At 41.2% G+C, this 66,816-nt stretch overlaps 1 protein-coding gene and 1 pseudogene across 1 annotated transcript; one reads left to right on the top strand and one right to left on the bottom strand.

The window, feature by feature from the left end:
- Window positions 1–13,449: 13,449 nt before the first annotated feature.
- Window positions 13,450–60,515, top strand: STYK1 (serine/threonine/tyrosine kinase 1). The gene is made up of 10 exons (XM_043565033.1): window positions 13,450–13,793; window positions 43,994–44,138; window positions 44,834–44,968; window positions 47,376–47,642; window positions 48,434–48,615; window positions 51,165–51,248; window positions 53,587–53,795; window positions 55,582–55,622; window positions 56,257–56,353; window positions 58,840–60,515. The coding sequence occupies exons 2-10, from the start codon at window positions 44,093–44,095 to the stop codon at window positions 59,042–59,044; spliced, it is 1,266 nt and encodes a 421-aa protein (XP_043420968.1). The 5' UTR covers window positions 13,450–13,793; window positions 43,994–44,092; the 3' UTR covers window positions 59,045–60,515.
- A 4,560-nt stretch (window positions 60,516–65,075) lies between these two features.
- LOC122474054 lies at window positions 65,076–65,785 on the bottom strand (annotated as a pseudogene).
- Window positions 65,786–66,816: the final 1,031 nt, after the last annotated feature.

The raw sequence follows: 66,816 nt of genomic DNA, 5'->3' as shown, positions 1-66,816 counted from the left end.
TAATCCTTTGAGGTTTTTGAATAAAGTTCATAAATCTCTAATAATGCTAAATAAAAAAGTTCTTTAAATCTTGGAGCCAATGCAGGTTGAAACTTGGGAGCTTGTACTTGGTTTCAGTTGAAAAGGGGAGAAGACAAAATCTCTTGACTTCAGAGGAGTGATTTCGTGTCTTACGGCATGAGTGTCTTTTTTGTTTAATAGGAAAAATCTAGAAAGGAAATTGGCTGATATAAATCTCTGTAAGTTAGGTAATCTCATCCAGCGAAGGTAAGACTTCATCAGTTTCATCATTCTCTTAGGGTGAAAGCAATTCATCTGACAAATGAGCTCCAGAACCACCCAAATTTTCACTATTAATAGGGCCAGTAAACTGTAACGGGACTGAAATCCACACTGGGAATGTGATACATGTTGCTTACTTTGTTGATCCCTCCCTACCCTTCTGTGGTTTGGTGGGCAGTATTCTATTGAAAGGATTGTAGAATGGAGGCATTGTGATAAAAGAGAGGAGAAATCACTGCTTTGTTATTACCATAGTATCTTTCCTTTCCTGCACCGATCTCACTGTTTAATTCATAGAAGATTTCACACTGGTGGGGTTCGAAATGACTCCTGTGCCTCCCGGGTGTACGGGACACCACTGGTGAAAGTCCCTTTCATCAGTTGAGGCAGAGCTTCTCGAGCAGTAAAAGTACTGGGAAAGTGTGTGTGTGTGTGTGTGTGTGTTTGTGTGTGTGTGTGAAGAAATTCTTAAACTATTTTCCAGAATGGCTGTTGCTGAATTGTGTCCCTCCCAAATTTATGTTCTACCGCCCCCAGTAGGGTTCTAACCCCAGTAGGGTTAAGTTCTAACCCCCCAGTAGCTCAGAGTGTAACCATATTTGGAGATGTGGCCTTTAAAGAGGTGATTAAGTTAAAATGAGGCCGTCAGGGTAGGGTCCAAAAGAACTGGTGCTCTTACAAAAAAAAGAGACACATAGGGTTTGCGGGCACAGAGGGATGACCACGTGAAGAGGCAGCAAGAGGGCAGCGGTCTGCAAACCAACAGAGGCCTCCAGAGAAACCAAATCTGCTGGCACCTTGACCTTGGACTTCCACCTCCAGGAATGTGAGAAAATAAATTTTGATTGTATAAGCCACTCCATCTGTGATATTTTTGTGCGGCAGCCTTTGCAAACTGATACCATTTAAAAATATTTTTTTTTAATGTTTTTATTTATTTTTGAGACAGAGAGAGACAGAGCATGAACGGGGGAGGGGCAGAGAGAGAGGGAGACACAGAATCGGAAGCAGGCTCCAGGCTCTGAGCCATCAGCCCAGAGCCTGATGCGGGGCTCGAACTCACGGACCGCGAGATCGTGACCTGGCTGAAGTCGGACGCCCAACCGACTGTGCCACCCAGGCGCCCCAAACTGATACCATTTTAATTTGCAGCAGCAATGTGTGAGCATTTCTCTACATCCTTGTCAGCATCTGGTGTTGTCCCTTTAAAAATTTTAACACTTCTATAGTACGTGTGTGGTGATACTCATTTTGGTTTTAACTTACATTTCCCTAATAGCTAATGATGTTGAACGTATTTTCATTTGCCTGTTTGTCGTGTATTTATGCGCTGGAAAATGTCTCTTCATGTCTTTTATAAAATTTTTTATTGCACTTTATTTTGTTTTTGCTTAAACTGTCTAAATTTTTTTTAAAATTTTTTTTCAATGTTTTATTTATTTTTGGGGGGACAGAGAGAGACAGAGCATGAACGGGGGAGGGGCAGAGAGAGAGGGAGACACAGAATCGGAAACAGGCTCCAGGCTCCGAGCCATCAGCCCAGAGCCGGGCGCGGGGCTCGAACTCACGGACCGCGAGATCGTGACCTGGCTGAAGTCGGACGCTTAACCGACTGCGCCACCCAAGCGCCCCTAAACTGTCTAAATTTTGAGAGTTCTTTATGTAATCTAGATATGAGTCCTTTGTCAAATATCTGATTTGTAGGGGCGCCTGGGTGGCGCAGTCGGTTAAGCGTCCGACTTCAGCCAGGTCACGATCTCGCGGTCCGTGAGTTCGAGCCCCGCGCCCGGCTCTGGGCTGATGGCTCGGAGCCTGGAGCCTGTTTCCGATTCTGTGTCTCCCTCTCTCTCTGCCCCTCCCCCGTTCATGCTCTGTCTCTCTCTGTCCCCCCAAAAATAAATAAATGTTGAAAAAAAAATAAAAAAAAATCTGATTTGTAAATGATTTTCTCTCAGTTTGTGGCTGGTCTTTTCACCCTCCTTAACACCACATTTTGCAGAGCAAAAGGTTTTAATTCTGATGAATTCCAATTTATTATTTTTCCTTTAGGGATTATGGTTTTAGTGTGGTACGTAAGAACTCTTCACCTAGCCTGAGCCTTGAAGATTTTTTTTTCCGTTTTCCTCTCAAGATAATTTTTGTATGAGATGTAAGATTTAGGGTGAGTTTTGATTTTTTTGCCTATGGATTTCCAATCATCCCAGAAACATTTCTTGAAAAGACTATTTTTATTTAATTGCACTGCTTTTATAACTTTGCTAAAACCCAGTTGACCTTACTCATGTGAGTTTAGTTCTGGTGTCTTTCTTCTGTTCCACTGGTCTAGTTTGTCTTTCCCTCCACCAACCACACATTGCCTTGAGTGCTGTAAATCTTACAATCAGGTAGAGTTCCTCCCACTTTTTTCTTTTTTTCAAAATTATTTTAGCCATTCTAGTTTTTTTGCCTCTCCATGTACATTTTGGAATAATCTTATCTATTTCCACAAAAAGTCTTGCTGGGATTTTGATAAGAAATGTATTAAACCCATAGATCAATTTGAAGAGAATTGACATTGAGTCTTCTAATCCATGAACATGGTATGTATCTGTTTCTTCAGAGCTTTGATTTTTCATCAGTATTTTGGTTTTTAGCATAAAAAAAGAACATTCTTAGTGAATGTTCTATGGGCTTCTAAAAATAATTTTGTTATTTTTGGGTGGAGCATTCTATAAATGCCAACTAGATCCTGTTGATGGATGGTGTTGTTAAATTTTTCTGTATTTTTTGCACTGAGGGAACATCTGTCTGGGACCTGTGGCTTCTGCTCCATGAACATGATACTGCTGAGTTTGCGGGGAGACAAATCTGGGGCCCTTTAGTAACTGAGTTTGTCAAAAGACTTATGAGCCAGGCTGTGTGAAGTAAGGGCATGATCTTAGTACCTCTCCCTCTTTGAAACCTCCATTATGGATTCGTTAGACCTGACTTAAACCTATCTTAACTCCTTCAAATGTTCAAGAAACTGGGTGGGACAAAACACAAGATAAAAATTTTGTGAAAAAACGTTAAATTATAGTATCATTAACTTAAAAACTTTAAATTTAGTTTCTTGCATAAATGAATATGTTAAGTACCAACATTCTCATTGTTTTCGACCCTCACAATAATCCTGGCTAGTAGTTTTGTGTTTTTTGTTAAGTAGGCTCCATGCCTAGTGTGGGACTTGAACTCACAACCCTGAGATCAAGAGTCACATGTGCTACTGACTGAGCCATCCAAGAGTCCCCTGGAAACTTCTGTTGCTATTTAGTAAGGGCGTTGTGGATCTAGGTCACACAAATTTATTTATAAGGCTCAAACTCACAGAAATGGAGGCTACAGAGAGAAAAGCCTGGAAGTGAGTAGATGTAGGTTCAAGTCCAAAGCTGTCACAATCTTTAACCTCAGGCTACTCATCCAACATCATGGTCTCAAGGTGTTTGCCTGAAAAGGAGTCATATGGATCAGAGGTTTTCAACCGGTGGTCAGAGTGAGGTCATTTAAGAATTACCCTCGGGGCGCCTGGGTGGCTCAGTCGGTTAAGCGTCCGACTTCAGCTCAGGTCACAATCTCGCGGTCCGTGAGCTCGAGCCCCGCATCGGGCTCTGGGCTGATGGCTCAGAGCCTAGACCCTGCTTCCGATTCTGTGTTTCCCTCTCTCTCTGCCCCTCCCCCGTTCATGCTCTGTCTCTCTCTGTCTCAAAAATAAATAAACGTTAAAAAAAAAAAAAGAATTATCCTCAGCCCTCCCTCCACTCAAATATGCCATTGTTCTTTGCGTGTTACTCTGTCAAGGTCACACCTAGGGATGGCACGAAAGAGTTGTATTTGACTGGCTGAGATTTGTAATCTATAGCTGTACGTAATTGAAGAACGAAGGCTCGTGGAGACAACAGTCAATGTAGAGTGTTCCCGGTGTGTGGGAACATTGTGCAGTTAAGTATAACTCCAATAAGGGAGAGGCTGAGCAAGGATTAGACACCTTGCCTTCTCTGCTCACTTAGTGTCTCTTTAGAATACTGTGTTTAGATTGTAATATGAGAGCCTTTCTGACAAGTATAGTTTGAGGTAACCCTGAAGTCATTCAAAGGAAAACATACTAGTAAAGGTTAAAAATCACTGAAGTCGTTTTCTTTTTTCTTTTTTTTTTTAATTTTTAAAAAAGTTTATTTACTTATTTGAGAGCAAGCGAGTGAGCAGGGGAGGGGAAGCGAGGGAGGGAGAGAGAGAACCCCAAGCAGACTCTGAGCTGACAACCCCTGACACGGGGCTCCATCGATGCAGGCTCAATCTCACGAACCATGAGATCATGACTTCAGCCAAGATCAAGAGTCAGACGCTTAACCGACTGAGCCACCCAGACGCCCCAAATTCCCTTGACGGAGCTGAACTTTTAAGGCCTTTCCTTTTTTGCTTCTCTGTTTAGTCTTTTCCTCCTCTTTCTTCTTACTCACTTTAGGAGTAAATTACTGCTCGTGCTGTGTGCAATTGCTAGTCATTCCCATCATCCCAAACAAGCAGCGATCTATGGATATTGAGATAGTGATTTAATTATAGCAGTACCATCTTCCCTTACATATATGACCCCAGTTCAAAGGTTGTAGATAAAACCCAGGAAGATTTTTCCAGTGCTTCGACTCTGCACTTCCCTTCCCGATCTCACTCCTCACAGTGCCCGTTTGTGTACTTCTCACGTAGAGTGTGCAGGTGGGGGGTGGGGGTGGGGTGGGGGGAGAGGGGTTCCCTGCCACAACGCTCAGGAATAAGTTCCCTGAAGTTCATGAACAGAAGACTCAGTGGTACAGTTTTTCTCATGATATTTTGCTAGTGATTCCAAGCAGAGTTATTTACATTTTAGATATACCATCGAGAGCAGTCATCTCTCTGTGCTTTTAATCATTCATTCTAATTAAAAAATCAATTTGAGGGGCACCTGGGTGGCTCAGTCGGTGAAGCCTCTGACTTGGGCTCAGGTCATGATCTCATGGTTCTTGGGCTCGAGCCCCGCTTGGCCTCTTTGCTGACAGCTCAGAGCCTGGAGCCTGCTTCAGACTCTGTCTCCTTCTCTCTGCCCCTCCCCCACTCCCACTGTCTCTCAAAAATAAATAAACATTAAAAAAAAAATTTTAAAATCAGTTTGAATCCATTTTTTATTTTATTGTTTTCAAATTCTTTTTTATTTGAGAGAGAGAGAGAGAGAGAGAGAGACAGACTGTGAGCGGGGAAGGGGCAGAGAGACAGAGGGAAAGAGAATCCCAAGCATGGAGCCTGATGTGGAGCTTAATCCCATGAACCGTGAGATCGTGACCTGAGCCAAAATCAAGAGTCAAATGTTTAACCGACTGAGCCACCCAGGCGCCCCTGAATCCATTTTTTAAAGTAAGCATATACCCTGATACATGTATATTTTTAGTATACAAACCCCATGTATGTACATATGAGTATCCACTCACAGCATGTGTTATAAAACAAAAAAAAAAAATTGCAAGATGAAATATTTTGCAACTATTTTATTAATGTAACAGACTTCTTACTAAAGTACTTTAATACTAATCAGTATAGTGATTTAAATGTTTCATTATTTGTAAATGTGTCTACTTAATCTACTTTTTTGTTCAGTTTAATTTGATAGTTGATTTCGACGGCTGTAACAGCAGAAAAGAATATACAGTTTCGAATGGAAGAAAGTATTCTGGCCCCGTCATACGTATTTTTTACTTCATCGACCAATTATTTAAATATTTTTGTTGAAATTTACATAACTTCCATTTCCCTTGTATCAAAATAGTTTATGTAAACCAGTTAGAAATTGTTACATAACTTCCAAAATAAATGGAAACCACTTAGGATAATTTGCAGAGTTTAGAAAATTCTTTTAAGTTGTATAATATGTAAATATGAGAGTATTCTATGTGAGACATTTTTTACTTCAGCAACAAAAACACCAGATGATGAATAGTGACATTTCCAAAAACCTATTTTGAACCCAGCAAAGGTTCTTTTTTTTTTTTTTTTTAATTTTTTTTTCAACGTTTATTTATTTTTTGGGGGACAGAGAGAGACAGAGCATGAACGGGGGAGGGGCAGAGAGAGAGGGAGACACAGAATCGGAAACAGGCTCCAGGCTCTGAGCCATCAGCCCAGAGCCCGACGCGGGGCTCGAACTCACGGACCTCAAGATCGTGACCTGGCTGAAGTCGGACGCTTAACCGACTGCGCCACCCAGGCGCCCCCTTTTCAAAGAAATTCCATTTTCACTCACCGTGAAGAATTTTACTCATTGTAAAAAATCACTTTCCCGGGGCGCCTGGGTGGCGCAGTCGGTTAAGCGTCCGACTTCAGCCAGGTCACGATCTCGCGGTCCGTGAGTTCGAGCCCCGCGTCGGGCTCTGGGCTGATGGCTCAGAGCCTGGAGCCTGTTTCTGAATCTGTGTTTCCCTCTCTCTCTGCCCCTCCCCCGTTCATGCTCTGTCTCTCTCTGTCCCAAAAATAAATAAACGTTGAAAAATCACTTTCCCTTTGAAGATGTTCATTTTTTTTCTAAAACTATCTGCTAGGTAGCATATTCCTGCCAGTCACTTATCACAGAAAAGAATAAACTTAGGAGACCTGACTTTATGTAAAAAGAAAATAGTTAATATTTTATTTTATTTTTAAAGTTTATTTATTTTCAGATAGACATGCGCGTGCGTGCATGTGTGAGTGCAGGAGGGATGTGGGGGGGGGGGGGAGAGAATCCCAAGCAGGCTCCATGCTCCCAGCAGAGTCCGATGTGGGGCTTGAATGCACGAACTGGGAGATCATGACCTGAGCAGACATCAAGAGTTGGATGCTTAACCGACTGAGCCACCCCGGTGCCCCAGGAAAATGCATAAAATTTAAATGTGACAATTCTCTTAAGTACTTTGACAGTTTAACACGAAGCACCTGGGTGGGACAATTTTTTTTTCTTTATTTTCCTTTTTTTAATTTGGAATTTCCTTTTAAGTCTGGTTGACATCCAGTGTTGCACTAGGTTCGGGTGTGCTTCACGGTGATTCAAGTTCTTTATGCCATGCTCACCCTAGGACAGTTTTAGGTATTAGTCCCCTTCTTATTTCAAAGTATTGCTCTGTTTATACCATTTAGTGGTTTGGGTTTTATAAAACAAACCGCACTGATCCCACAGGCGGCATCATGTTAAACCCGCACGAACACATCCATCTTGCAAATGATCGACTCCGTTCTTTCATGCATAGCCTTCCTTTGCGTGGGGATAGCTCATCTTCCATATGCGCTAACACGGACGCTGTGACACACAGACACAGAGGGTGCCGTTATCGCTCTTCTATATGAAAACGGAGTGAATGTTAGTGAAAGCTGGCCTTCACGTGTTGCAGGATTAAAAACACAAGCAAATCTTGGTATTTTCCTCCTAACTGAGGTAGCTTTCACTAATGTAACCTCGGCACCCAGCGTTGTAAATCTGTGGTCTTCTACCTTTATTTCAAGACATACTATTCCCCATGTGGAGAACAGTGGCTCTGGAAAGTTGGAGGTGCAGAGAGATGTACTGTGGATCCCGCATGATGTACCAGTGACCACATATGCTCACGTCATCTGATCAAGGCGTATTTCCCCCTAGGTTCCAGCTAGCTGCTGTAACGACCGGTCTGAAATTTCAGTGGCTTGATAGATTACATTTTTTCCTTGCAGATGTGCTTGGGTGGGTGGCTCCCCTGGGCAGTTTTCCTCCCAGGGGCTCCTCAGGAATAGTCTCCTCCCATGCCATGGTGCTGTCATCTTTAATATGTGGTCTCAGCTTGTCCCACTGTCATCCAGCAGGTAGATGGGGAAGTGAGAGGACAAGTCTGTTTTGGATCGTAAGGGAAACATCACTGATGCTTAGTCTATGGGCCAAGAGCTAATTACGTGGCTGTACCTAGATTTAAGAGGGCTGAGCAAGGCCTTAGAGGAAATGGGTTAGGTGAGCAGATCTGACCATAATCTCTGCCCCAATTCCAAAGCGTGATGTGTTAGGAGATGAATCTGGGCTTTAATTGTGGTCTGATTGACTATAAGATCTATGCTTTTCTCTTTATGCTATGTTGCCCTGCAAAGCAAAGGAAGGACCAACAAAAAAGACTAGTTGGTTCTTCATGCTGCACTTGGTAGGGGCCTCGTCAGGTCCTCAGCTCTGCTCCCTCATAAACCTTCTACTTGTTAGCTCACCGAGCATTGTTTATTGCTGTGTTTACAAAATATGATTCGTTACAAATGACATTTTAATAATCTAAACCTAAAAGCTTCCCTAGGCTTAGTGATATTTTTCTCCTCCCTATTCTAAGATGAATTACAATGATATATGACACAAAAAGATCAAATCAGTGAAACATTGACAAGAGAACGAGGTGAAGGACGGATGAGGTTCGAGTCAAGACTGAAGCAGAATTTAATACGTTAGCCATGAAATCATATACATAATAGGGCAGACAATGAATTTGGTTCTAAGATTTGTAGCAACTATGGTTCTAAGATGGAAACACAAATAGTTATAGGGTGCACTGAATCTATGAGAAGAATTAAATCATTTGCTTCAAAAACATGTACAACCACAATAAATATTCAAACCAGAAGAAAATATAACCCATGGAATGTTGGTTCATCCATTCATCTATTTCATGATGGATGAATACTTATCGAGTGACTACTATGTGTCAGATACTATTTTAGTTCTGGGGATATATCTGTGCAAAGAATAAAATTCTGGCCGTATGTAATTAAGGAAGAGAGATGATAAATAAATGATGTTTTAAAAAATTTTTTTTAACGTTTATTTATTTTTGAGACAGAGAGAGACAGAGCGTGAACGGGGGAGGGGCAGAGAGAGAGGGAGACACAGAATCGGAAACAGGCTCCAGGCTCCGAGCCATCAGCCCAGAGCCCGACGCGGGGCTCGAACTCCCGGACCGCGAGATCGTGACCTGGCTGAAGTTGGACGCTCAACCGACTGCGCCACCCAGGCGCCCCAATAAATGATGTTTTAGTACGTGTGGGGCTGCTAAGTCCTAAGAGGGGGAAATGGTAAGGGGGATAGAGGTACCAAGATGGAGTGCGTGGAATGGTCATGAAAGCCTTCACTGACCAGATGACATGTGAACAGAGAACCGAAGGAAGTGAGGTGATCAGCTGTGCAAAAATCTGGAACGTTCTAGAAGCAGTAAATGGCAAGGACACTGGTCTGGGAACATGTTTAGAGTTTTTGAAAGTAGGAAGCCGGGGAGGTGCAGTCAGAGAGGTACTGTGGATCTTGCATGATGTAACAGTAACAACATGTTCACATCATCTGATCAAGGCATATTTTCCCCTAGGTGATGCTGAACGCACTTGACAAATTTCACTCGTTGGTTTTTCTTTTTCTCTACTCTACTTAGACCACTGCATTGGTATAACATAAATGAGTCCTTAACAGGATTTGGGTTTCCTAATCTCAATGCATTTCTTAATCACTTCTTAGAGACTTTAGATATTTATATATATTTCAAAGTTGAGTTTTTTAATGTTTATTTTATTTTTGAGGGAGACAGAGTGCGAGTGGGGGAGGGGCAGAGAGCGAGGGAGACACGGAATCCGGAGCAGGCTCCAGGCTTCGAGCTGTCAGCACAGAGCCTGAAGTGGGGCTCAAACCCATGAATGGTGAGATCATGACCTGAGCAAAAGTCAGACGCTTGACTGAGCCACCCAGGTGCCCCTAAAGTTGAGTTTTATTATTAATTTTCAGGTATTTAAGTACAAGTATGTACTTAATAAAGCATTTAACTTGGAAAGAGATCTTGGTTCAGATCCTGACTCGGAAGCTGACTTTCTGTAACCACGGAGGAGCCACGATTACCGAGTCTCAATTACTCTACAGTAAAGAAATACACGTTCCGAGGCACCTGGGTGGCTCAGTCAGGTATGCGTCCGACTTCGGCTCAGGTCATGATCTCACTGTTCATGGGTTCGAGCCCCAAATTGGAATTCGTGCTGACAGTGCAGAGCCTGCTTGGGATCCTCTCTCTCTCTCTGCTCCTCCCTGACTCATGCTCTGTCTCTCAAAATAAATAAATAAACTAACTAAATAAATAAACTAATAAATAAATAAATAAATAAATAAACTAATAAATAAATAAATAAACTAAAAAAAAAAAAAGAAATACGTGTTCTTCACAATATCCATTTTCTCTGCCCCATAAAGCTGTTCTAGGGATCGAAGAAGATGATGAATCTCAAAGTATGTTGAGACTTGAGTTTAAGACCGTTAACTTCTTCTGATCTGCTTCCTCTGTTCGATAAACCTGTGCCAGATATTTTGCTAGGGTCTAGATATAGTGATAAATTGTGGTGTCTGCTCTCAGGGAGAATATAGCCTAATAGAAGAAATAAAGAAACTTCTACCAATGAGAGGCACTCTGGGTGCTAAGAAGATGGAGAAGGACAGTCTGTGTAGGATAGGATTCGAAGTGAAGGTTGGGAACACTTCTCAGAGGTGAGCTGAATCCTAAAGAACCAGGAAGAACTGTTAGAAACGTTAGGAGAGGAAGGGCAGTGCAGGTATAGGGACCAGAGCATGCAAATGATTGTGGGGCCAGAGGACGTAGTACTTCTCATTTATTTTTTCTTATGGTAGGGAAAGGGAATGTGAACAGTATGACTGAAGGATATTGAGGCTGAGGAAGAAAGAAGGTGTTTATGGAGATGTGTAATCAGTAAGAGATTTCATTCTTCAATAGTGTCAAGATTCCAGATGGGAAGAGGCGTTCCATGGCAAAACTTGCTTGTTGGAGAAATCATTCTGGCAGCAATACGAAAGATGAGAGGGTGGTGAGGCTGAGGGATGGAGACTCGTTAGAAGACTTACAGAGATTCAGGCAAGAGAAGAGGGGGTGAACTCAGACAGTGGAAAAGGGGAAAGAGGAATGATAGAGATGTATAATAGGTAGGACTGTCCTTGGTGCCATCTGTTGAGCTGGAATGGGGCAGAAAGAGTGATAAGCCTCAACGCAGCATTTCCCAGCTTAAAATTTGCACAGTTAAGTGGATTTGGCACTCTAAACTTGAAGCTTCTTAGAGAGACCGGTAGCTTTTTGGAAAATCATATCCAGAGAGTGTTATCAACTAATTGGGGTCAATCTTTAGAGAATTATTTAATGGCACATTTTAAAACCCTGTTCTTTTACTGTTATCAGTGAGGTACATAGAAATATATATATATATATATATATACACATATATATATAATAAATATATATGCAGTCATCACAGAGCTCAATATATAAATATTTATAAACATATATATATTTCTATGTACCTCACTGATATATGTATATACATGTATATACATGTATATGTATATGATATATGTATACCTCACTGTATATATATGTATGTGTGTATATATATATATATATTTTTTTAAGTAGGCTATACACCCCACGTAGAGCTTGAACTCACAACTCCAAGATCAAGAGTCGCACATTATACTGACTGAGCCAGCCACGGGGCTCTTGAGGTATGTAGAAATTTTTAAATATTTATTTATTTATTTATTTAGAGGGCACAAGTGAGCTAGGGGCAGGGAGAGAGAGAGAGAGAGAGAGAGAGAGAGAGAGAGAGAGAGAGGCAGAGCTCACCTGAAGCGGGGCTCATGTATTTTTTCCTTGAAGCAGGGCTTGTGTTCACCTGGTGTGGGACTTGAACTCATGAACCACAGGATCATGATCTGAGTCAAAGTCAGATGCTTAACTGACTGAGCCACCCAAGCACCCCTCATTTTTTTTTAAATCAACTTGTAGTTGACCATGTCTCAATAATACAGCCAGAAAAGTGTAAGTTGGAGATTTGATTCAGGATTATTTTTAACGTTTTGCATGAAGGGGACTGAAATAACATAAAATTTAAAACAACAACAACAACAACAACAAATGTACAACCCATCAGAGCTTGCACAAGTAGAGGTTAATAAAAATCTAGATTGTTATTAATACTATCAGATAATATTAGTTAATATTTATAGAGTGCTCTTGATTTTTGAGTACTTTCAAGTTTATTTTCTTTCTTTCTTTCTTTCTTTCTTTCTTTCTTTCTTTCTTTCTTTCTTTCTTCTCTTTTTCTTCCTTTTGAGACAGAGGCAGCATGAGCAAGGAAGGGCCAGAGAGAGAGGGAGACAGAGAATCCCAAGCTGGATCTGCAGTCAGCACAGAGCTCAACAGCTAGAACTCAGGAACCATGAGATCATGACCTGAGCCAAAATCAAAAGTCTGATGCTTAATCTACTGAGCCACCAAGGTGCCCCTCAAATATATTTCCTTTCTTTTTCTTTTTTTAATGTTTATTGATTTATGAGAGAGAGAGAGAGAGCAAGAGAGAGTGAGAGAATGTGATAAGGAGAGGGGCAGAGAGAGAGAGGGAGACACAGAATCCGAAGCAGGCTCCAAGGCTCTGAGCTGTCCACACAGAGCCCGACCGGGGGCTCGAACCCACAGACCGTGAGATCATGACCTGAGCCAAAGTCGGACACCCAACCGACTGAGCGACCCAGGCGCCCCTCAGAGAGCTCACCTGCAGTAGAGAAGCCTCTAAAGAACTAAAGAACCTCAGTGTGTAAATTTATTGCACCCATATTACATTGCCCCTACCTTCTTTCTGTTCAGGTACCCTTTTCTGTTTGATATGCTATCGGTCCTCAACAAACTGGTCCCCTACTTCAGTTATCTGTGACCCGCGTTTCTTTACCAGAACTTGTATTAAGTGTTAGTATCCAATTTGGAATTACTTCAGCTGTGTATTTTCTTCAGTGTTTCCTGTGATTATAAATGCCACGTGAGCAGGTAATAGAACTACTACTGTTTATGCTACGTCCCTAGAAGAGAGCCCAGAATGTATTTAGACAGTATGTGCTAATGACCGATTACCTACTGACAGTTTTGTTTCCACTTATTCCTTCGCGATTTCCCAGCAAAAGCTTGAGGTGGAGATTATCCCAGGAGAGGACTCATCAAGCTCAAATTGTCCTCGAATCCGGACTATTGCAAGCACCGACGAAGGCTGCTGCTATGAGGTCGGACATGAGGTGGCGCTGTTGCGCTTTATCATGACTTTTTTTTTTTTTTTTTTTTTTTTTTTTTTTACCTGGCCTGCCGTCTCCCTCACAACGGACCATGTAGCGATCTCTAGAGGAGGAACACAGTAAGCAGAACAGCAGCAAGTGCAGCTTTTACAGCTTCGGCAGAGGTTTCCTGCTGGCTGGTGCGCGGTGAGTCCCGGAAACCTCAGTTGCCCGCAGACTTCCCCTTGTGGGGAGCCCGCCCCAACTCCATCCTTTGCGGGCGGCCACGCCCCACAGTGGGAAGGAGGGACTGAAAAGCATTTCCTTGAGGCTGGCACACCTTGTCACATCCAAACCGATCATTTTCTACCCCCCTGGCTGGGCCGGTTCCATCTGAGAGCAGAGTGGCCGGAGGAGGGACACGGTAGTGAACTGGGGTTCAGGGGTAGGGGGGGTGGGAGGTGGATAGCTTGGGCGTTTGGGAGGGAAAGGGGGGAGAAGGCCAAGAGTGGGAAGGTTGTGAGAGGCGGTTCGAATTTTATCTGAACGGGCAATGATCACCAGGTGAACGAACCTGTATTTCTTTGGAAGGAACATCTTGTGGATTTTGACTTTTATGTTTTTATGATTGTACGATGTGACATGCTGTTCCGTGTTGACCGGATTTTTGCTTTCTTCTGAATTTGTCTTCTCTTTTTCTGTGTCTCTTTCCCTTCTACCTACCTGTCAATGTCATCCCCATTTGTCTCCTTTTTCCCTTTCATTTCTTTTTTGAAAAAAGATTTTTTTAACATTTATTTATTATTGAGAGACAGAGAGACACAGAGCACGAGCAGGGAAGGGGTAGAGAAAGGGGGAGACACAGAATCCCAAGCAGGCTCCAGGCTCCGAGCTGTCAGCACAGCGCCCAACGTGGGGCTCGAACTCACCGACCGTGAGATTGTGATCTGAGCTGAAGTCCCTCGCTTAACTGACTGAGCCACCCAGGCGACCCTTTGGTTTCTGTGACTGTGGCATCTTTCTGTTAGGAATCCCCATGCCATCTGAGTTTCTCAGACATTTCAGACCAAGCTTTCTTCCTGCTACTTAGCGAGAACCATCAGTGGTTGTGGGAATCAAGCACCAGAGCTCCTGTAATGTGCAGCTCACACACACACAGTGAAATGCACCTGGAAATGGTGACTTCGACCTGATTGACCCTCCTCAGTACTCCTAACACTCAGCGAGGGGCCATCTGGGTCTTTCAGTGAGACATGGGGAGATACCATTGATCCTTGAACATCCCGGGTTTGAGTTAGGTGGGTCCACGTATGCATGGATTTTTTCAATAAGTACAGTACAGTACTGTAAATGTGTTTTCTCTTCCTTACGATTTTCTTAATGGTGCTTTCTTTTCTTTAGCTGACTTCATTCTAAGAATCCAGCGTATAATACGTGTGATATGCAAAATATCATACGCATACAGTGTTGCTCGATTGTTTATGTTATTGGTAAGGTCGACTGTAGGCTATTAGTAGTTAAGTTTTGGGGGAGTCAGAAGTTTTACCCCTGTTTTCTGCTGCACAGGGGATCGGTGTCGCTAAACCCTGTGTTGTTCAAGGGTCAACTCTACGGGCATACTTTGGACATATTGTGGGTTTGCCTTCAGACCGCTGCATTAAAGTGGAATTAATATTGGAATGAAGTGAGTCAGATGAAATTTTTGGTTTTCCAGTGCAAACAAAAGTTATGTTTAGTCTGTACTGTAGCCTGTTAAGTGTTAATATGTCTACAAAAGCCATGTGTATACCTTAATTAAAAATTCTTTCTTTCTTTCTTTCTTTCTTTCTTTCTTTCTTTCTTTCTCTTTCTTTAAAAATGTTGATTTATTTTTGAGAGACAGAGACAGAGTGTGAGCAGGAGAGGGGCAGAGAGAGAGGGAGACACAGAATCTGAAGCAGGCTCCAGGCTCTGAGCTGTCAGCACAGAATCTGACGCGGGGCTCGAACTTAACAAACAGCGAAATCACGACCTGAGCTGAAGTTGGACGCTTAACTGAGTGAGCCACCCAGGCGCCCCCCAAATACTTTTTTTTTCTAAAAAAGGCTGTCATCTGAGCTTTCAGAGAGTCATAATCGCTGATGGCAGACCACTATAACGAATACAATAATAATAAAAAAGTTTGAAATATTGTGAGAATTAGCCAAAATGTGACCCAGAGACACGAAATGAGCAAGTGTTCTTGAAAAAAAAAATGCAAAGTTGCTACAAACTTGCCATTTGTAACAAAACAAAACAACCTGCAATACCTGTGAAGCACAATAAAACAAAATGCTTTAGGACCACATGCCTGTGTTGCTTCCGTGAAAATCATACACTCTTTCTTTAGTGCCTTCATCGCTATTAGCTTGCTAGGGCTGCTCTAACAAAGGGCCACAAATCGAGTGGCTTAAGCAACAGAAATGTATTGTCTCACAGTTCTGGAGGCTGAAAGTCTAAAATCAACAGCCATGTTGCTTCTCTCTGAGCGCTGGGAGGGAAGGATCTATTCCAGACCCTTTGCTTTGGCTTGTAGATGGCTGTCTTTATGTTGGTATGGCATTCTCCCTGCATATGAGTCTGTCTTCAAATTTCTTTCTTTTTATTTATTTATGTATTTATAATGTTTATTTTGAGAGCACGTGTGCATAATTGCAAGTGGGGGAGGGGCAGAGAGAGGGAGAAAGAGAGTCCCAAGAAGGTTCCGAGCCACCTTTTGAGACAAAGAGAGGGAGAGAGACAATCCCAAGCAGGCTCTGTGCTGTTAGTGGAGAGCCCGAGGCAGGGCTTGAACCCACAAACTGTGAGATCATGACCTGAGCCAAAACCAAGAGACTAACGCTCAACCGAGCCACCCAGGTGTCTCCAAATTTCCCCCTTTTTAAAGGACATTGGTCATATTGGATTAGCGCCCACTTTAATGACCTCCTTTTATGTCTCTATTCCCTCTGTTAAAGACTATTTCCAAGTAAGGTCACGATCTGCGGTACCGGAAGCTAGGACTTCAGTGTATGAACTTTGGGGTGGCACACTTCGATCTGTAACAGTTCCTTGTTCTTTCATTATGTACATACTCAGAGTGAGTTGAGTGTCGCACAGAGAGTTTTGTGATTCTACAGCTCTGTTTTATTTATTTTTTAAATTTTTTTAGTGTTTATTTCTGTTTATTTCTGAGAGAGAGACAGAGCATGAATGGGGGAGGGTCAGAGAGAGAGGGAGACACAGAATCTGAAGCAGGCTCCAGGCTCTGAGCTGTCAGCACAGAGCCCGATGCGGGGCTCGAACCCACAGACTGTGAGATCAGGACCTGAGCCGAAGTCTGAAGCTCAACTGACTGAGCCACCCAGGCGCCCCACTACGGCTCTGTTTTAAACTGAGGGTGTTAGTTTCCTATTGCTGCGGGAACAAATCATCCCACATTTGGTGGCTTAAACCAACACAGGTTTTTCTCTTCCAGTTCTGGAAGTCAGAAGTCCAAAAGGGGTTTGCATGCCTTCTGGAGGCTCTAGGAGAAAATCACTTTGCTTGCCTTTTTTTCAGCTTCTAGAGACTGCTTTCCTTCCTTGGCTCAGGACTCTCTTCCTCTAGCTTCAAAGCCACATCAAGTGTTTCTCACAGTTCATTTGCCGGCAGTGACACCTGTGCCCTCTTCTTCCGTATTCAGGGTATTTATGATTACATCAGACTCACGGGCTAATCTAGAATAATCTCCTCATTTTAAGGTCGGTGGGTTAATTCCACCTGCAATCTTCATTTCCTTTTGCTATTTTAACACTATTAAAAACTAATATATTCGGGGCACCTGGGTGGCTCAGTTGGTTAAGCATCCGACTTTGGCTCAGGTCATGATCTTGCCGTTCCCGAGTTTGAGCCCCCCATCAGGCTCTGTGCTGACAGCTCAGAGCCTGGAGCCTGTTTCAGATTCTGTGTCTCCCTATCTCACTCTGCCCTTCCCCCACTCACTCTTTGTCTCTCTCTCAAAAATAAATAAACATTAAAAAATTAAAAAAAAGAAACGAATATATTCATAGTTCTGGAGATTTGGACATAGATGTGTTTGAGGGGCCACTGACAGCCACACTGAGCTTTGAATAACTGGGTTTTCTTTATTGGGTTTATTGTCCTGTTTTCACTCTGAAGGATCAGTGTTTTGCTTGCTATGTGTAGCAAGGAACTTTATATCCCTTTTATAAGAGAAAACCAGCATCCTGTCTAGTGATAGAGCTAAAAATGTGTTCCCATTGAGCAGAAACCTGGGTAGCATGATGCTTCTATCGAATACTATTAAAAACGACTCCCCATCCCTTGCACTTTTAGCATTACAGCTTAATTCTTTATACCCAATTGATTTGTATACGTTATTTTTTCATAAAAATGTCTTTCTAGGGGCGCGTGGGTGGCTCCAGGCGGTTAAGCGTCCGACTCTTGGTTTCAGCTCAGGCTATGATCTCACAGTTCGTGGGTTCAAGCCCCTCCCTGGGCTCCACGCTCACAGTGCAGAGCCTGCTTGGGATTCTCTCTCTGCCTTTTTCTCTGCCCCTCCCCTGCTCTGTCTCTCTGCCTCTCAAAATAAGTAAATAAATAAACTTAAAAATAATTTCTTTCAGATCCAATGTTATTTTTATAGGTGAATTTAGCTGTGTACTTATCGAACAGCCGTATGAATTTTGACATGTGGGCAGATGCTGCTTTAGGCACAAGGGACATAGCAATGCAGAAAGGAGCTGGGGTCCTTAAATTCTTGTTGTTGTGAAGGTGTCCCTCTCACTTCCTTCTCGTCCTTCCCCCCCCAGTCTCAATTCCCCACCACATCCCTGGCTTTAGATGTGGCTACTGCTCTGTGCCTACGTCTGGGCTGTACTAACGAAGGACCTAAGGAAGGAAATTGGCATGCCCTCGAGGAAACTACCAACTGTTTGGGAAGAAGCAGATAATAAGCAAGCCAATGAAGCACTGAGTCAGCTGGTTGGGTATTCAATGCTCTGTATTAGCATATCACCTCTTGGACATGGTTTCTAACTGGGAAAAATGAAAGTAGAAGGGAATAAGTGCACACATACCAAAAAAAAAAAAAAAAAAAAAGTGCTTGCACAGACATCAGCGTAGACCAGAATGAGTCCTGTCTTGAGTCCAGGGACCTGAAATCTGGTTCAAGTGCTTGCACCCTTTTTGCAAGCAAAGAACAAGGGACTTACTTCAGTGTCCTTCATTATTATTATTATTTTGTTATTATTATTGTTATTATTTCCTCTCTTAACAAATGAAGGGTTGAGGTAGACTGGGAAACCTCCGGGGATTCTTCCTAGGCTTAAAACAAAATGAGTCTTTTATTTTTGAATTTCTCACAGTTTCTCTGAGTTTCCGAAGCCGAATAATAATGAGGGGGCAGGTTCGAATTCAGCTGGGGAGATGGTCACCTCTGGGCCAGAAAGGAAACTGGGGATGGGGTGCAGGGGTTTCTATCCATCCCTTGACTTCAGCCTCCTTTCCTGAAGGTACTCTTACCCGTTCAGCTCAGGTGGCCTTCACTACTTTTCTCCTGTCTACAAGGCCAGCTGAATTGGGCGGTGCAGATTCCTGCCGCCTCATGTTGTGCATGCCATTTCCTAAGGGTGAATTTTCAGGGAACAGAAGCATCTCCCTAGGCTCATGCCTCCTTTAACCCTCACCAGTCTCTGTTGTGGCCCGCCTTCTAAGAATCGTCGCCACCCACAAGTCAGCCAACCATCAAGTCAATACAGCTAATTCTCAAAAATGGCCATGATCAAATCAACTTGAAGACAGTGATTGCATGTTTCAAACCTGCACTTTTAAGATTTTTATGAACTAAATTACTGGCAAGAATTATAAATGAGAAAGGAAACCTGTTTTAATTTTCCTTCTGTTACAGCCTCAGCCATAGTAAACTGCCCCATCAGTATATATTGTAGAGCAGTGGTTTTCAATGTTGGCAGGTAACAAAATAGAAATATGGTGCTATTTCCAGAATACTGATCTAAATTAAAATTATGACATGTATATAATTCTAGGCTCTGTCAGAAATCTACTAAGAACAAATTGTAGCAGATGCTGTAGGGTAAGAAAAAAAAGTATGTTTCAAACTGTACATTGTGGCCATAGGTAAATTTCAATAATACACATTTACACAAAATACACAATACACAATTACATTTACACAAAATACACAATACACAATTACATTTACACAAAATACACAATACACCATTACACAAAATACACAATAATACACAAATAATACTCGTATTTTAAGCCAATTAGCTTTCTAGAGAAATCTTCCAAATTATTAGCTTGTGTCTCATCAGTTTTTTTTTGTTTTGTTTTTTTAGTGTTTATTTATTTTTGACACAGAGAGAGAGAGAGAGAGACAGAGCATGAGCAGGAGAGGGGCAGAGAGAGGAGGAGACACAGAATCTGAAGCAGGCTCCAGGCTCCAAGCTGTCGGCACAGAGCCCAATGCAGGGCTCGAACTCACAGACCGTGAGATCATGACCCGAGCTGAAGCCAGACGCTCAACCGACTGAGCCACCCAGGTGCCCCGTTGTCTCATCAGTTTTGAGTGATTTAGCCAAATGCACTGTATTGTTGGGTAAATGCAGAGTTTTGTGTTGAACAACTCTAGGAGACACCATCTATTTTCTATTCATATTATGCTATCAACTCAATGTTGAAAAACATCTGCCAAAGACGATAATTTGGAGTTTGGAGAAATTGATCCACAGCTCTTCTTTTCTGACAGAACTCTCTATCCAAGCCACCCCCAGTTGGTGTCCTTTGGGTCAACTTCTCCAAAGTCCCTCTTACGTCAGATGGGGCTGGCTTGCCTAAGTCCAGGCCTCAATCTAGTGCTCCTTCTGGCCAGTTAGAGACTAAAGAAGCAGGAAAGGACTTGATTTATCTGAGTAGTAGAAGTGACAGGCTTGCTTCTGGTTCAAGGAAGGAGGAGGAGGCGAAAGAGAATGCCAAATATTTACCTCCATTACCTTGTTTTCCATCAGATTCATAATCAGATTCCGCAAATCCAGCCAGTCTGGTCTGAAGCTGTCCTGCGTCCTACCTCTGTGGTCCTTCCTCGTAGGTCTCCATGCCCGATTCCTTTAGCGTTGCTGGGGGCTGATCATTAAGTGTGAGTCAAAATGGATTCTGGCAGAGGAAGAAGAAAGAAGCAGAGTATCCCCTAAAATATTCGTAAAGCCCGGAAGTGCCAACAATTAAAAACACAGCCAGAATGTGAAGTCTCGAGTCTTCAACCTGGGGCATGCATGGGGTAGAGATTTCCAGAGGCTCATCCAGACACATAAAGAGCCCACAGACCTGGCAGGCAGAAGAAACTATGAAAGTGTATGCACATTATGAACTGTACAAACTGGGATCTTTTTCCTTACCCTCATCCCTCCAAACCCCAACTGGAAAAAAGGGGGATCAAATATGCAGCCAGCCTTATGAAGGGTGGAAAATTGTAGGGAAGGAGCACTAGGTGGAGATTCAAGACACGTAAGAGTAGTCTTAGCCTGAGTGTTAACTGGCTGTTGGAAGATACCTCAGTCTGTGCCTGAGTTTGCTCATCCATAAGTTATGGAGGTGAGGGTTTTTTTTGTTGTTGTTGAGTTCAAACGGCTCTTCCGGTTGTTTAGGATTCTGTGGCATTGGTGGAGCACGTGTTGCATTTCAGAGTGTGCTTGTCAGGCAGAATAAGCAATGGAAGGCAGGTTGCTGTTTTCATTGTTTCTGTAGCAGCGAGTATGGCCCAGAGGAAACAGCAGTGGTTACTTAATTTGCAGCATGGGGATAAAATGGCTTTTGGGGGGCGCCTGGGTGGCTCAGTGGGTTAAGCGTCCAACTGCAGCTCAGGTCATGATCTCACACTCCGTGAGTTCGAGCCCCGCGTCGGGCTCTGTGCTGACAACTTGGAGCCTGGAGCCTGCTTCAGATTCTGTCTCCTCCTCTCTCTGCCCTTCCCCTGCTCATGCTGTGTCTCTCTCGGTCTCAAAAATAAATAAAAACATTAAAAAAATGGCTTTTTGATATTGAGAGTCGAAATTGTTGTATCTTCATCCCTTCTTGAAGCCCAGGCATCTCTGCTACCACCAAGTGACCTTGATTTCACTCCTTGTCCTTGTCCTCACCCACATTCCACTCTTAGGATGAGTTAATAATGGATTCATGATGAAGGGGTTTCATATCCGATTAGGTCTCTGATTTATCTTCTGACCCTAGGCGAGTCCCCTTTTCACTCAGACCTTAGTTTCCACATAATGGAGTTGCTAAGGGAGCCATGGATTATTCTGAACTGGTTTTCTATTATAAAAATGAAGATGGGGCACCTGGCACTTAACTCACTTGGTTAAGCATCCAACTTCAGCTCAGGTCATGATCTCGCAGTTTGTGGGTTTGAGCCCCACGTCTGGCTCTGTGCTGACAGCTCGGAGCCTGGAGCCCGCTTCAGATTCTGTGTCTCCCTCTCTCTCTGCCCCTCCCCTGCTCACGCTCTGTCTCTCCCTCTGTCAAAAATAAATAAACATCGGGGCGCCTGGGTGGCTCAGTCGGTTGAGTGTCCGACTTCGGCTCAGGTCATGATCTCACAGTTTGTGGGTTCGAGCCCCGCATCAGGCTCTGTGCTGACCGCTTGCTCAGAGCCTGGAGCCTGCTTCAGATTCTGTGTCTCCTACTCTCTCTGCCCCTCCCCCGTTCACGCTTTGTCTCACTGTTTCTCAAAAATAAATACATGTAAAAAAAAATTAAAAAATAAATAAACATCAAAAAAAATTAAAAAAAAATGAAGATGGGGCACCTGGGTGGCTCAGTCGGGTAGGCGTCTGACTCTTGATTTTGGCTTAGGTTATGATCTCATGGTTTGTCAGTTCGAGCCTCGTGTTGGGCTCTGCACAGACGGAATGGAGCCTGCATGGGATTTGCTCTCCATTTCTCTCTCTGCCCCTCCCCCACTTGTGTGTTCTCTCTCTCTCAGAATGAATAAATAAACTCTAAAATCTATCTATCTATCAATATATATAGATATATATCTACATAACTATATAACTATATAACTATATATAACTATATATAACTATATATCTATATAACTATATAACTATATCTATCTATCGATATATATATAGATATATGTCTATATAACTATATAACTATCTATATAACTATATAACTATAGATATAACTATATCTATATAACTATCTATAGATAGTTATCTATCTATCGATATATATAGATATATAGATATATATATCTATATATATAGATCGATATATATCGATAGATCTATATATATATATCTCTCTATATATATCTATATAACTATATATATCTATCGATATATATCGATCTATATATATCTATATATATAGATCGATATATATCGATAGATCTATATATATATAGATCTATATATATATCGATAGATAGATAACTTTGAGAAATATACCAATTCTATAGGATTGGGAAAAAAGAAATATTAATAAGCCAAATGTGACTTTATAACTATCTGTAAAGCATCACTTCTTCAGCACATCACATTTATCTTTCCAAGTCTGCTCTCCTTGGGCTGATATTGAAATTGATTTTTTTTAATTCACTGAGTTAGCACTGACCACGGAATGGAGGCAAGCTGACTTCAAAACCAAAGTATGAGCTTACGTTATCTACAAACAGATGGGCAATAAAGATTTGATAAGTATCAGCAAGGTTGCAGGTTGTGGGTTTATAGGTATTCAAAAACTATGTGAGATAAGTCACTCACCAAAAGGAGTTGAACGCTGGGCTAGAACTCTCTGTGCTAGATGGAGGTCCTTATAGTTTTACATGTGAGTTACGGGATTTAATGGTGGTATTAGGGACTGCTCCTTTGCACCTCTCATTTAAGCTCAATCGATAATATTTTGGGTGCCCAGGGAACAGTGTTCTCCATAGGTTTGATGTGCAGAAGCATTTATGGATAGGAATTTAGAGATGTGACTCTGGGTACCAGAGTTTTACCAAATTCATGGCAATGTGAGGAATCAGATGAACTCGGGCCCGTCAAAGAAAATAAACTGGGTGCTGATGCTAAGAACTACAAAATGTGCTCTATAGTGTGTGTCTTTATCCAAACATGAGAAGGATCAGAAGTGGCCTTTTAGTAAGCTATGGTACCATGTGTAAATAGCATGTCTGGCCAGCCTCTAGCAGGCATGTCTTGTCCAACCTGTTCTAGAATGGACCTTCTCAGAGACAGAGCATTCTGTGACATTGCCGAATCATACACAAATTCCGGTTTAACCTTTAGAGGCCATGGAACTGTATGTCATCATCAACAACAAATGAGACTTGCACACTGAAAACTACAAAATATCATTGAAAAAATTAAAGAGGATCTAAGAAGACTTAATATCGTTAAGATGGTATACCCTCTCAATTGATCTGTACAGTCAATGTAATCTCTACCCCAATTTTTTTTTTTACAGAAATGGCCAAGCTGATTCTAAAATGCACATCGTAACATGAGTGTCTTAAAATATCCAAAACAGTCAAAAAGAGATCAAAGATGGAGGAGTCATGTCTAATGATTTAAAAACTCACTAAGTTTTTTTTTTTTTAATTTTTAATGTTTATTTACTTTTGAGAGACAGAGCATGAACAGGGGAGGGGCAGAGAGAGAGGGAGACACAGAATCCAAAACAAGCTCCAGGCTCCGAGCTGTCAGCACAGAGCCCCACGCGGGGCTCGAGTTCGCAAACCGTGTGATCACGACTTGAGCCCTAGTCAGATGCTTAACTGACTGAGCCACCCAGGTGCCCCTAAAAACTCACTAAGTTTTAAAACTAAGTAATTAAGACTGTGTACTATTGGCATAAAGATAGACATATAGACCAATGGAACAGAATTGAGGGTCCTGAAACAAACTCATACCTATGGCCATTTGATTTTCTTTTTTATTAAAAAAATTTTTTTTAATTATTTTTCTTTATTTTTGAGAGGCAGAGAGAGACACAGCGTGTGTGGAGGATGGGAAGAGAGAGAGTCAGACACAGAATCCAAAGCAGTTCCAGGCCCTGAGCTGTCAGCACAGAGCCCAATGCGGGGCCTGAACTCATGAACCATGAGATCATGACCAGAGCCAAAGCCGGACGCTCAACCGACTGAGCCACCCAGCCGCCCCGGCCATTTGATTTTCTATACAGTGCCAACACAATTCATTGTGCAGACGCACTGGATATTAACATGCAAAAGAATGAAATTGATTGCCTACTTCACAACATTTGCAGAAATTAACTCAAAATAGGTCAAAGATCTAAATGTAAGATCTAAACTCATTATTCAGCCATAAAAATGAATGAAGTACTGATTTATGCTACAACATGGATGGGATGGTTAATTTTTAAAAAAAAATTGTAATGTTTTTATTTATTTTTGAGAGAGAGAGAGAGAGAGAGACAGAGCAAGCAGAGGAGGGGCAGAGAGAGAGAGGGAGACACAGAATCCGAAGCAGGCTCCAGGCTCCGAGCTGTCAGCACAGAGCTGATGTGGGGCCTGAACTCATGAGCTGTGAGATCATGACCTAAGCCGAAGCTGGATGCTTAACTGACTGAGCCAGCCAGGTGCCCCAGGATGGTTAATTTTATGTGTCAGTTTGACTGGGCTGAGGAATGCCCAGATGATGAGGAAACATGATTTCTGGGTATCTCTGTGAGGATGTTTCTGGAAAAGATTAACATTTGAATCAGTGGACTGAGTAAAGAAGATCTGCCCTCGCCAGTGTGGGTGGACATCATCCAACCTGCTGAGGGCTTGAGGAAAGCAAAAAGATGGAGGAAGGGTGAATTTTCTCTCTCTTGAGATGGGACACCCATCTTCTCCTGCCCTCCACCATCGGAACTCCTGGTTCTCCAGCCCTTGGGCTCTAGGACTTATGCCCATGGTCCCCCGCTCTCAGGCCTTCAGCCTCACACTGAATTGTACTACCAGCTTTCCTGATTTTCCAGCTTGCAGACAGCAGGTTGGGGGACTTCTCGGCCTCCGTAATCTCATGAGCTAATTCCCATAATAAATGTCCTCCTATATATTTGTCTATATATCTACATCTTTATATCTTATTCGTTCAGTTTCTCTAGAGAACCCTGATTAATACAATGGGTGATCTTAAATGCATGCTAAGTGAAAGAAACCAGACACAAAGCTACAGATTGTATGATTCAATTCGTATGAAATGTTCAAAATAGGTAAATCCAGAGACAGAAAATAGGTGATTGCCAGGCGCTGGGGAGAGTGGGCATTGGGGAGTGACTACTATTGGTACAGATTTCTTGGAGGGGATGATGAAAATATTCTAAAATTAGATAGCAGTGATGGTTGTACGATTTTGTGACTGTAAAAACCACTGATAATACACTTTAAACATTTTTTTTTTCAACGTTTATTTATTTTTGGGACAGAGAGAGACAGAGCATGAACGGGGGAGGGGCAGAGAGAGAGAGGGAGACACAGAATCGGAAACAGGCTCCAGGCTCTGAGCCATCAGCCCAGAGCCTGAAGCGGGGCTCGAACTCACGGACCTCGAGATCGTGACCTGGCTGAAGTCGGACGCTTAACCGACTGCGCCACCCAGGCGCCCCAACCACTGATAATACACTTTAAAAAGGGTGAGTTCTTGGGGCCCCTGGGTGGCTCAGTCGGTTAAGTGTCGGACTTCAGCTCAGGTCATGATCTCACGGTTCCTGAGTGGGAACCCCACATCGGGCTCTGTGCTGGCAGCTCAGAGCTTGGAGCCTGCTTTGGATTCTGTGACTCCCCCTCTCTGCCCCTCCCCTGCTCACACTCTGTCTCTCAAAAATTAAACGTGAAAACAAATGTTTTAAAAGGGTGAATTCTCTGGTATGTGAATTATATCTCAGTCAAAAAGAAAGCAATATTGACGGTAATTCTAATTTTGAAAAAAAAAAAAAAGAAAAGAAAAAGGAAAGAAAAGGAAAGAGAAGAAAAGAAAAAAAAGGTTTTCAAGAATCTGCTAGGAAGATGATATAATGTCAGAAAATAGATTCCAAAGCCATACAACCTGGGAGTTCCAAATCCCTGTTACTAGCTGAGTGGTCCAGAGCAAGTTACTTTACGTCTCTGTGACCCAGAGGTCATTGGTGCCATTGTAACTATATGCCTACTAGGCTGTAATGGGAAGCAAAAACCAGTATGAAGGAAGCTGTGCTGCATGTAGGTGACGGTTAAAGAGGGGCAGAGCAGGGCAGGGTCCAAAGCAGATTGCTTCATTGGTTTATTGTCTGAACTCTGCTCCAGGCTGACTCACGGAAAGACACTGGGTGTAGTGGAAAAGGAGGAAGAGATAATATGGATCCAAGATACCATATCTATATTTAACCTTTCCTGGCCCTGGAAAAGATCCAAAACTATGTTAGGAGAGACACATAGAGGAGGGCACCAGAGCAAGGGATGATGAAAAGTCTTGGATAAATTTTTTGTTGCTCAGTTAAAATAAATATTAGACAGAAATGTTGAGGGTTTTCCTCTGGTTTCAGACAATAAACTTAAGATTTTGTTCTCTCGTCCTGTCTCTACTGGGACCTTGCTTCATCTTTCAATTCAAAATGAGATCAGACAGGGGCACTTGGGTGGCTCAGTCAGTTAAGTATCTGACTCTTGATTTCGGCTCAGGTCATGAGCTCATGGTTTGTGAGTTCAAGCCCCGCATTGGGCTCTGTGCAGAAAGCATGGAGCCTGCCTGGGATTCCCTCTCTGTCTCTCTCTGTCCCTCTCCTGCTCATGCACTCTCTCTCTCTCAAAATAAGTAAATAACCATTTAACAACAACAAAAAAAGATCAAACAAATCTTTAAAGTTCATGTCACTGCCACATTTTTATTCCCAGGACAGATCAAGAAGCTAGGACAGTGGCAGGTGTTTGTAGCAAGATTCACATTCCTTTGTTTTTTTAATTAATTAATTAATTAATCAAAGTTTTATTTAATTGTAGTTAGTTAACATATTTGCAATATTGGTTTCAGGAGTAAAATTCAGTGATTCATCACTTAAATACAACACCCAGTGTTCATCATAACAAGAGCCCTCCCTAATACCCATCACCCATCTAGCCCATCCCCCTCCCACCTCCCTCCATTGACCCTCAGTTTGTTCCCTATCTTTAAGAGTCTCTTATCGTGTCTCTCTCTCTCTCTTTCCTCCTCCCATGTGTTTATCTGTTTTGTTTCCTAAACTCTACATATGAATGAAATCATATGGTATTTGTCTTTCTCTGATTTATTTCGCTTAGCATAATACATCTAGCTCCATCCACGTTATTGCAAATGGCAAGATTTCATTCTTTTTGACCACATCCCTTTGTTTTAAACTGCTTTAAGATGTACTTCCCATTCATGACTTTTCTTTAGATCTCACTCTTTCTGTCAGCATACAGCAAAGAAGGACTATATTACATAGCCATTTTGAGGGAATGATAGAAAGGTGTCACATTTCTTACTTAAAAAAAAATAGAGAAAACTCTGTTGTTGACCTTTCCTCTGGTTTTACACTTCTGAATTCTCTTCTTTATGTGAGTATATGTTATATATCCTTGGTTTCATCATCGTTTTCCTTTCTTGGATACTAAATAAATAATTATAATGCCTTGTATTTTTACTCTATATATTTCATGGTGTTTTACATACAAACCTCAGACCAAGACATGTTAATTAGCTTGCGTAAGGTCACACACAAGATGATGCTAGCCCAGTGTCATAACTGAGATCTCACGTCTCCTTTGCCTGTATTAGGAGAGGATTCTTTCTTTTCATTCTACATTTCTCCTAGAACTTTCCATTGAGAAATAATCTAGGTGAGGAAAATATAACCAATTCCAGGGCAGAAGGCAGCTGAAGCCAACGTGAAGATCAGTGCTGGGACCTCATTATACTGGAGTCCATGCTAGTGTAGAAATAGTGTTATTTAAAGTTCATTTGGTCACAGGGTTTTCTCCAAAGTGCATCTCATATCTGCATTAATCTCTGTCTTCCTCAAAATCACTGGTGTTGATATATGAGAGGAGAAAGAGTATGATTAGCAAATGATAGAGCAATAAGTAAGTAGAACTGGCTTGAAATTCTCTGAAATACCAAAGCCTTAACACCAGCTTAACAGATCTCCAAATCATTTACTATGGAAATGCTTTAATGGTGGGAAGCAAGGTACATCAGAAAAGAGGGCAGTGGACTTGTGGGGGCAGGGGAGAGAGAGAACATGATAATACGACCTTGGATTTCTGAATTCCGTCAATTTCTTTTATTCTAAGACTTTAAAGTCTTGTCCTATGTTTTATCTTATTTGTCTTGCCAGAATGTCTGATTAGGCAGTTCAAGGATTATGATCCATTACTTTATGGATCAGGAATTAAAACCCAGAGATGTGATAAAACCTGCTCCAAATGATAAAGACAGAAAGGGAGAGAGAAGCAGAGATAATGTTAAGATATGGCTGCCAATTTAGAACTGTATTAAACTAGATCCTGATGAATTTTATTTTTTATTTTTATTTTTTATTTATTTTTATTTTTTTATTTTTTTTATTTATTTTATTTTATTTATTTTTTTTTAATTTTTTTTTCAACGTTTATTTATTTTTGGGACAGAGAGAGACAGAGCATGAACGGGGGAGGGGCAGAGAGAGAGGGAGACACAGAATCGGAAACAGGCTCCAGGCTCCGAGCCATCAGCCCAGAGCCTGACGCGGGGCTCGAACTCACGGACCGCGAGATCGTGACCTGGCCGAAGTCGGACGCTCAACCGACTGCGCCACCCAGGCGCCCCTATTTTTATTTTTTTTTAACGTTGATTTATTTTTGAGACAGAGAGAGACACAGCATGAGCGGGGGAGGGTCAGAGAGACAGGGAGACACAGAATCTGAAACAGGTTCCAGGCTCTGAGCCATCAGCACAGAGCCTGACGCGGGGCTCGAACTCACAGACCGCGAGATCATGACCTGAGCCAAAGCCGGACTCTCAACCGACTGAGCCACCCAGGCGCCCCAATCCTGATGAATTTTAAATCTGCTTATATCACTTTACCTATGAACATAAGAAAAACCCCTTTATTAAAAACTTTCATGAATGTAAAATTGATATATTTATTCTATTGTGTAGCTGTATAAAAATTTGGCAGCCCTCTTTGCATTAGAGCTTTCCAGAGAAATAGAGCCTACAGGATGTTTGTGTGTCTATGTATGTATGTATATGTATGTATGTATGCCTATATGTATCTATGTATCATCTATTGAGATCTAGTTTGAAGAATAGATCTGAGCCTGGATGGCTCAGTTGGCTAAGCATCCGACTCTTGATTTTGGCTCAGGTCATAATCTCACGGTTTGTGAGATTGAGCCCTGTGTTGGCCTCTGCACCGGCAGTGCAGGGTCTGCTTGGGATTCTCTCTCTCTCTCTCTCTCTCTGCCCCTCCACTGTTTGTTCTCTCTCTTTCAAAATAAATAAATAAACATTAACAAAAATTAAGAATCTGTGGATAGTTGGGAAGTCCAAAGTCTTCAAGGTAGACCAGCAGGCTGGTGACCCAGTGAAGTGATGCAGTTTAAGTCCAAAGGCAGTGTGCTGGCATAATTTCCTCTTCTGGGGAGGTCAGTCCTTTTCTATTAAGACCTTCAACTGATTAGAGGGGCCATACGCACATTATGGAGGGTAATGTGCTTTCTTCAAAGTTCCCTGACTTAATTGTTAATCTCATTTTAAAAATACCTTCACAGAAATATCTAGAATAACGTTTGATCAATTATCTGGGTACCATGGCCTAGCCAAGTTGACACATAAAATTGCCCATCACACACCTCTTCATAAAAATTTAATTTTATTTCTACTTTTAATTTTAATATAATTTGCATAATTGTATAATTATAATAGTAATTTAAAAATAACAATCATTATTTATTAATAATAATTATTAATAAATAATAACAATCAATTATTATAATTATTAAATAAAATGATAATTTTTTTTGCATGTTCAGAAACATCTTCCATTAAAAAAATCCTTTTATGGGGTGGCTGGTTGGCTCAGTCAGTGGAGCCTGCAACTCTTGGTCTCAGGGTTGTGAGTTTGAGCCCCATGTTGGGTGTAGAGATTACTTAAAAATCATATCTCTTAAAAAATCCTTTTATAATTGGGTCTTAGGAGAGAAATTACTGGGTCAAAGTTATGAACGTCATTCAGACTCTCTTCTTACATTGCCAAATTCGTTTCCATAATGTAGAAATTTAGATTCCCTGTTAATGTGTAAGAGTGGGCTTTTTAAAATAGGGTTCTTCAGAACATCAGAATTCTCTTTCTTTTTTTTTTTCTTAAATGGAAATACAAAAATTTCACATCTTGGTTTTACTTGAATGTATAATATATAATTACTAGTTAAATTGAACATCTTTAATCTTAACATCGCCCTTCTCCCATATTTGTTAAACACTTTTATTTGATGTATTGGTTCTCTTTTGATTTCACTGTTTTTTTTTAATTTTTAATTTTTATTTTGTAATTTTAATTTTAATTTTTTTTTGAGAGAGAGATAAAGAGAGAGAGAGCCTGTGTGAACAGGGAAGGGGGGCAGAGGAAGAGAGAGAGAGAATCCTAAGCAGGCTTCACACTCAGTGTGGAGGTTGACACAGAGCTCGATCCCATGATCGGGATCATAAGCTGAGCCAAAATCAAGAGTCAGACGCTTAACTGACTGAGCTACCCAGGTGCCCCATGTTTTTCACTTTTCATGACCATTTATTTATTGTCATCTTATTAATTTTCTTACTATAGTTACTAAGTTATATAGAATTTCTGTTTTTATGCATTGATCCTTTCTTTGTGGTTTTACTTTTTCTGTTGGAAGGATTCTTCTATTTATTTATTTACTTGATATTTGTTTATTTACCTTATGCATTTGTATCTCTTTTGTTATTTATTATTTATTTTTATTTTTAAATTTACATTTAAGTTACTTAGCATTTAATGCAGTAATCATTTCAGGAGTAGATTCCAGTGATTCATCCCCTACGTGTAACACCCAGTGCTCATCCCAGCAATGGGATGGGCCCCTTGCTCATTTAGCCATCCTCCCATCCACAACCCCTCCAACAACCCTCAGTTTGCTCTCTATATTTAAGATATTTAAGAGTCTCGTATGTTTTGCCCCCTCCCTCTTTTTACATTATGTTTGCTTCCCTTTCCCTATGTTCACCTGTTTCGTATCTTAAATTCCACATTTAAATGAAGTCATATGATATTTGTCTTTCTGTAATTCCGCTTAGCATAATACCCTCTAGTTCCATCCACGTAGTTGCAAATGGCAAGATTTCATTCTTTTTGATTGCCGAGTAATACTCCATTGCATATATATACCACATCTTCTTTATCCATTCATCTGTCAGTGGACACTTGGGCTCTTTCCATATTTTGGCTATTGTTGATAGTGTTGCTATAAACATGGGGGTGCATGTGTCCCTTCGAAACAGCATACCTGTATCCCTTGGGCAGATACCTAGTAGTGCAATTGCTGGGTCGTAGGGTAGTTCTATTTTTAATTTTTTGAGGAAACTCCATACTGTCTTCCAGAGTGGCTGAACCAGTTTGCATTCCCACCAGCAGTGCAAAAGGGTTCCTGTTTCTTCACATCCTCGCCAACATCTGTTGTTGTCTGAGCTGTTAATTTTAGCCATTCTGACTGGCGTGAGTTGGTATGTTATTGTGGTTTTGATTTGTACAGGAATCTTTTCTTTTCTTTTTTTTTTTTTAATTTTTTTTTTCAACGTTTATTTATTTTGGGGACAGAGAGAGACAGAGCATGAACGGGGGAGGGGCAGAGAGAGAGGGAGACACAGAATTGGAAACAGGCTCCAGGCTCCAAGCCATCAGCCCAGAGCCCGACTCGGGGCTCGAACTCACGGGCTGCGAGATCGTGACCTGGCTGAAGTCGGACGCTTAACCGACTGCGCCACCCAGGCGCCCCAGGAATCTTTTCTTTTAATCTTACCTAGTCCTCACCAATCCCATATAACGTACAATGTTAGGTTTTTGTTTCTTAAAACATATAATCATTTGTCCAACTAAAATTTATTTTTGCACAGGAATGAAGCAAGGATCTAAATTATTATTGCCAAGCGAGTAACCATAATATGCATATGATGCATAATCCACATAATGACAATCAATCTCGATAGTTCGCAACCTGGCTGTAATTCAGTGTCTCCTGGGAAGCAGTCCCTTTTTTCAGTGCTGATAAGTGAAATCATGCTTATGGGATACATAAACATCATAATTTCTTCTAAAGTAGGGAGTGAACCCCACATGGGCATTTTTTAGAAAGCTCCCTACAAGAGGCTAATGTGTAGCCAGGTTTGAGAATCTGCTTGTTCTATTTCATGCTGACTTCTTTATACTAAATCCCTAAATATGTCATTTATTTCTGGGATATTTATGTGCTCCATTAAGCTTACTCTCTATTTTTGAGTGTCGCTGTGTAGGTTAGTGTGTGCGTTAGGCTTTGTAACATATTCAGGCCTAGAATATGCTTCTTGCCTCAAATCTTGTTTTGTTTTTGGAATGAGAGATTAATGCATGTTGGGATATCACTAGTTCTTTTCCTCATCTTGCTGGAGCCCTAAGTTTGCAAAACAAAAACAAAAACAAAAACAACTGTAACAAGCCCTTATTGAACTTCTCAACTTACTTACACATCTTAGAAAAGCTACCTAAACTTTCTCCCCATCCTCATTTTCTGTTTATTCTCTGAACTACCCCCCTCTCTAGCTCCGCTACTGTTTACTCTTTCTAGGACCATGAGTGATCTCCGTTCTGCCTCTATCCATTGGGCCACTTCTCTGAGAGAGTGATTTGAGATAAACTAACTAGGTTTTGGAGGTAAATTCTAGGTAAAGGTCGACAGTTCGGTGATACATTCACATGTAGGTGAGCGTAAGCAACTTGGGTTTATAGTGTGGCGAGCAGAACAGTAGGGGCAAGAGGTCCAGGGGCATGTGGGTGGGCGTGAAGCAGAGTATGGACGGGGTGATGGCCATTATTCAGGTGCAAGGCCATCAGGGTATCTATCAGGAGGGGGGTGGCTTTCCATTTGTAGTAGGACGTCAGTAACCAGACTATACTGTGCAGTTCTTATCTCATGAAAGAGGATTGATTTAGGCAGAGAGGACAGTGAGGGCCTATCCACTTGTGAGACATTCAGGATAGGACTCCAGACTCGAGAGTACTTGGGTACTCAGCATGAGTACCTGGACAACCTTATGAGAAATGAGCGACCTGTCTTCTCAAACTAAGGAGGGCGGCAAGAAGGATAGGGAGAAGGAGCCCAGACTATTGATCTCCTTACCGCCTCCATCCGGATTAGTTCAGGAATTTTACCCAAGACTGGGTAAAAATGTAGCCAGCAGATAGGTGGTGTCAATGGAAGCAGCTAGAAGGCGTTGAGACAGTTAGGGACAGAAGGTGAATTAATTAACTAATTAATAATATACCACCATGTAGCATTCTGTTTTATGCCTTAGTTTACAGCATTGTGCTCTTGATCCGTCTTGTTTAAATCTCCCGTCCTCAACATGACTGTCAAATTCAGAGACCTCTTAGCAGGTGTAATACTTAGACTGTCCAATCGTATGTAGTTGCCGTATGACGTTTTAACACCCACGTTCCTTTATGATTAACTTCCTCTTTACACACAGGACTACGTGGAGTTAGATCTACCAATATGATAAATATCTTGACCAAAGGGGTTTTGTTTTGTTGTCTGGAGTTATATACGTTTACCTGATTGGTACAGCTATGTGACTACCTCCCAACCTGGGAGACAGGTGAAGAAGGGAAGGGGGAGGAAGGGAAGCACTACTTTATATTGATTGTCAGTAATGGGCCCAGCACTATGCTAGGTATTATACGTAAATTATCCTGGAGAGCTTTCCACAGTCTCGGGAGAGAGACATCATTGTCTCCGCTGACAGATGGCCAAACGGAGGCTCAGAAGGTTAGAATGACTTATACACAGTCTGGAAGAATGTTGGACCTGAGATCCAAATAGAAGTCTGACTCCAAATCGCCTTCTCTTGCCACTTCCCCGGAGGAAAGTACAGGCAGGGCAGGGATAGGAAGGAAGCTTGTGAGCTTCTGGGGCTGCTGGGATATGGGTAGAAAGAGGCAGGTCTGCAGGACCTTCAGAATTTGAGAGGCAAGGTCGTCTCACTGGTTGAGGGGACTTGCTCATTGCCCTGCCCCCTTTTCTGGTGTGACTCATTCCTTGCTGCTGTCTGTGGTTCTTCACTGCCCTCAGGAGAGAAACAGGTGTCCCGCTCCCTGAACTAGGAAGGGAAGGCATGGCAAAGTCAGGTGTCGTGCCTCTGGACGCTTGATGGATCACCTATCAAACCGGAACTGGCACCTCTGTTATCATAACACCAGCTCAGTGCTGATTCCATCTTTCCCAGCTTCCAGACTGCTCAGCTCTGAGGCACACGGAGCCACTCTTAAGGAGGGACTCTGCTGTTTGCTCCTTGCTGCGCAGAATGAGGTTCCCGGGGGCATCGTTTACATCTCGCCAGGCGTTTGTGGTTGTGTACCTGGGATTACCTTCTCTGTGCAGGATCTTTACAGGGACCCGCCCTGTGTGACACAGCACTTCACACATTTCTTGCTTGTGACATCCCCTGTCCATTGTCTCTCTGCCTGCCCGGGTCCGGGACTCATTTATCAGAGTATGAGACAGCGTGTGTACGTGTGTGTGCGCGCGTGTGCACGTATGTGTGTTCCCGCCATCTTTCGCAGAATGCCTACCTTCTGTCCCTTTTCAGTGTGGCTCTCCCGTCTGCCAGAGGGCAATGTGCTAGAATGGGTGGGAAGAGTGGTAGAACAGGGTGGAGCTCCTCACTTACAGGGGAAACTGCTAAGACTTCTCAAGTTCCAGAAGTCCCCCCAGTGCCCCTGAATGAAAAGTCTAGCAGAATGAATAGCAGAGAGAGGGACTGATCTTTGGAAATGCAATGTGACTGACCACAGCAGCAGCGAAGTGTTTGAAAGAAGCCCCAGGGAGGCGTCTCCTCTGGCGTGTCCAACGGGTAGGAGAAAGGAGATGCAGATAGAAAAGAGGCGATTCTGCGTTTAGAGGGGGGTGGTAGTTGTGTGTCCTTGGCTTTTCCCTTATTGAGAACCCTTTTTCGTGGCGCTTGGGTGCCTCAGTCAGTTAAACGACTGACTTCGACTCAGGTCATCTTCTTTGGGTCAGTGGGTTCGAGCCCCACATCGGGCTCTGTGCTGACAGCTCAGAGCCTGGAGCCTGCTTCGGATTCTGTGCCTTCCTCTCTCTGCCCCTCCCCCCCCCTCAAAAATGAATAAACACTAAAAAAAATAAAAATAAAAAAAAAAGAGAACCCTTATTCTGGGCTGGGGAAATTGTTGATTGGTAATCTCGGGAAGAGAAAACAATCAGCGAGATAATGTCTAATTTGGGATATATCATTTCTGGGTTTTTGAGGTTTGCCTGTGGTAGATGGAGAATTATGGAATCGAGAACGTGAAAAACAGAATGATAATTATAATAAAAATAAAATGTATTGAATTTGGGCGACACCTCAAAGGACCTAAAATTAATCTCTGCAATCATATTAAAAACCTCATGGGGTGGGTAGTGTTACTGCGATTCTTACTTAGATGTTAAGGGGCCTGTCTGTCTTGCAATCACAGTACTCCTCTCCAAAGCAAATTTTTTGGGAGCTTCCGGGATGCAAATTAGGCTTCTTCATCTCTACTGGGTCGTACACATGTTTTAGGAATTTCTGCAGACACGTTAAAATAAGGAAGACTGGGACGCCTGGGTGGCTCAGTCAGGTGAGCATCTGACTTCGGCTCAGGTCATGATCTCACATCGGCCCACATCGGGCTTGCTGCTGCCAGCTCAGAGCCCACTTCGGATACTCTGTCCCCCTCTTTCAGTCCCTCCCCCGCTTGCGCTCTCTCAAAAATAAATAAAACATTAAAAAAAAAATAAGAAGAAAAGCTGATAACACCCAGTCTCCTTATTACAAGACCTTTGTTTAAATAAGGTCAGGATTCCCAAGCACCATGGGAGCCTCTCTTCTAATGCTTTCAAAAAAAATTTTTTTTTTAACGTTTTATTTATTTTTGAGACAGAGAGAGACAGAGCATGAATGGGGGAGGGGCAGAGAGAGAGGGAGACACAGAATGGGAAACAGGCTCCAGGCTCTGAGCCATCAGCCCAGAGCCCAACGCGGGGCTCGAACTCCCGGACCGCGAGATCGTGACCTGGCTGAAGTCGGACGCTTAACCGACTGCGCCACCCAGGCACCCCTCTTCTAATGCTTTCAAAGTGCATTTCAAGCCCTGGGTCTCTAGGAAGGTGGGGGAGGGGGAGGATCAGAACAATCACAACCCTTCAGTATCTGAGGAGAACAGGAGGACAAGGGATTCCCTCTGGGTGACCTCCCCTTCTCTGTGCCTCATCCACCCTAGGAGATATCACCCGGCAGAAGGCAAGTTGTCTACACTAGTCAAATCCTCTGGATCGAAAGAGGCTCACCTCTCCAGTGTGCCTTTGCCTGTACTCCTTGTCCTCTGGCAAGTGTGCTTCAGGAGAAAGGTGGGGCCTTGGGTGTTGCATGGTGCTCCCAATTCTCAGGCCAGTTCTCTGTCTCCTGGGAGTTCTAGCTCCTTCTGGACCTTCATGCTCACAGGGAGAGATCGCCAGTCCTGGAAACTAGACCTTTCCCTCAAAAAGGGATTTAGGATGGAGATCAAATCCAGAAGAATGAACAGACAAAGAAAATGATCCAAGATTCCATAATCTGGGGAGTACTGGGGGAAAGTTTCTGATTCTACCTTTATCTTCTGGGTAAGTTTGAAGACAGACATGCAGTCATTGTCTGTGGCCCTCTAAGACCTTGGAGCACACACTTAACAGGCAGATTCTCCTCCCCTGTGCTTTCCAAATTCTGTTGCATTTGTTGGTGAAGTTTGGTTTCTGCATTACGGTTTCTATGATTCTTTTGGATTCGGACATAATTTCTTCTTCCATGTGAGTGACAAGTACAGATGTGCAGTAAAGTGGTTTAAGGAATATTGGGTTTGTAATTAAAAGACTGGGGCATGACACCTTGCTGTGGCATTTGCTTGCTTTTTTTTTTTTTTTTTTAACCTGGGCTTATTCAGAATTGAATCTTTTTGAATGTTTTAATGTTTATTCATTTTTGAGAGAGACGGAGACAGAGTGTGCGCGGGGAAGAGGCCGAGAGAGAGGGTGACTCCAGGCTCTGAGAATCGGAAGCAGGCTCCAGGCTCTGAGCTGTCAGTCAGCACAGAGCCCAACGTGGGGCCCAAATTTGTGAACTGCGAGATTATGGCCTGAGCCAAAGTCAGACACTTAATCAGCTGGACCATCCAGGTGCCCCCCAAATTTAACCTTTTCGGACCTCAGTTTCCCCGTTGTGTGAAAGTGCCTAGCATCACACCTGGCACATTATAGTTGCTCGACATATGTTTATTGGAGCTGAAAATAGGAAGGACGGCTTGCTGTTCAGAATGTTAAAGACTAATTTTGGAATCCTGTAGATAGATCTGAGCAATTCTTTTCGATCTCATTTCCAATTTAACACGTTCATTCCATTAAATGGTGTTTCGTTTTGTTTGTTTTGCTAGGACATCTCATGGATGAGGAAGAAGGGGGAGGGGAAGAGGGGGGTGAGCTGGAAGGCAAACTGCCTCAGTCTGGGGGCTGCTACCTCTGTATATTTTACTCTCCTTACCCAAAGCCTTTGGGTCCTCTGCCCCAAGGTCCATAGCTATTAATAACTCCCTTACCCAGTGTGGCATTCATCTGGGTGGGTGGGTCACTTGTCTTTATAAAAACAACATGGCTGGCAGATCCATTTGTGTTGATACACAGGTGGTAAGGTTGAGGGTGGAGGCTGGTGTAACGTTTAACCATATCTTACAGGAAAGGGACCAGATGTTATACGGAGATCAGTCAAGTGATTTCTCACAACACTTAGGCAGTTGGAGTGCGGGAGAATGAATCTAATTTTGAAAGTTCTGTTTGTACCCACTCATCAACCGATAGACATTTAGGTTCTTTCCATGTTTGGCTATTGGTGAAAGTGCTGCTGTAGGCATTGGGGTGCAAGTGTGGTTTATACACACAATGGAATACTACTTGGCAATGAGAAAGAATGAAATCTGGCCTTTTGTAGCAACGTGGATGGAACTGGAGAGTGTTATGCTCAGTGAAATAAGTCAGACAGAGAAAGACAGATACCATATGTTTTCACTCATCTGTGCATCCTGAGAAACTTAACAGAAGACCATGGGGGAGGGCAAGGAAAAAAAAGTTAGAGAGGGAGGGAGCCAAACCATAAAAGACTCTTAAAAACTGAGAATAAACTGAAGGTTGATGGGGGGTGGGAGGGAGGGAAAAGTGGGTGATGGGCATTGAGGAGGGCACCTGTTGGGATGAGCACTGGGTGTTGTATGGAAACCAAGCTGCCAATAAGTTTCATATTCAAAAAATAAATAAATAAAATAATAATCATAAACAAATAAAGTTCTATTTGTAGATGTATTTTGGTAAGATGAGTTTCTTCTGGACACCCATGAGTAAATTGCTGATCATATCTGGGAGACTGTTGTGCTCACTGGACAGAAGTGTGGCTTGCGGGGGTTGCACTATTCTTGGAAATAGAACTGTCTTTGTGTGTAATGAAACAGACAGAGAGGGGACGTGGTGTTATGCTTGCATCGTGCCTATGCATGAGGGTTTGGAGAGTTTACGTTAAATAGTTAGCTTAATTTCAGTTATAGTCATTCGACTCCAGACTCTAATCGTGCGAAGATTTGAGCTGCACTGTACTCCCCATTTCATACTCCTTTGTATCTCTTTCTTCATTGTGCTGTTTCCTCCTCTCGGTTCTCAGTTCAAGAAGGGAGCTACACTTTTCAATATGCCGACAGAAAGAAGCGACTGAGAAGAGAGAAAGTAAAGAATGATAACCACAAGTGAGGCAATAATATTGTTTTAATGAGAGGCCTGTCTGAGGGGATTTGGCATTGTAGATATAGGTATGTGAAAGCTATAGGCAGCCTATGTACGTATGTTCCAGCCACCGAATAGAATGATCAGAATAAACAATTTGACAACTTTTCTAGATCCTTGATTCCAGTGGCTTGAATATAGTAAAACCTAGTGATACATGGTACCAAGGAGAGAACTGTGGGGTAATGTTTTATATGCGTGAGGATTTTACAGTCTAGGTAAGGAGAAGAAGCAGTAGCCAGTATTATTTTTTTCTTTTTGAAGATTTTTTAAAATTTATTTTGAGAGAGAGAGAGTGAGCAGGGGAGGGACAGAGGGAGAGGCAGAGAGGAAATCTGAGGCAGGCTCCATGCTGCCAGCGTGGAGCCCAATGCGGGGCTTGAACTCATGAACTGTGAGATCATGGCCTGAGCCGAAACCAAGAGTTGGACACTTAACTGATTAAGCCACCCAGGCGCCCCTTGAAGATTTAATTTTTAAGTAATCTCTACACCCAGCATGGAGCTTGAACTCACAACCCCAAGATTAGAAGTCGCACACTCTACCGACTGAGCCAGCCAGGCGCCCCTATATATTTTTTCTTAACACAGTCAGAAAATGGTCTAGATATAATAGAAGGGAAGAGAGTATTCGTCATATTGTACAGAAATGTTGGTCAAGAACATTCTTCTAATACATAGGTTAGAAGCTAACCAATAGGAAAAGTCATCCTAGAAGGTTTGGGCACCAAGGCATGTGTTTTCTCACGTTGACACACTGGGCAGGCAGAGTCGTGTGGTAATTGAATATAAACTGCAGAGAAGAGAGTGATGTAGAGAGGAATATTGTCGCTACGGGCAAATATGAGCATCTTCTGATATAAATGCTTTGGTGGGCTCTAAGTGGTAAGGTAAGTGTAGGCTTCCATGCATATGTGGGTAGGTATGGTTGGGTGTGTATACCTTAAAAATTCTAGACTCATGTGGTATGTTCCATATGTCTCTAGCCAAACTGTAATAATTGGAAAGAGCTTATCATACAAAAACTATCTACTGAGTGGGCCTCACCATAGCCCTATACATTTGTTTCCTTGCTCCAGCATCCGATCACATTGGGCTTCTAGTTGTTAATAAACCTAGCTTCTTTAAAGTATCCATGCACAGGGGCGCCTGGGTGGCTCAGTCGGTCAAGCGGCCGACTTCGGTCGAGATCAGGTCATGATCTCACGGTCCGTGAGTTCGAGCCCCGAGTCGGGCTCTGTGCGGACAGCTCAGAGCCTGGATCCTGTTTCGGATTCTGTGTCTCCCTCTCTCCGACCCTCCCCCGTTCATGCTCTGTCACTCTCTGTCTCAAAAATAAATAAATGTTAAGAACATTTTTTTTTAAAGTATCCATGCGCAAATAAAATTACACACAAATAAACCTTGTTCAGGAAATGTAATAGGTCATATTGTATCCAAATGACCACACTGTGCCCTGTAATAAGTGTGATACGTAGGTGCCAGGGTCTAGGCGTGGATTTGAGTCATTGGGTGTGGGTATGTTTGACCACGTGTCTGTAGTTGAGTCTGGCCCACCATGAGCAGTTCTAAGTGAGGATACATGTGCACACAGGCCTTTACATTTCTTCCTTCAGTATGTATTAGTGGGTGCGTGGTTTGGCTTCTGGGCAGAGCTCGCAAGTCGGGGCTGGCTGCTGACTGACTTTTTCTTACTGGTACTGTGGTTAAGAGGGATTATGTTCACAGAACATTCCCCAGAGAGCCAAACTCGTTTAACTGGCTGCTCCCTGGATGAACACAATTACATCTGATAATGCCCTGAAAGGGAAGTAAGAGGAAAGGAAAACAAGAATGAGAATGGCAGTGAGAAATTTTCAAACGGCTTTTGAATTCACCTGACTGAGCCAGTGTTTTATTATTTAAGATCTCCTTCTCCACCTTCTCGAGGCTCTCTGATTCTGGCCCCATCCCAGGGCTTTTCCTTCCATGGGGTCTTGTGGCGTTGTGGAAACGTTCTCAACCACCTTTCACCTTGCCTTTTTGGCTTATAACCAAATGAGATGGATGTTGTTATCTTATAATTCATTGGCTGCATAGATCCCTTTTTAGGCACAAGCCCACAGATAAGCAGGTGCCTCTCCTCTGTGCTATTTTCTTCCTGGCTACTCCTCTGTTTGCACGGGCTTTTGTCAACAAACCACACACCTGTCTTTCTTCTGGGTGGTAAGAAAATTGTTTAACTCTCATCTCCCCATAAAGAAGAGTGAAAAGGGGGTGTGGCTGGAACTGGAAGGTCTCTTTGTATGTGTTTCTGGCACTAAGTGACTCTGCCTCCGTAAGTCACATTGTGGTTATTAGGACCAACAATAAAGCACAACAGACAATGTAGTAAAAGACCACCTAATATGGTGAATAGCACATATGTACCATATAGTATAATATTATATAAGCTACAGCTCTGATTCGTAAAGTTTTACCTCATTATCAAATCACTGCAAAACTAGATCATAAACTTAGGATCACCTAGACAGTGAAAAAAAAAAACAAAACAAAAACACCACTGTTTTTTTTCCAGGTCAGTCAGCATTGACTAGAACCAGGGAAGACTCTTGTTAACCAAGGGCGAAATAAGGTTTGTAGATGGATATGAAAGAGTGGTAACCACCAGTTCTCTTCAGAAAGAAAGAACCAAGTTTTTGGAGGTGTAATTTCACATATATGCTGATGATATAGAATTAAAAGTGATGTACATAAAGCATCTGTGGCCCAATAAGCAAGAAACTAAGAACTACCGTTTGCTTGGAGGAGAATTGGGACTGGGATAAATGGAGAATGATGGGGTGGGAGAAAGATATTTATGGTATACCACTTTACCTTATTATTTTATATATATATAAAATATACCTTATTACCTTATTATTTTATATAAAATAAAGGTAAAAATATATAAATATAAATTAAGGTAAAATATAAAATAAAATAAGGTAACATAAAATATAAAATAAGGTAAAATACCTTATTATTTTATATATATATAAAATATACCTTATTACCTTATTATTTTATATAAAATAAAGGTAAAAATATATAAATATAAATTAAGGTAAAATATAAAATAAAATAAGGTAACATAAAATATAAAATAAGGTAAAATACCTTATTATTTTATATATATATAAAATATACCTTATTACCTTATTATTTTATATAAAATAAAGGTAAAAATATATAAATATAAATTAAGGTAAAATATAAAATAAAATAAGGTAACATAAAATATAAAATAAGGTAAAATACCTTATTATTTTATATATATATAAAATATACCTTATTACCTTATTATTTTATATAAAATAAAGGTAAAAATATATAAATATAAATTAAGGTAAAATATAAAATAAAATAAGGTAACATAAAATATAAAATAAGGTAAAATACCTTATTATTTTATATATACATATATATGTGTGTGTGTGTGTATATATATATATATATATATATAGTTTTAGAAAGAGAAAGAAGATGGCTTGGTTGCAATAATCCCTTTAATCTATCTACTTGTTAGAATGAATGCCTGTGTCTGTCTATATATAATGGGCAGGGGAAGGTCCAATTAAAAAATAAGTAATACCCAGAAAAAAATTAAACCTGCTTAGGATTTTTAAAAAAAAAATTTTTTTTTCAACGTTTTTTATTTATTTTGGGACAGAGAGAGACAGAGCATGAACGGGGGAGGGGCAGAGAGAGAGGGAGACACAGAATCGGAAACAGGCTCCAGGCTCCAAGCCATCAGCCCAGACGCGAGCCCCTGATGCGGGGCTCGAACTCACGGACCGCGAGATCGTGACCTGGCTGAAGTCGGACGCTTAACCGACTGCGCCACCCAGGCGCCCCATACCTGCTTAGGATTTTTAAAAAAATGTTTATTTATTTATTTTGAGAGAGAGAGCGAGAAAGAGAGAGTGGGGGGGGGAGAGAGAGAGAGAAGAGAAGAGAAGAGAAGAGAAGAGAAGGGAAGGGAAGGGAAGGGAAGAGAAGAGAATCCCAAGCAGGCTCTGCACTGTCAGCACAGAGCCTAACGTAGGGCTCCATCCCACAAACTGTGAGATCATGACCTGAGCCAAAATCAAGAGTTGGATGCTTAACCAACTGAGCCACCCAGGAACCCCGAACCTGCTTAGGATCATAGGGTAGGTAGATCATTCCCACATTGCCTGTGGACCACAATTGCTCAGACAGGTACTATGGACTCAAGCATTGGAGCAGCAGTCTTGGGTAGAAGGGAAGCCTTTGAAATAATTTGAGAAATAATGGCATGAAAGGATGAAGCCAGATCAGGGCTATACTTCCTCTATAATAGAAAAAAGGAAAAATGTCAGGAAAAAATAAAGTTCTTCACACTTGTGTATCAGGCAGATGGATAAGATGAATGGATGACTCAGAAAGTTCCAGGTAGTCATGTACTTAATACCTAATGATCTATAGAGGTGTCTTAAAACTGTCTATGCTCCATTTAATGTTTTTTAGAACAACTCAGTCCTTGGGAATTCTTCTCAGTGGTGCCCTGTGCATTCTCTGAGGGCCAAGCATAGAAGTGGACAGCTGTGTGGCTGAGATGAGAGGGTCATGACACGAATGCTATTGGAATGCAGTCTCAGTGACAAGCTGTGTGGTAAGGACAAACACCACAGATGCCTATCTTCTGATTCTAGGATGACAGAGACTAAGGTCTGCACAGATTCTAGAAGGAGGATGAGATGACTTCTAGTAGAAATGAAGACGGTGTTGATAAAGGAATGGGCACACAGGAGGTCATTTTCTTTTTTATTTAATGCTTATTTACTTATTTTGAAAGAGAGAGAGAGAGAGAGAGAGAGAGAGAGAGAGAGAGAGTGCTCGAGCTGGGGAGGGGCAGAGAGAGAGGGAGAGAGAGAATCCCAAGCAGGCTCTGCACTGTCAGCACACAGCCTGATGCAGGGCTCAGTCCCATGAATCATGAGATCATGACCTGAGCCAGAATCAAGATTTGGATACTTAACTGATTGAGCCACCCAGGTGCCCAGGTCATTGTCTTTGAAGAGGGGGGCAAGTGCCAGAGATCCAGATGTTGCATCCTTAACCCCAGCAGGAAAAATGGAAGATGAGGCACAGAGCACACTTGATAGGCTGAGAAGCAGGGACATTGGGGTCTCTGATTAGAGAGCTGCTCCCTGTAGTGGTTCCACTGTACGCAAGTAGAGGGGGAGAAGGAAGAGATGATCGTTTCATGTATGAGGAGCTGAGAACGGGTGGATAGGGGAAGCTGAGTGAATATCAGATTGGGGTTCTTTTTCAATCTCTTCTTTTCCTGCTTGATTTTCTATCCAGTTGTCCGGGAGCAGCAGTATGAGATCATCATCATCCCAACCATTCTGGTGGGCACTTTCCTCATCCTTCTTGCGGTCATCCTGTGGCTTTTTATCAGAGGGCAAAGAGCTCAACAACAGTCTCCTGGACTCCGAGGTAAAACTCAAAGTGGGGCTGGGGAGAGGCTCAAGGAAGATGGAGATTACAGAAAGTAAGACCCAAGTGTCAGTGAGCCCGCGTCTATAAGGTGAGGTCCCTGCTGTGGGAGAGGAGGTCTGGGGCCCCTCTTGTGGAGTTGAATGGAGGTGAGCTCTTCTCTAGGAAGTCATGAGTAGAAACTCATTATGTGCTTGGTAGTTGAAACTACAATAGGCAAGAGAAGCTTCATGTGGCCTGTTTCTGTCTTCTTTTCCTACTGCACTATCAACTATTTGGCCATGTGAGTATCTACATATTGGGAAGGAAGATTAGTAGGTAAAGCCCAAGGCCTTGTTACCAGCCTTGAAGGATGACATTTTACTCTGTAATACGTCCCAGCCCTGCTCTGTGCTCCTGGACTCTGTGATGAAGAGGGGTAGCCTTCATAGCAGTCTCTGAAGTGTTAAGTAGGAGATGATGTCCTGTCCTGAAGCATATAATGCAAGAGATTTAGCTCACATGAAACTAAGGGTGAAAAGAAGGAAAAAAATTCCCGACAGTGATCAGAAACCGTATAGTGGCTGGTCCTCAATCCCTCTCTACATTTTATCCCCACTGTCTTTGAATTCACTTACAGAAAAACTTCTCAAAGGAGTTGTCTAAACTCATTCTGATGACTTCTACTTGTCACATTCTCCGAAGCTTTTATCCCCACCACTCTGCCAAAACAATTATTTCCAAGATCACCACTGACAGCTATATTGAGTCCTCATCGTGGCCTGTCAAAAGCATTTGACATAGTTTTGTACCTCCTCCTTCTCGAAACACTTCATTTTTCCTTTTAAATCTACAGTCACTTCCTAAACGATCTCATTTTCAGTCTTATGGATTCAAACACTTTCTCTGATCTGAGTCTAGTCCCCCTTGAACTCCAGATTCCTATATTAAACCACCAATTTTGTAGTTTGGATCCGATGCACATCTTTGTAATATGCCCAGAACAAAGGCCCTGCAATTCTCTCACAAATGTCCTCCCCCAATCGTCTTTTCTACTAGTAAATGGCAAGCCCTGTCTTCTATGTGTTCAGTCTAAAATCTTGAAGATTTCCTTGACTCGTCTCTCTCTTGCATTCCATGTCCAATCCGTTAGCAAATCCTGTCAACTCTATCTTCAGAATAAACCGAGGCAGCTCTCACCTCTCGTAGATCCTTGTAATACACGCCTAACTGGATTCTCTACTACCACTATCCCTTTATGGTCTGTTCTCCACAGGACAGCAGAATTATTCTTTTAAGGCCTAAGTCAGTCCTGGCCATTCTCTCCTTGAAACAAAATAGAATGTTTTTTCTTTTTAGAATTAGAAAAGCCAAAATTCTTTCAATAACCTTCCATGACTTGGGCACTCTCTGGCCTTGTCTCATATAATTCTCCAGTTATCCCATATGGTTCCAGCTGTACTAACTTCATTTCTCTTCCTTAAATATGTCAGGCATGCTTCTTTCCTGATGCCTTTGCTCTTCCTGTTCCTTCTGTCTAGAATATCCTTCCCAATACAAGTATGGTTTGCTCTTTAGTTGCTTCCAGGCGTTTCTCAAATGTCATCTTATCAGAAATCCCTTTCCTGACCTTCAAATGTAAAATAGCATCATTGGTGTTTCTGATTCTGCTATTTTCCTTCATAACACTCATCATCTGGTTTGTTATTATCTGCTTCCTTTCTCCTACCATTAGAGGGTAATCGTAAGAATCTGGACTTTGCCTATTTGCAACACCTAGAACAATGCCTGGCACACAACATGTGATATTTGTCGAATAGATGGAATGAATGAATGGAGATTTAATGAGAAGAATGAATTTCTCGTTTCCAATGGAGAAAAGTTGACTAAGAAAAGGGGAAAATACCAGAAGATTTTTTTTTTTTTTTTGACTGAGGCTATAGGAAATAGGCAATAATTAACTTTGGGAACATCTTAAGGGAGGAAGAATAACCATGGCTTGGAGTTGAGGAGTTATCCATACCGTCCTCTCCACCTTTAAAAGCCATTGATCGACTTAATCAATAGCCCCTACTGGTAGCTACCGCTACCTTTAAGTACCTGGAGGTAGAGTACCTATTCAGGAACTTCCTTAATTGTCTCCATACTAGACTTATACTGAACTATAATCCTGAGAGAGACAGAAAGGAAATGTCATTGCCACTTTCCAGAGATCCATCTTGAGTTGTCTTAGAAGTAATGGGGTTATTATAAATATTCTAGAAAGATTGGTATTGATGCTGGTTCACAGAGAAGACTCAGAAGTTATCCTCACATTGGGCAGAGAGAAAATTGCTAAAGGGACTTCCTTGCCAGTTTGTTCCAGGTTCTGTTCTCCTGGAGTCCCTGGGGTAGGGAACCGGTGGTTGGTATCATCTTTTTGTTCTAGGCATTGCCCCTGTGCCTCCATCTAGGGGCTTAAGCTCGGAGGCAGCAGGTCATGGAGGAAGCGTGTTTGTGCCACTTAAAGAGACATCGGTGGAAAGCCTCCTACAAACCATGACTCATGCTCTGGCTAAGCTGCAAGTGCCCCGGGAGCAATTCTGTGATTCTCTGGAGCAGATCCACAGTGGTAGTTATGGAGCCATCTATCGAACCAAGATGTACACTGGGGACCCTGCTAAGCCAAAGAGTGTTGTCCTCAAGGCTTTGAAAGGTAAAAGGAGAAGTGTTTGACTTCCTTTCCCCTTTTTCATGTTTCCACTGCGAGCCCTCAACAGTGAATGCTGACAAGCTTGCCGACATGAAGACTAATCAACAGAGAGCTGGGATCACCATTGTGTGCAGAATAAGAAGGGAATAGAAAGTGAAAACTTGAGGCCAAAATGTTTTCTTTAGGGACCTTCCCTAGCTCAAGCTTGCCTATTGAGGCTGCTAGAAGTCAGTTTTTCATATGGATATTACTTGCATGAGGATTTTGAAGTTGTTCCTTCTTTTTCTGCACTATCACTTTCCCTAATACTGTTTTCTTCCCTTCCTTCTTCCTCCCTCCCTCCTTTCCTTCCTTCTCCCTCCCTCCTTTCCTTCCTCCTCCCTCCCTCCCTCCCTTCCTTCCTTCTTTCCTTCCTTCTTTTCTTCCTCCCTCCCTCTTTCCCTTTTTTTTTCTTTCATATGGGCCAGTAATAGGGGATAGATACAACAGAACAAGGATAGGATAAACAAGAATACTAATCAAAGGCCTAGGCAGTGATCATATTTGAATGTGAACACTTGTCTATTTAGGCAAATGAAAGCCTATCCAGTTCTAAAACCTATGATTCTCTGTTAGCTTTGACAAAAAAGCAGTGACATTGAGGATTATCTTCTAATTAGTTCCCTATTTACTTTTTGTCTATACTTACTCTCCTTTGGAGCTTTGCCATCTGAGGTTGCTTCCTCCCTCATACCTCCCATTTTATTGGTAATGTTCTGATTGCTTACTTCCCATCGCTCTCCTGTCCTCCACAGAACCAGCTGGGCTCTATGAGGTGCAGGATTTCTTAGGGCGAATCCAATTCTATCAGTACTTGGGGAAGCACAAGAACCTGGTACAGCTGGAAGGCTGCTGCACAGAAGGGCTGCCGCTCTATATGGTGTTGGAGGATGTGGCCCAAGGAGACCTGCTCAGCTTTCTCTGGACCTGCCGGCGGGTAAGCGGTAGCGTAGAGGTGTTAGGAAGGAAAGGCTTGACTTGACTGATTAGCTGTTCACATGTCAATTAGCCTGGCAAATGACGAAGCAGAGAGACATTATGGTAACACAACAATGACTGAGTATCACCATCCAATAGAACTTTTTATGATGACAGAAATGTTCTAAATCTGCTCTGTCCAAAATGGTAGCCATGCGGCTATGGAGCACTTGCAATGTGGCTGATGTGACTGAGAAACTGAATTGCTAATTTTATTTAATTTTAAATAATAAACTTTTAAATAGCCACATGTGGCTAATGGCTACCAGATTGGGCAGTGCAGATTAGAATATGAACTCTATGCTTTGCATCGTACTAGCTGTGTGACTTTGGGCAGGCCACCTCTCTGAGCCTGAATTTTCTGAATCTGTAAAATGGGGATAAAAATAAATTATTATGAAAATTAACAGAAATTATGCATGTAAAAACTCGTTAGTACTTCTTGTAATTTTGTTGCTGTTAGTCTTAAGTGTGTCTTCTATTCCGTAACATTGCTCTAGTATGCCAGGGTGGATGAGGCGAAATCAGCTTGAAAGGTTTTGTACTTTAAATTCTTATTAAAAAAAATTTAAATGTTCAGAAATTTCCAGGCTAAAATGAAAGTTCTTTTCCTTACAGTTTTCCTACTTCTCTATATATTCGTCTTTCTGAAGTGCTGCATTTTCCTAGTTAGTTCCTCACTTACCAATGGACAAGTTCAATATTAATCAAGCCTCCTCAATAGACTGATTATTTTACTACTAATTGTGTATGATAAAGGGACCCTGTTTTCATCCAAACGAGGTACAAACAGGATGATGTGCAAGTCTTTAGGCGTTTACATCTTTTTAAGAGGTTATCCATCTGTAACTTGTTCTCTGCTCTAACCTCACTAGCTTCTATTTTCAAAACAATTATGCTTCTCTATTTTAGACCATTGGAACATGCTTTCCTCATTACACCAAACTTCTCCCTTCTCTTTTTTGCATAGTCATTGTCCACTCATCCTTCAGATCTTTTCTTGTCGCCGTCATGTGCTATTTTCCATGACTTTCATGGTGCATATATTTATGCATGATTATTTGATTATGATTCACACGTGTTTGTCACATTGTAAGATCCGGAAGGCAGCAGATATGTTTATTTTGCTCCCTCTTGTGTTCTGAGGTCCTAAGATGGAACATGGCACATATTAGGCATTCAATGATGATGTGTTGGATTAATGTGCTTAATTATCGCTCTCTCTGACACACACACACACACACACACACACACACACACACACACAAACTATCCCAGGAAAATTTTTGCTTTATCCAGGGGATAGTCTTATATATATTTGTATTTCTTACCTGCTATTCTATTCATCTGTGATTCATCTACATTCTGTATTGTTTTTCCAGGCCAGTAAATCATTGTACTTCTCTGCATATCTGAGAATCTCTGATATTAGCCTCTCCTTGAATCTTAGTCCCTATGTTTTTGTATCTTTTCTTTTGCCTTGATACTTGCATTTAAGAACTCTGCTTATTAAATTCAACACCCTCAAAATAAATAATCCAGTAAGAAATGGGCAGAAGACACAAACAAACATTTTTCCAAAGACATACTAATGGCTAACAGACACATGAAAAGATGCTCAACACCACTCATCAACAGGAAAATACAAATAAAAGAAGCCCATGAGATACCACCTCATGCCTGTCAGAATGACTAAAATTAACAACACAGGAAACAACAGATGTTGGCAAGGATGTGGAGAAAGGGGAACTCTCTTACACTGTTGGTGGGAATGCAAACTGATGCAGCCACTCTGGAAAACAGTGTGGAGATTCCTCAAAAAGTTAAAACTAGAACTACCCTACAATCCAGCCATTGCACTACTAGGTATTTACCCAAAGGATACAAAAGTACTGATTCAAAGGGGCATATGCACCCCAATGTTTAGAGTAGCACTATCAACAATAGCCAAACTATGGAGAGAGGCCAAATGTCCATTGACTGGTGAATGGATAAAGAAGATGTGGTGTGTACAAAGAAATATTACTCAGTCATCAAAAGGAATGAAATCTTGCCACTTGCAATGATGTGGATGGAGCTTGAGCATATTATGCTAAATGAAATAAGTCAGTCGGAGAAAGACAAATACCATATGATTTCACTCATATGTGGAATTTAAGAAACAAAACAGATGAACATAGGGGAAGGGGGAAAAAAGAGAGGGAAGCAAACCATAAAAGCTTCTTAACTATAGAGAACAAACTGAGGGTTGCTGCGATGGGGCGGTGGGGGGGCACGATGGGCTTGATGGGTGATGGGTATTAAGGAGGGCACTTGTGATGAGCACTGGTGTAATATGTGGGTGATGAATTACTGAATTCTGTACCTGAAACCAATATTGCCCTATGTGTTAACCAACTAGACTTTAAATAAAAACTTAAAAAAAGAGAATATCTCTGCCTCCCTTTTTTTTTTTTTCAAATCTGTTCACGTCATTCTGATATAATGCTTTTATCTTTGTCTGTTTAGGATGTGATGACCATGGATGGCCTTCTCTATGATCTCACAGAAAAACAAGTATATCACATCGGAAGGCAGGTCCTCCAGGCTTTGGTAAGGCTGGGCAAAATGACCACAGATAGTATGGATGTTTCTTGTTAGCCTGGTATTTGAAATCATATTTCTAATATTTATATTTCCAAATGGGGTATACATTATAGAGAAAATCAAATGGAAGTTAGGGGGCAGAAACCTAAGCACTGATAAATTGTTTTCACTTCTTTCTTTATGAAATTATTTAGATAATATACTACAAGATGGTAATTCTGGGAAGAAAGTAGTCAACTTAGGGTTTGTAGAAGGAACAGGACAGGTTTTAAAAGGTTTCTCAGTCTTGGGGCACCTGGGTAGCTCAGTTGGTTGAACGTCCTACTTTGGCTCAGGTCGTGATCTCGCAGTTGGTGGGTCTGAGCCCCGTATCAGGTTCTGTGCTGACAGCTCAGAGCCTGGAGACTGCTTGGGATTCTGTGTGTGTGTCTCTCTCTCTGCCCCTCCCCCGCTCATGTTCTGTCTCTGTGTCTCAAAAATAAAATAGACATTACAAGGGTTTCTCAATCTTAAAGGTCAAAACTCAGGGCCAAGAGTTAGATGCTTTATACTCTTACTTTCTCATATATACTAACATGAAGAGATATAAAATGGCAAATAATGAGCAAGTTGGGAGGAGACACAGGAACAGAAACCAAATGGGTGAAAGGCTGCAGAGCCACAAGGAAGTGTACAATTTTGTACGTGAAAAACAAGAAAGACTAGTTCAGGACACGTTTGGTTGGAGACTTGTTTTGATACCAAATGTGATAGGAAATATATAAACTTCAAAAAGAACAAGGAATAGTGGGAGAGTAGATATCAGAAGGGGCAACAGTGAGATCATTCCTTCATTTTAAACCAACTTAGATAAAGAGGTAAGAGAAATAAAGCAAGATTAAAGGGAAAAAAAATGTACCTTTGTCAGGATTAACCAGGAAATTTAGATGACAATTTCTGTGAAGTTACTTAGATAATAGTGTTTAACATTAGCATTTGGTATAGAAAATCAGGGTCTGTGAGGCTACTAGTTTAAGTGTTTGGTATATCTTGCCTCCTTGAGATGTGAAATGTACCAGGGATATAAATGGAATCTGGGAAAGCTTAGAAAAGAAGGGGTGAGGTGCGAAAGAGCAGTAGTCTATATGTATAAATGAATATTGTCTACAGCGTTTGGACGGCCTAATTGGTATGTCCCCTTGATAAAGTCTGGGTGTCAGAATACAGCCTACCTTGTATTCTGAGCCACAACTGTGGTGGTGCCCCACAGGGATGCGTTGACCAGGTTACCAGGTTCAAGATTACCAGTTACAAGGCAATAGCATACTATCTTTTTTCTTAATTTTAACAACCACAAAGTCACGACATTTCTTTAATTCTTTAATAATTTCTTTGCTTTAAAACTTCACCTCACGGGGACAGAAAACTGCCAGTCACTGGTTCCTTCATCATCAAGGACTGGAAATGACCATCTTACCCTCTCACTTTTTTTTTTTTTTTCATTTCATTCTTGTTTAGCAGTCATAGACCTCAATCTCTAGCTTTTTGGTCATGTATAGATTTTCAGCTTCTTATCCCTTGAATAGCCTGATGTTGGGGGGAAAGGATTGCAGCAAATCAGCATCATCCAGGTGCAATGGTTTTTAAATGCTTTGTTGGCTGTGCTAGAATCATTGTGACACTTCATAAAAATAAAGATTACCAGGTTCCTCTTCCTAGATTTTGGTTAAGTACAGCTGGTGTGGAAAGTGTATGCTTTTCAAAAGCTCTCAGGCAATTAATTCTTATCTGCAGCCTGGCTTGAGAATTATTAGTAGAATTTGTGGTACTTCCTATGAATTAGAATACCTCGTTCTGGTTACTACCACTCAAAGCGGTGTGGCTTTACGTAATCATTTAGATTTATCGCAAAGGTATTTCCCTAACTCACCTTAGTTATTTTAGGGACAAAATGAGATGATATAAAGCTCTGTGTAAATTCATTAGTATGGCACTCAATTTCACTGTGTATATATTACCTTGTTTGGGTGATTGCTGCTAGAAACTTGAAACCGGCTTCCTTTTCTGATAGCTAGCTGGGTCCTATCTGAGAGGAATGTAAAATCAGGCAGGAGTTAGAGCTTGACTCAGAGCGGGTGATCATACTTTCCAAACCTTATTAAAGCTATCCGGGTTATTTGTTCAGTTTGGCAATCCTAAACACAGTGCAAAAATGTGCCTTGGAAGTGATATGTTGTTATCAGTGAGGCTTGTTCAGAGTTGAAAATGTCCTTGTCTTTTTGAGGATTCCTAGGACTGTTTCTCCTTGTCTGTGACTCGAGCCATGACCTCAGACAGCTGATCCGTCTTTATCTTATGCTGACAGGAATTTCTCCAGGATAAGCATCTGTTCCATGGGGATGTGGCAGCCAGGAATATCCTGATCCAATGTGATCTTACTGCTAAGCTCTGTGGATTGGGCCTGGCTTATGAAGTCCATGCCCGAGGGGCCATCCCAGCTACTTACCCCATACCTCGCAAGTGGCTCGCCCCAGAACGGCTTCTGCTGAGACCAGCTGGCATCAGAGGAGATGTGTATGGTTTGTTCCTGCCCTTTGGACTTCTTCCCTTCTTTTTTCTCTATTTATTTTGGGGAGATAGAGAGAGAGATTGAGCGTGATGGGGTGAGGGGCAGAGAGAGAGAGGGAGAGAGAATCCCAAGCGGTCTCCCTGCTGTCAGTGCAGAGCCTGATGCAGGGCTTGATCTCTCTAACCGCGAGATCATGACCGGAGCTGAAATCAAGTCAGAGCCACCCAGGTGTCCCAGACTTCTTCCCTTCTTGACCTAGGTGTCCTCCAGTCCCTGACCATGACTGTGTCTATTGTCAGTTATGTCTACATGTGAAATCTCTATTTAGAAGTCAGACAGACTCTCAAGGGGAAATGTGTGTTTTGTGACAGAGCTCATATTGGGCATCTAGCTACAGTCCTTTTTAGTGTCTTTTAAAGTATGACTCCTGTATTAGGTTAGCCGCCATAATTAGGAAAGAGAAAGGAAAAATGAAAAGATTATTCATACCAATATCCAAGGATTTAATCTAGTAGAGTCCCCTTTATCTGAAGGAGGTAGGTCCGCTTAATCAAAAGCTGTTAAACTAGGAATTATTAAAATAAAAAGAAATATACATACTTCAAATAATTTATTTTGGCTTAAAACATATAAATATGTGTGTATTGATTGGTCTTTTAGGGGAGGGCCAAGGCTTTTTCTATGAGGATGGACCTCCTAAATGAAGTTATACATTGTATTTCTTGTGTAAAAGCATGCATAATACATTGTTTTTGAGTTTTTGCGTGAGATGGTTCTGAGTGAGAAACTTGAAAAAAATGATGAAGCAATTTGACTGCAGACACTGATTATTATTTTTTCCAATTTTCCTCTGTTGGCTCTCCCACACAATTGGACAACACTTTCTTTTTAGCAGCTTATTTTTGTAGAATACTTTCAAAGCATCCAACCTAGTTTTCAGGAGCTAATGCATTTTTTTTGCATTGATATTTAATTGATTACATAATTACATTGATACATATGATGGCATAAACAGTATTGTAAAGAATCATGATTGGTTTTTGGTAACTGGACAATTCAGCTGCTTGGAGAAGCACAGAGAGGTAATATAGAATATCTTACTAGCCTGAATGTTGTGAGCAGCAGAAAAAATGTAGAGCATCAGTTAATACGGTGAGCTTCCACTGCTGCTTCACTCACATCTGCTTTTCAATAGGGGTCTGGGAGTAATAAGTTTAACTGGGAAATATTGCTTGTTTAATGATGATGTTATAGAATAGTGAAATATACATCTCTCAAATCATATTGCTCTGGCAAATATCTATTCCCATTATGTGTAACGCTTGCTCTGTTAATGTGTTTCCTAGGTTTGGGCAGTTAGAGCTATTGAGGAAATAGTAGATAAATGATTAAAGCCTCACTGGGATTTGTGCTAAGAATCAAGGTTAGAATTTCAGCAGGAAGAAATGGAAAGGATGAAAAGGATGCACAGGGTCATTTCTTTTTGTTTGCGTAGATGTGTTTGTGTGTTTCCATAAATACACACACAGTGTAGCAAATAATAATAAACATCCATTAATGTGAAATGTAGAAGAAAGGAGACATAAAGGCAGTCCACAAAGAGATTAGACTTGAAGGGGATTGAGCAGCAGTGCTTTCTAATTACTTTGCTTATGTTATCAGACGCCCTCAATTTCCCCTTCATTGTCTTCTTTATAGGGTTCTTATTTGAAGACCTCTGAGAGTTGAAATGAGCTCTCTTTAGGAAAGGCAGAAATAGAAACTAAGTAAATGGCTTTGTTTCTTTCACAGCTGGTCCTTTGGGATCCTGCTTTATGAGATGGTGACTCTAGGTAAGGAGGGTCCCTAAAGTAGTATGTACCTGGATGCAAATATCCAAGTATGTTTCTTTGAGTGGGGGGTGACATATTCTATGAGGAGAGGTTTCCCTACAATCTCAGGTTTGAACTGGGCTGACATGAAATCCCCCTCATCCTTTTAGTTTTTTGGTTTTTTTTTTTTTTTGTTTGTTTGTTTTTTTTTTTTGCTTTCTTTTCCTTAACACTTTACCAATTCCAAAGCACATTTTAAAGTCCAAAGAATAATTCCAAGGGTGATTTTGTATAAACATAAATGTATTGTCCTGAGATGTATTAATCCATTTGATTGAGAAAATGCAGTATTTTCCTGTGCTTGGGGAGTAGAGGGCATGTCTCATTTCTCACTTTGCTTTGTTACTTTTGTAAAGGCTCAACATTATCCTAAATTTTCAGGTTTTTTCCTCCCAATCACCTTTTCTACCCCCCATACTCTCTAAGCTGTGTCCTTACTTGATCACCAGGGAACACTTATATTGTCTCTAGTATTTTCCCCTTGGCTCCACCTTTTGCAGGCAATTAGCCCCGGTGCATGAAGAGTCATGTTATAGTTGGTATTCTAGAGGACCTAAGGTCCCCTTGCTGCTCTCCTTTTTTTCCATGCCAACAGGGGCACCGCCATATCCCGAAGTTCCTCCAACCAGCATCCTGCAGCATCTCCAAAGAAGGAAAATTATGAAGAAACCAAGTAGTTGCACGCATACCATGTAAGTGGCTTTTAGGACCTACTCTCCTCTCATTACAATGCCTTTTTGATCCCCGTCGATCTTGCCCTTCTAAAGTGGCTCAGATGATCCCTATCTGTCCTTTATGTGCAAATATACAGCCTTAGACATACCTATGCGGTAAAATACACCTGCTCATATATCATATATATTTACATATGTGTATATCTGTGTACACACACATACACTGAGCAACTACTGAGAAATATATGAGGGTTCTAAGCAGATAAAGTTCAGCTCTTTCAGAACCTTCTAAAATAGGTAAGGAGGGGACCAAATCCAACACAAATATAGTAGTGTTTTGTCTGTCTAAATGTATCAGTCAGAGACTACCAGCCTCAGTTCTAATATGGCTGCCATAAAATCCATTCCCCTAGAGTTACTCACTGGCTCTCATTACCATTTAACTTTTAAAAACTATGGACTACCTATTTTTTTCCAATTCTGATCAAATTAGAAGTCAACCAGAAGAAGGAGGGTAGGAAGAAATTAGAAAGATGGGAGGAATAGCCAATAATGTCAGCAGAAAGGGACAGCTGGTGAGCCAATGCAGAGGCAGAAAATGGAAAAATTAAAAATTACACACAGAGTTTCAAAACCAATGAAGTACAAAAAGGGCTTGCTAAAGAATATAAGGAAAGGTTAAAATATTTATAAGAAGTCAGGGGAGAATATATTAATATGCATTTCTTATAAAATTATTGGTATTTATAAATTTTTCAGCGTTGAAAGGGTAAATTTCCATCACCTGAGTTTCACATCAATGAACAGTGACTGTATCAAGCAGATTATAAGTGTTAAATATCATAACTATATACACATACACACACACTCACACACATGCATATATATAGTATAATAATACTGCTTGGATACACTGGAATGATTGTTGAAAGCTTTCTTGTTGGCTTTTTTAATGTGTAAAAAGCTGTCCTTTATATTGGGGGGGGGAGACACTGAACCAATAAAGTATCTGATCTTCAAGAATTTAGTGTTTGGATGAGGAGATATCTAAAAGCAATATGAAAATCAACATAAAATGGGAGGCCATATAAAAGAATGATGAAAAGTTCAGACTCAAGTCATAGAGTCAAAAAGACACATGTTCACTCCTAGTCCTGCTACTTTACTGGACATTGTTGACTTTTCTTGAAATAGGTGTAATGATAATCCTACCTCAATGTTATTGTGAGGCTAAAATAAAATAATGCATGTTAAGTTCCACTACCATGCCTTATAAAATAAATAAGTTCTTGCTAAATGTTATCAGTGTTATTAAATTGGCATCTTTTACACTGTACTACAGTAAGGAGTATGGGAGACGCAGTGTGGGCTGAGGTTTTTAAGGGAAGGTTGCACAGAAGAATTGAGACCTAAAACAAACCTGCAGGAAATGACGATCATAGAGAGGGTATTTGAGGAATTGGGCATAGCACCAGCAAAGACAGAGGTGGGTGTTAAAAACCACATCTAAGGCATTGCAAGACACTGACTTAGCTGGAGGAGAGGGTTCAGTTAGGCAAGGTCTCTGAGGCAGAGAAGCTAGCAGGGAGCAGGTCGGCTTTACATGGAAGCCACTGTAGGTTCTTGAGAGGGATGAGACATGAAAAAAGTGTCTGATAACAGACATTATTCATTCTTTGTAAACTGGGCTGAAGAGAAGACAGCTTAAGGTGGTAAGTACTTTTATCTAGATTAAGGCAATTTCCTGGAGAAGCTAAATAATAAAAGAGGGAAATGGCCTGGGTTAATGAAAGGAAATATCTAATTAACTAGATTACTCAAAATAATATGAATCATATTATTCTTCTTATTGTATTCTTCTTCTTCCATTTCTTATTTTCCTGGCTTAGTGTAGCTTTTACTGGGAGACACCCTATAGCCGTGGCCTGTCATGCTACAAGTTAGTAATATCTAAAGATGAGAAACACTTAACTTGTGAGAGTTTTTGGTAATAGAATGAAAAACAACTGCTTTGTCATACCGATTCTAGTTTGAGAAATCCTCAGTCATTCCTACTATAATTTTTTTTTTTTTGGAGTTTACTTCTTTATTTTGAGAGACAGAGCAAGCAGGGGAGGGGCAGAGAGAGAGGGAGAGAGAGAGAGAATCCCAAGCAGGCTCCGCATGGTCAGCGTGGAGCCTGATGCAGGGCTCCAACCCACGAACCGCAAGATCATCACCTGAGCGGAAACCCAAGAGTCAGACGGTTAACCGACTGAGCCCCCCAGATGCCCCCAGTCATTCCTATTATAAAAAGGGCCCTGATGAGAAGATGATGTTAAGAGATTTAGTATTAGGAAAAGAAAGGAATATTATTCCCTGGAAAGAATATAAGAGGACAATGAGAAGTAGATTGAAGAGTCGCGGGGTGGTTGTTGTTGTTGTTGTTAAGTTTTACTGGAAGAGATGTGTTCCTCAAATATTTGCCTTGTCAAGGAAGTCGGTTTCTCTTGCTCCCCTTTCAGGTACAATCTTATGAAGTCTTGCTGGCGCTGGAGTGAGGAGAGCCGCCCTTCACTCAAAGAGCTACACTCACGCCTCGAAACTGCCGCTCGATCTGCCAATGACAAGGCTGTGTTGCAAGTGCCCGAGCTGGTGGTGCCTGAGCTGTATGCAGCTGTCGCAGGTATCAGCCTGGAGAGCCTCTCCTACAGCTACAGCATCCTTTGAAGATCCTCGGGCACGAAACATTGACTGGTGATCACATCCTATTGAAAAGAACTCCTCCAAGAACAGAAAATAGCTTTCTAGCGGGACATAAAGGGAGAAATAGGACCTTCCCCTACACATCTCCCTGGATACCTGAAGTGATGTGAGATGAGGCTCTCCACACCGTCTACCATGGAGACTGAGGAGAACAGTTTCATCTCTGCTGTCTCAGTCCTGAAGATCCAGGGTAGACGGTGGTGGATAGTAGCATTGCAAAGAAGGGCTTGGAAATCTCCAGTGTTTGTCTGGCATTGCACTCATAAGCTGGCCCTCCCACCACAGGCTGGTTTCCTCTTGAAGCATGCCTCTACCTAACTTATTACAGGGCCCAGAGAAGTTGCAGTCAGCTGAGGGAATAGAAAGCTGACAAAGAAGTTGATGAGAAAGAGAATTAAAAGGAGTATAGATGTGGACCAAGGTCATCCTTCAAAGAGGTGGTGGAGGAAGGAGATAAAATTCTTCAATCCTGGTCCATCCTTGCGGGACTGGAGGAGGACCAGGAAGGCAAACTTGTGAGCTTCCCTTTGGGTACAGATAGGAGAAAGATGGTCTCCTTTTATCTACTTATGAGACAAGTGAACTCTGCTGGAAATACTTTTAACTAGAAGCTGGAGGGTCCTTTCATGATTAAGAACATTCAACATCTATTGTTCATCAGACTAGCTTCCTGGTCCCCGTAAGACTAGGGAAACTGAGCCTACAGTGTCCATTAGGCTGACAATGAATATACAGTTGACCTTTGAACAATATAGGTTTGAAATGTGTGGGTTCCCTTACACATGGATTTGTTTTCTTGATAAATGCAGTGCCATACTGTAAATGTATTTTCTCTTCCTTATGATTTTAACATTTTCTTTTTTTCTAGTTTATTTATTGTAAGATTACAGTGTATAATACATAGAACATACGAAATATATAATACATAGAACCATTTATGTTTTTGGTAAGGCTTCTGGTCAACTGTAGGCTATTACTAGTGAAGTTTTGGAGTCCAAAGTTATATACAGATTTTTGACTGTGCAGGTGTCGGCGCACTTAATCCCTGTGTTGTTCAAGGGTCACCTGTACTATGTATTTAATAAGTAGGAAATGTGAATGCTTAGTAGTCCAGAAGGTCTTTAAAAGGGTTAGAAAACGATGTCATCTGAGACAGAAGGATGGTAGTTTCTGATTTTGAATCATTCACTGATGTACTGTGAAACTTCGTTAAATTAATATTTATTGGGTAAAAATAGGATTTTCTAGTATATAGCTGCCCAAATCTCTATAATAGGGAGCATGAAAGTAAATAAATGGAAATTAATGTCAACAGAAAAATTCAAGAGATAATCTACATTGCCAGAACACTGATTCCTCACGTGTAAATGGGGATAATACCTACCTCACAGGGTTGTTGTGAGGACTGAATGAGAATATATATATTTGGACAATATTTGGCACATATGTGCTCAATAAATGGTAGTTTCGTTATTTTTTCCCTTCCTACTCATATCTATTTCATTTAAAATCTGCTGTAGCCCAGAGGAGAACCTCAGTCTGCCAGTAATACTGCAAGGCAGGACATGCTTAAAGATGGTATGATACAGGGACGCCTGGGTGGCTTAGCTGGTTAAGCGTCCGACTTCAGCTCAGGTCGTGATCTCACGGTTTGTGGGTTCGGGTCCCGCATTGGCCTCTGTGCTGACAGCTCAGAGCCTGGAGCCTGCTTCAGATTCTGTGTCTCCCTCTTTCTCTCCCCCTCCCTCGCTCACACTCTGTCTCTCTCTGTCTTTCAAATAAATAAATAAATGTTAAAACCATTTTTTTAAACAAGTCTCACATGACTAAAATAACGAGGTCATCATTTTTGTGTGAGCTTCTGGATGATGATAGCCGCCTCCTACTGTTTAAAAATACTGAAAATATCATGATGATGACAATTTATCTGAACAAGTTACCTGTGATTTTAAAGAATATTCTGGGTGCTCTGGAGGGACATCTAAGGCTGCCATAGGACACATAGCTGGCAGCTGAAAATTTTGTAGAAGTTGGAATCCTGATGGAGTCATGATGCGTCATTCAACTGAATAATGATTCTTGCATCTGTAGGAATACCACAATGATTCCTCAGGATTTAAATGGGTGTTAAGCTGCAATAGGGAGAAGGGAGATAGAGTGGCGTGGCACAAAATGATAAAGTCCTATGGAATCTCGTTGTTTCTTGCCTGTTCACATAAGTCAAATTTACAAAATGCTTACGTATTTATGCAAATATTTTTAAAAAGGTGAGTGTTCGGGCCAACTGTGCCAGGCATTGTTCTAGACGTTGGATAAAACAAACAGAGGGCTTTTGATTACAGTCTGGAAAGAGACTGTGTGTATATATTTGTGTAGGTATAATGATAAATTATGGTTAAGCGCTATGAGGAAAAAGTATAGGATAGTAGGATAGTATAGGATGTAAAAATGAGGGCCTCCCTGAAGAGGTGGTATTTAAACCCAGACAAAAAGTGAGGAGAGGAACCATCCAGGAGAGGGACTGTATGTGCGAAAACTCTGGGGCAAGGAAAAAAAAAAAAAAGCATAATTTATTTGAGGAACTGCAAATAGGCAAGTGGATGGGGACATACTGAAGTTAGGAGAAAAGTGGTGCATAATTAATGGGAGAGCTGCTCTTTCATACTGCATGTTAAAATATGTTCTGGTAGGAGGGAAATCAGCAATCAGATGATCGCTATTTAAAATTTGATCCATAATTTTGTTTGTTTTTCTGGATACACGTTTGGAAAACTGGATACAGTAATTGTTCATTCTAGGAAAACTGGGTCTTTTCCTCACTTGGCCAGGCTCCTTCCAAAAGGAGGATTATATTTCTGGCATTTCGACTGGTCAGACAGTCATGGTATTTCCGAGCTAATGAATGGAAAAGAGAATTAAAATAATCTACCATTCAATTATGTTGAATCTGGGATAGCCTTTGTATTATTGTTTTGATTCCCTCCCTCCCTTGATCCCGTTTTCCCAATTTATGCTTTATTGTTCAAAACAGCCTCTAACACAGCCAGGAACTGAGCGAGCATCCACCTGGATACAGTGTCGAATTAGAAGTTGAAAATGTAGTTTAACTTAGAATACTATCTGAACCAGTAGTTTCAAATCATGCTCAGGCAGAACACTAGTGTTTTTCATGGTAGATTTAGATATTTTGTTATTAAAATGGAATAATTTCTTCACCATTTTTAAAGAAAAAGTAAGCTAATGGACAGAATCTTCTTAATCTTAACCTCGCTATAATAATTTTTATTAAATTTTTGCTTTACCATATCTCATTTGAACAAATAAATAGGGCAAGTACAATGGAAAACTGGGGATTTTTAAGTATAGCTTAATTTAGAGACTTTTTACTTGTTTTGAAAATAAGGGTTAGTGGTCGTGCTTTGTGTTAGAAGCATATAATATTGTCATACACTGGAAAAAATTATTAGTTTGAATGATGGAATTAAATATATCATCATGTCATAATAATGTAGCAATAGTGCTCACCATATATGAACATATCTGAGAAACAATGATGTGAAAATTTTGGTATTTCTGCAGGATAGTGTTTCTCTTACTAAAAAAGCAATACCACTGAGTGATTAAAACGACATTATGTTAAAATTCCATAGAGAAGGTATTATAGAAGAGAGAAAGGAAAGGTGGGTGGATGGAATAAAGGCTGAAATAGACCATCTCATTCTGACATTAAAAAAAAAAAAACTTTAAATTACCTTAGACTGCTGTTTTAGATTATATAATATTCTTGATTTATTACTCTGGTCCATTTAATGGAAGGAGATAGTCCTGGAAGCTTTTGTTCTGTAAATACAAAAGTAAACTATTCAAAAGCTACTGATTAAGAAAAGAAAAAAGAAAAGAAAGGAAAGGAAGAGAAGAGAAAAGAGAGGAGAAGAGAGGAGAGCAGTCGAGAGGAAAAGAAAGAAAAGAACAACAAAAAACCTGTCCTCTCTAGTGTTTATCTCACGAAATTCATAACATATTTCTGAAAATTATAAGTAGGAATAACTTGATAACTTTAAATAGTGAGGCAAAAGGCAAAAGAAGTGTGAGGATAAAGCAGATTTGAGAGACCAAAAAAAGAAAGAGTTTTAGATGCAGGGAAAATCAGAACGTTTAAAAAAGACTAAATAACACTTAAGAAATAACCATCTCTGACCATAGCCCTCTGACTTGATTCATTACCATGAAGCTGAAAACAATAAACTTAAAATTCATTATTTTATCAATGAATATTGTGTATTTGACTAAATCATGAAGCCTTATTTTCAACTGGAGTTGGAAATGTGTATTTCTTAACTGCTTCAGAAGGGTCTTTTAAAGCTAACCACAGATAGGTTACATTAGCGAAGACAGAAATAATTCTTTACTTGGCTTCATTTAGGCAGCCCTAAACATTTATTTTCATAAATGAACTGTGGTGATACTAGTAAGTATGCTCTAATTTGAAGCCTACAGCAACTGGGATTCAGATTTATCAATGTTTGCAAAATATTTTCACTATTTCCAGCCCAACTAAAAGTGTATGAAATGGTTCTTATAGAACTTCACTGTCCAACATGGTAGCCAATAGACGCATGTGGCTATTTCAGGATTATTTTAAATTCATACCCATGAAACCTTTAAAAAGAAAAAAATTCACTCCCTATTCTCACTAGCCACATTTCAAGTGCTCACAAGCCATTCAGAACATTTCCACATCTCCGTCATATACCATCCAAGAAGACCACTTTGCAATGCTTATCATGATACAAGAGAGAATGATACAAGAGATTACTTTTTCATATATAAAGGATTAAGTGAATATATTTTCACATTTCACCTTAAAAACCGACAGGGGTTAGAAAGGATTAGTCTTTAGCGCAGAAGTCTTTTTAGGGGATTAAAAACAGTAATTGGCCTACAGATAAAGATCTTACTACCGCATTCCACATGCACTATTGGCATAGTCATAGTTCTGGAACCGGTAGCTCTCTTACGTAAGCATGAAGATGAACATTGGCATGTGAGCCAAAAATCTGATGAATATGTACTGGGGAATCTAAATATATTGAATGAGGCTCCCGGCACAACAAACAAACAAACAAACAAACAAACAACCCAAATGGATTATTGCCTATATTTTCAGAGATACTATGGAATACGTGGTCAGATTTCTATGGGTTATTCTTGTAGTAAGTACTGTGACCAACTGATCTCGGTTTGCCTGGGTCTTTGCAGGCTTTACAACTGAAAAGTCCCACATCGCAGGAAACTCCTTAGTCCTGGGCAAACCAAAACAGTTAGTTACCTTAGTGCTAAGGGATAGTGCTTTATGTCTCTTGTATATTTTCCATAATGGCAGCAAATAATAGGAACTGAATAACTTTTCTATATTAGCATTTATACAATGGTTAATATAGATTTCTACATTGACAGTTATATTAGTGTTAATATAGACTCAACATAATCTGGCCCAGTCTGCCTTTCTAGTCATTCCACTTTTATGAACTTTATGTTCTTTTTTTTTGTTTTTAATTTTTTTAAATAATTTGTTTTAACGTTTATTTATTTTTGAGACAGAGACAGAGCATGAATGGGGGAGGGGCAGAGAGAGAGGGAGACACAGAATCAGAAGCAGGCTCCAGGCTGAGGCATCAGCCCAGAGCCCGATGCGGGGCTCGAACTCACGGACCGTGAGATCGTGACCTGAGCTGAAGTCGGACGCTTAACCGACTGAGCCACCCAGGCGCCCCTGAACTTTATGTTCTAACTATAGTGAAGTGTTTGGCTTTCCAGAATCACGCACTTTCATACCACTGTGCCTTTGTTCAGGCTATTTTCTGCCCTGAATGCTTTCCCTCCCTTTGACCATACACTGAACTTACCCAACAAGGTCCAATTCAGATCGTACATCTACACAGCCTTCCTTGATACTTCCCTTTCTTCAATTTCTCCTATTCCCCAATAAAGTGGCTTGCTTCTTCTGCTGTACTACCAGCATTTAAAAATTTGCTTTCTTTTCTTTTTTTTTTTTTTACAACTGATAATCAAGTTATTAAAAAAATTGATTTAAGCATCTGCAGTGGTGAGTTCACCCTCAACTCTTGGCTCAATACTCTTGGAAGTAATCTTGTTTAACAATCTCAAAAGGACTGTGCAAATCAATGAGTCACTTGTAGATCCTCATCTGAAAATGATCCTGAGTCTTAGAACCTTCACCACAAGGAGTTTTTCTTGTGGTGAATCTAGCAGGCATCTGAACTGGTCCTTTCACTTTGAGATTCTTTCCCTTTGCATCTCTGATCAAGTCAGCATATACCTTCTCCAAAGATTTTAAGTTGCGTCTGGTTATAATAATTCTAATTCAATGAATTGCCACGTCTGGTTCCACGGGTGTCTTTATGGTGTCTTTAAAAGCCATGGCTGTGGTGTGGCTTCTTCATGACTGGTTCCTTGGAGAGAGCTAACAGCAGTGAGCTGGGAACAGGAGCGGGCAAGTCCAAAGCTCCTTTGTAGCTGCGACTGTATCTTCCTCAAAAGAGCTAAAAATATTCTTGTAATATTTGCTTCCTTGTGCTAATATCTGACTACATGTTTGCTTTCTTTTCTAGACCAAACTTCTAAACGGCTCTATCATTATTACCAGTGTCTGTCCATTTCTGGCACATAAGAAATGCCTGTATGTTTTTATAAATTAAAAAAAAGTTATTGTTTATTTTTGAGAGAGAGAGAGAGAGAGAGAGAGAGAAAAGTGGCTGAGGGACAGACAGAAAGGGAGACACAGAATCTGAAACAGGCTCCAGGCTCTGAGCTGTCAGCACAGAGCCCGACGTGGGGCTCGAACTCATGAACCGTGAGATCATGACCTGAGCCGAAGTCCGATGCTTAACCCACTGAGCCACGCAGGCACCCTTGTTTTTATAAATTTTAAAGCTTATTATATATGTATTATCTCATTTGATCTTCTCAACAAAGATTGACAAAGTTGATCATAGGATATTCATTCAGTTGGTGAACAAACAGGTGTGGACAGTGACTAAGCAACCAAGGTTAGTAGAGCATAAGTGATGGGAATGAATCGCAGGTCTTCTGACTGCCACTCTTTATTTTAAATACTGCTGAGGGTTAAAGGTCACCCAGCAGAATTACTCGGTTGGTAAAAACAGGGTGATCAATAATATTTGAAAAGTAGACTCCGTAAACGTTCCCCTTGTCTTTCCACCTCCTTCAAAACCCATTCCACACTGGAGCATTCTTTCCCCTCCCCAATGTAATTCTTTTCTGGTAAGAAACGTGGGCTAAACCATGTGATCTTCAGGCAAATTGCCAAAACTCCACAGGCTACTAAAGATTAACCCTTGCTGAATGGTACACGTTTTACTATTAAAAGGAACTCTTTTATATCGTGACTTCAGGGATCTTTAGTTTCAATGTGTCTTTCAAATTTCATACCTCTTGTTTGATAGGCTCCTAGCTGTCAGCTAGCTAGCAACCGTGGTGCAAAGGGGGAAATCTCCGGTTAGGAATCTAACTGCAGGAAAGGGTTGTAGTCCAGGTCAACCATTCGGATTCCGGCTTTATCTTTCCTCACTCCACCAGTGAAAGGCGAATTCATGCCACACCCCCCTCCTGAGGGCAGGATGCCGCGAGAATTAGAGACCCGAAAAGTAAAAGCGACTTGCACACCTGAATTCTCAGCCTATAAAAAAATACTA

The sequence above is a fragment of the Prionailurus bengalensis genome, chromosome B4 (assembly GCF_016509475.1).
Source record: "Prionailurus bengalensis isolate Pbe53 chromosome B4, Fcat_Pben_1.1_paternal_pri, whole genome shotgun sequence".
NCBI lineage: Eukaryota > Metazoa > Chordata > Mammalia > Carnivora > Felidae > Prionailurus > Prionailurus bengalensis.
The sequence above is the reverse complement of the archived record's forward strand: the minus strand, read 5'-3'. Positions and strand labels throughout refer to the sequence as shown.

Excerpts from the sequence above, each read along its gene's own strand:
- STYK1 (XM_043565033.1), top strand. The coding sequence starts at position 44,093 with ATGACACGAATGCTATTGGAATGCAGTCTCAGTGACAAGCTGTGTG. Across the intron at positions 44,969-47,375 it reads ACAGTCTCCTGGACTCCGAG|GCATTGCCCCTGTGCCTCCA; the intron begins GTAAAACTCAAA and ends TTTTTGTTCTAG. Across the intron at positions 53,796-55,581 it reads GCTGGCATCAGAGGAGATGT|CTGGTCCTTTGGGATCCTGC; the intron begins GTATGGTTTGTT and ends TTTCTTTCACAG.